The 72,089-nt window shown below is 36.2% G+C and overlaps 2 protein-coding genes across 2 annotated transcripts; both read right to left on the bottom strand.

The window, feature by feature from the left end:
• Positions 1 to 31,304: 31,304 nt before the first annotated feature.
• Positions 31,305 to 39,427, bottom strand: LOC140143607 (cytochrome P450 2U1-like). Its single transcript, XM_072165419.1, has 3 exons — positions 39,310 to 39,427; positions 34,042 to 34,203; positions 31,305 to 31,486 (listed from the first exon to the last, which is right to left on the bottom strand). Exons 1-3 carry the CDS (start codon positions 39,425 to 39,427, stop codon positions 31,305 to 31,307), a joined length of 462 nt encoding a protein of 153 aa, XP_072021520.1.
• A 23-nt stretch (positions 39,428 to 39,450) lies between these two features.
• Positions 39,451 to 41,859, bottom strand: LOC140143608 (cytochrome P450 2U1-like). Its single transcript, XM_072165420.1, has 2 exons — positions 41,304 to 41,859; positions 39,451 to 39,632 (listed from the first exon to the last, which is right to left on the bottom strand). The coding sequence occupies exons 1-2, from the start codon at positions 41,857 to 41,859 to the stop codon at positions 39,451 to 39,453; spliced, it is 738 nt and encodes a 245-aa protein (XP_072021521.1).
• Positions 41,860 to 72,089: the final 30,230 nt, after the last annotated feature.

The following is a 72,089-nucleotide window of genomic DNA, read 5'->3' on the forward strand; positions in this document are numbered from 1 at the left end:
AATATTCTGTGCTGACAGTCCCAGTCAGTATGGACAAACCATACGCAGCCACAACAGCCAGGCACTTCCTCCTCATGCTTCTCATCTGCTCATTAGCCTAGTCACACTTTGCTGTGGGGTGGCATTCCATTCTTCAACCAGGATTCGCCGCAGGTCATTCAATGTGGTTGTATTGGCTACTCTGACATGCACAGCACGACCACAAGCTGGTATCACAAGTGTTCAATCGGGTTCAGGTCTTGATGATGGCAGGGCATTCCATTCGCTCTACTCCCATATTCTGTAAGTAGTCGTTGACTACCCTGGCTCTGTGGGGGCGAGCGTTGTTATCTTGGAGGATTACAATAGGTCCCAGATTGTGAAGATATGGAATTGCAGCTTGATGCACAGAATAATTGAGACCCCACTACATTCACAAGACGTGTATTCAGGGGCGAAAAAGGTGATTATTTCAAAATGTGGTGTCATTGTAAAGGGGAATAAAGTAGCTATTCATTGACATGAAAGACGACATGAACATGTCACAAATAATCTGAGATATAGACGCTTGAAAAAACTTTCTAGGAATTCTAACAAATTATTATTGCGATATTTTTTCATATTTGAAAGGAGTATTTCATATTATTTAATTTTTTCATTCAAGTAGAAGAGCATTTCGCAGCCAAAGGCTGAACTACATGCCTGTACATAAAAAAATACAAGCCTAAAGTAACGCGATACAAACTGATACAAAATGATAGACATTTTTGTAACTCGTAGCTACCGGAGGATTCTATTTTAAAGCGTTGGTTTGGATACCAACGCACAAGACCGGATTTACCTTTTGCTGGCCCGGTACGACAACATGATTGGCCACCCTTGTAATCGAGTATTTTAGCCCCTCCACCATAAACCATTATCGGATGTCATCGATATTTTGGTTTGTTCCCTAACGATATGCGCATCGGCGTTGTTGTTTTTGACCAAAAAGGTGAATAACTGAATTGTTTTGATGGAAAAGTTGGTACAATGGCCTACAGAAACAAGAATTGCATTTATTGAAATATTTTGATACGGGAAAAATCTTCGCACTTCTTGATTTAATAGACACTAGTGCGCCTGTTGCTGTAATAGCCCTTTAGCTATTAGGGGGTATGTGGGCACTTATTGGAGTATGTGGGCGCTTATTGGGGTAGGGGCGCTTATAGAAATCATTTTCAGCAATGAATGCTGGGAAGACACTATAGCATATTTGCAGCAATGCATTCTGGGTAGACATTTGCAGTGCATTTCAAATTGGGCAGACAGCCAAAAGCTGAATGGAATCTATGAATGAATGACCTTGTGCACCGGCTTGGGCAGCTGGAAACTTGTTGTAGATTGTCTAGTGGATTCTTTGTATCCATGTGCACTTGCTGCTTTGTATCCACGTGGGGTATTTTCCCCCATGACCTTTGACCTTGACCTCCGATGACCTTCGAAACTACCCGGTAAACAGCGCCCGGCCGGTACCCATCTATGTCTGCAATATCGGAACGATGCGTCGAAGCGCGGCGGAACGCATAGCCGGACAGACAGACAGACGGACAGACACACAGACAACGGCTATTATTTTAGTAGTATAGATGTATAATACATGATCTTATCAACGTGTTGCCTTTAGGTATGAATTTTGATTGATGTCGCACTTTGCATTAGCTAAAAGAAAATACCCCAAAAATTTGATGCAATTTTGTTCCTTTTATCTTTCAAGTCGGTTCCAAAGTATGAACTTCTGAAATGATAGCACACACAATTTCTTTTGTAATCTATCATTTGTGATTCGTTACTGAGGTCAGCAGTCAGCAATGATAAATGATCGAGTCAAATAATTTGTTTGTCTAGCAAATTGATTTTCTTTTTGCCATTTATTTCGCAGTCATTTAACAGGGTGCAATATAGTGCAATAGATCCACGTTGAACTGTCCGGAGATGTACATATATTGTACGCTGCAGACAGGTAACTTATTTTGGCTATAGCAATACACCAATACACGGTAAACCCAGGACTATTGATAGTAATTTTAGTAAATTTTTTAGAGCCTTTAATCCTTTAACATCGACCCACGCGTCCATGATATGGTAATTACCATTAACCATCAGCCCAACTAGAGGTAATATTGTGTAGGTCAATCTTTGCAGGTTTAGAAGAATCTTACCTCTCTTTGGGCCGAAAATGGGAAGTGAAATTTAATACCGCCAACTGCAAAACTGTCAGGATTACAAAAAAAAAAGCGCAGTGATTTATAGTGCGCTACGCACAGGCACAACGCCTAGACGTCGATCCACAAGCCTCAGCACACTTTACAGATTGTCGCTGACCACTACGGCCCACATCATTCCATAAACCATTAAACAACAATTCAGGGATTTTGCTGCTTCAAGAGCACACACCCTAGGCATTCCACAAATAACCATCGCAACCAGGATCAGCTCCCTGAGTTTCGTACGGGTTACAACGAGACAAATTAGCAGTGAGTTCCTTGTCCAGGGGAATTTCAAGCTAACTCAATTTTTCCACGAGAGCGTACTTGGCACCGCCAGGGTTCGAACCCGCAACCTCTCGCACCATAGTCGAACGCCTTAACCATTGAGCTAACTTGACTGCTGAGACCTGCTGAGACTTGCTACAACCAAGAAGCACTCATCAAATTGTACAACATGTGTAATGTTCAGCTGGAACGAGTCTCTCATCCCCAGCTCTCATCATCCCTGTGTAGGTACCTTCCACAGCAACAATATCATTGTCAAAGCAAACAAGCCTATCTAGTTTGAGCGCAGGAATATTTGAATATCATTATGGTAGAATATTTGCAGTAGGTCATCAACGAATGTTTTTTAATGTTATGAAAACATTTTATACCCCTTATATTGCCTGTATATAACTTGACATTTAAACGTTTTTTGGCAACATTTTCTAACCTTTTGCGAATGATGTCCAAAATGTTTTGTGTTGGCTGGGGATGGTATACATACACTGTTACTTTGAGACTGTGATAGCGTGATTTTCTTTACTCCATTTTAAAGAAAAAGAGCATACTATTCAAAATAATGAAAACTTTGGCAAAGTGGACATTTGGCATTGGCATGCTTTATGTAGGTGGATAATGGAAAATAATGATTCAATTGCGATAGCCAAGTGTATTTGCTGTTACCCATTTCATACACTCCTATATCAAAGCAGCCAATCAGAAAAGCTGTTAGAAAAGTACGAAACATGCATTGATTGTGTATATTGTGCACTCCGCGTACTACGCGAAGTGTTTCGAGCGCGTTCGCGTCGCGTAGGATTGATTCATTTTTCGGGCGGGTTGATGCATTTATATTTGCTTCTGTTTTCCAACATTTTTAGTGATAATTTGTAATATAAAAAAAGTAAAAATCACGTGTTTTTTCTGCTCGGGGCTCGTGCATTAGACGCATCAACATCAGCGCGCGTGCATTATTTTGTCTAATTTCTTTCCCAATAAGTAATACGCGTTCTTAACCTATAAGTAACACATTAACGATGTGGGTGGATAACATGCACACGCTTACCTTTTAAGGTTGGTCTTAACCCTGGAATTATGGAAACTTTCGGACCTCATAACTGCTAAATTATTAGTCTAAAGAATATAAAAGTATACATTTTTAGAATGGAAATGACTTGATAAATTCATCTGTGAGGTCCAATTTGGGCCAAAATGCTCATTTTGGAAAAATTCCAAAAACAGGTTTTTGCCCAAATTTTTCGCGCAGCGTAACAAAAAAATTGTTTGGCCAAAAAAAAATTTTATATTATTTTTAAAAACTAGATAAAAATATCTAGGACCCGTATTTTTATTTTTTTGAATTTTGACCAACTTCACCAAAAATATTTGAAATTTGGGCAAAAATCGGGCTTTTTTATGATTTGTTTGAAAATTTTGCATTTTTTGACCATTTTTGGTGCAAATTTCTCAAAGTTGGTCAAAATTCAAAAAAATGAAAATACGGGTCCTAGATATTTTTATCTAGTTTTTAAAATAATTAAAAAAAATTTTGGCCAAACAATTTTTTTTGTTACGTTGCGCGAAAAATTTGGGCCAAAAAAAACCTGTTTTTGGGATTTTCTCAAAAATGATCATTTTGGCCCAAATTGGACCTCACAGATGAATTTATCAAGTCATTTCCATTCTAAAAATGTATACTTTTATATTCTTTAGACTAATAATTTAGCAGTTATGAGGTCCGAAAGGTTCCATAATTCCAGGGTCCTTAATAACAGTAGTGTCGCGAATAACATGGCTTATACCCAGGGGGCACTCAACTTTAGAACTGACGGGTATGTGCCTACCGGTGTCGCGAAGTAGGGGCCTATCGGTAACAAAGCGTTATTTTAAAAAAGGGGGTCATTGGGTACAAACAAAATAAAAAAGGGGTCATTTGGGTATAATATTTTGAAAAAAGGGGGTCATTGAGTATAAGATTTCAAAAAAAGGGTCATCCGGTACAAAATTTTGAAAAAATGGAGCAAAATTTTGAAAGTTTCGGCATAATTTTGAAAAAATGGAGCAAAATTTGAAAGTTTCGGCATTTGTTTGTTGCATTTTGATGATGCTCTTGTAGAAAATCTAGAAAAAAAGGTGGTGAAGCCGCAACCAAAAAAAGGGGGTCATTGGGTAGCCGCAACTAAAAAAAAGGGGTCATTGGGTATGACTTTTAAAAAAAGGGGGTCATCGGGTATAGTCGACTTCAAAAGAGGGGGCCTATTGACAGGCACATACCGTCACTTCCAAAGTTGAGTGCCCCTTCGGGGGCTTATACCAAGAAGAATGGCTCCGTTTTTTACAGTGCTTGTGATGGATCGCCTATTGTGTAATATTTTCAACGGAACATCAAAGAAACTTTTGAATTTAGTTAAGCGTAATTAGTTTCCTTTTTTCCATTTAGTTATGAATACAAAATGTCTATTTAAATTTAAAATATAATCGATAATAAACCAATTTTCTCATGTTAAACAAAACGTACAAAGATTATATTATCGATTGTTGTGTGTCAAATAATACTGCGACACAGTGAAAATAAATAAATAAAAATATTGGGCTATTCTTGTTTAAATCCTTTTTAAATACTTAAATGGGGCGGTCACCCACCTTTGCACAGTATTTTTGTGGGATCCGAGTGCACATCAGACACATCCAATTGCATTATGAATACGAGGAATATCCTACTAATATCAAATAATTTATTTATTTTTTTAATTCACGATATTATACAAATTTTATGGCATCGAAGTGTTTCGAGCGCGTTCGCGTCGCGTAGGATTGATTCATTTTTCGGGCGGGTTGATGCATTTATATTTGCTTCTGTTTTCCAACATTTTTAGTGATAATTTGTAATATAAAAAAAGTAAAAATCACGTGTTTTTTCTGCTCGGGGCTCGTGCATTAGACGCATCAACATCAGCGCGCGTGCATTATTTTGTCTAATTTCTTTCCCAATAAGTAATACGCGTTCTTAACCTATAAGTAACACATTAACGATGTGGGTGGATAACATGCACACGCTTACCTTTTAATAACAGTAGTGTCGCGAATAACATGGCTTATACCCAGGGGGCACTCAACTTTAGAACTGACGGGTATGTGCCTACCGGTGTCGCGAAGTAGGGGCCTATCGGTAACAAAGCGTTATTTTAAAAAAGGGGGTCATTGGGTACAAACAAAATAAAAAAGGGGGTCATTTGGGTATAATATTTTGAAAAAAGGGGGTCATTGAGTATAAGATTTCAAAAAAAGGGTCATCCGGTACAAAATTTTGAAAAAATGGAGCAAAATTTTGAAAGTTTCGGCATAATTTTGAAAAAATGGAGCAAAATTTGAAAGTTTCGGCATTTGTTTGTTGCATTTTGATGATGCTCTTCTAGAAAATCTAGAAAAAAGGGGGTCATTGGGTAGCCGCAACCAAAAAAAGGGGGTCATTGGGTAGCCGCAACTAAAAAAAAGGGGTCATTGGGTATGACTTTTAAAAAAAGGGGGTCATCGGGTATAGTCGACTTCAAAAGAGGGGGCCTATTGACAGGCACATACCGTCACTTCCAAAGTTGAGTGCCCCCCCCCCCCCGGGGGGCTTATACCAAGAAGAATGGCTCCGTTTTTTACAGTGCTTGTGATGGATCGCCTATTGTGTAATATTTTCAACGGAACATCAAAGAAACTTTTGAATTTAGTTAAGCGTAATTAGTTTCCTTTTTTCCATTTAGTTATGAATACAAAATGTCTATTTAAATTTAAAATATAATCGATAATAAACCAATTTTCTCATGTTAAACAAAACGTACAAAGATATGTGACGTATCATGTCAAAAGGAGACACTTTTGGGCAGGATCATAAATGGAGAAATAGCCAAAAATCTGCCCGGGGTGATTTTTTTCACAATTTGGGTTTGTTGCGAATTTGTGATGTTATTAATGTTTAAAATATTGTCTGATAGTGTCAGTCCGGAAAATAACTGGTATCTTGTATCTTTTGAGACATTTTCAAGGTAATTCCTACTCTCAACATTGTCAATAATATTTTTAAAGGCCGATATCTCAATTTCCAATTTTATAAAACCATAACTTACGAACTCAATATCTTCGCTTGAGAATGTCCAATTTCATTGGGGAAAACGGCGTTGTGGAGCAAAATATCTCTATATTTAAGATATGTAAAAACCTCAAATTGATAACCTGCCCAAAAGTGTCTCCTTTTGACATGACACGTCACATATATTATCGATTGTTGTGTGTCAAATAATACTGCGACACAGTGAAAATAAATAAATAAAAATATTGGGCTATTCTTGTTTAAATCCTTTTTAAATACTTAAATGGGGCGGTCACCCACCTTTGCACAGTATTTTTGTGGGATCCGAGTGCACATCAGACACATCCAATTGCATTATGAATACGAGGAATATCCTTCTAATATCAAATAATTTTTTTTTTTTTTAATTCGCGATATTATACAAATTTTATGGCAAATTATTGAAAATTTATATTTTTGACATTTAAAGGAGGATTTTGTGATCCTAGCATCCTCTTTTTATGACATTTTTCAGTAGATATCCACGAAAAAAGCTTATTTCCAAAATTTCAGTTGATTCCGATTTTGCGTTTGTGAGTTATGCATGATTATGTGTATTACACTGCTCCATAGACAATGTGTTGTAATTTCGTTCTGGTGCACCAGAACGAAATTCAAATTTGGCGATATTTTTGCTAAACGAATTAATCTGCAAGAAATATTTGGTACATAAACATTATGTAGCCAGAGGTATCCAGTGGTGTAAAAATCTCAACTTTTTTTGGGAAAAGTGGGGGGATGAGGCTGTGGATCACGAAATGCCCCTTTAACAGTCCTCGAAGTAAACTTTATAAGTCTAATGTGATGTACGTTAAGTGCATTTAGCTGGGGAGGGGGAACCGTCCATGAAAATATTAACCTTTCGTATTGAAGATCAATTTTTAATAATTGGCCATAAAATTTGTATTATATTGCGTATTTTAAAAAATGAAATTTATCGGGACATTCCTCGTATTCATAAAGCAATTTGACGTGTCTGATGTGCTCCCAGATCCCGCAAAAATACTGTGCATGCAAAAGTGGATGACAAACCCCTTAAGCAATCAAAATTTGTGAAACACTTCGGTAATCAACTGAAGAAACTTAATTTGCTAATTATTTTGGAGCATGTCTTTTTGTCGTGTAATTGTGTTAATTGTTTTACTGTGTAACTTGTTTAAAATGGGTGAGATTTCAAAAGCTCAAAAATCAGCTTTAGTCAGCTCGGGATGTGACCTAACAATTTTTGCTTGATTGTCGTAACTTAAAAATGGTATACGAGTGGATATTCATACGTAGTGGTAGATAAAATAAATTAAAGTTTTAACTTCAACACTACACTATTTTTCGCTCACCTGGAAAACGTTCCAGGTGAGCGAAAAATGGTGTAGTGTTGAAGTTAAAACTTTAATTCATTAAAAATGGTAGGTTTGTTTATTTGGTTCGTTGTTGCTTTTTTGTAAAAGACTACTAACGCTTACATGTTTTCGACTACTACAGTAGTACACTCATAGAAATTGTTCGTTGGCATTACTCAGTAAGTTGATGTATGTCGTTGCGTCAACTTTCCGAGTAATGCCAACGCGTACAATTTTGAGTAACGCTGACGCGATGTCATTATGTTGGTCGCACTCATTTGCACTTACTTTATTGAGTTGTTACAACTCAGAAAATGAAACTAGGTTAGCATAATTTTCTAGAGGTGTGCTATAGTATACAAAATTTTGCACTGATTACAAAAATAAATATTTGAATACTGCTAATTGTGCAGAAAATGATCCAATTACGTGAATTAAGTAACAAAGTACCAAATTGGAATAACTCAAAACAATAAGTACCAGTAACTTAATATGAACGAGTTACATCAACTTACATGTTGAGTTACAATAACTCAAATAATTGGTTCTTTGAACCTTGTTTATTTTCTAAGTTCCCTGAACTTGAATTCAGAAGTTGGCATTACTTAAAAAGTTGACGCAACGACTTACGTCAACTTTGTAAGTAACGCCAACAAAGTTGTCGGAACTTTTTGAGCTTTTTCAGCATTTTTTAAGTCGGATAACTAAAATTTTGTTTTGGCAACTTTTACACTATTTTTGAGTTGTCCAAACTTACTCCTTTTGAATTGCGCCAACAAGGCGAACAAGTCATTTCTATGAGTGTAGACAGTGGGTAAGACTACACATAAGGCACGATCCGTAATAAAACGCATTTCAATGTTTTCTCATTTTGTTCGCGCAGACGGAATCGCGTCATAAGTGCTAAAGGTCTGTTCATAACACGCCGCAATTCCTTGGCGTTACGCTGCGTTGCCTCACTGCATTGTACTGCAAAATACCTCATTGCGGTAAATATATACATGGTAAACAAAATATATGCGACGAGTTGCGGCAAAAAGACTTTGAAAGTGTCCAAAGGCAAACAAATCCAGCAGAAAAATAGGTAAACACCGTAAATCCTCGATTTGAGAGGTTCATTTTGACAATTCCGTGGTATTTCATTCATTTAATTGCATATCCAAGCTTTTTCCAGTCACATTGGCAACTGGAATTTCAGTCGTTTTCAGAAAGCAAACTTGGAAATCCAGACATTTCTTTTATTGAAAAGTTACTCCTTTACAGTGGGTGTGCACATATTTTCTGGAATAGCCAAATCTAACTTGGTCTTACTATCGGCAACATGGCGCGACAAATAGCTGCAGGTAATATGCTAGAAATACTGAAGAGATTTGAAATGTCATTAATTAAGTTCATTTGTGCTCTCTTTGGATGTACAGAATGAATATGGCATTCTTGCATATTGATTGTACATGGGATTAAGACATTGAAATTCATTTTAATAAACGTGTACTTGTAATGTATCCTAAAAAGCTTCCTTTTTCTCATTGTAATCCTGTAAATCATGACAGATTACCAAAGTAACAGTGAATGAAAGACGATTGCGCTTATTGTATATTTTGACAAAAATAATAAGCCCACGCAAAATATTCATAAGCAACTCACAGGAATGTCGCGTGCGAATATATAATCCAAAATTCAAAAATTTAAAAATTGACAATTTTTTTGTGTGAAAAATATATAGTAATGAAAAACAAATTGATATTGTAGATATGACTTTTAACATGTACTTTAAAATAAATTAAAACAACATCTTGAATTTGGTTGGTATCACAGGTAGCAAAATAGTTACTATTTTAAGTAATATTAAAACAAAAAAATTAAACTAAAAGGTTTAGTGCCTTGAAATCTCTGACCCATGTGACAAGTTTAATGCTCTGCGTGCTAGCCATGCGCTTCAATGGAAAAATGTCAAGTTATGAAATATTTTCTCAAAATATCAAGAGCTATCTTAAGAACTACTGAATCAATACTAGGCTTGTTTGTACTCATTTTAATGCATTTTTCATGCTGATTCCAAATATGGTCATGAAAATTTATATTTATGAAATTTTTGAATTTTTAAAAAAAATTTGAAACATGTCGTCTGCAGTCGACACCCGCGTGAAGAGAGTTAAGAGTCATTATACCAAAACGACCAATTCCTATTGTCACGGTGGCTTTGTCCCTGTAATTCATTACGTTTTTGTGTCAATGAAGGCACCGCGAAGTGGAATCAAACACGATCAGTTTACTGTTGGCTTGTCTATCAGTGACTACCCGGTAAACAGGTAGACAGCAAGGGCATGAATAATCACGTCAAAAACGATGAAAATAGCCACAATTCATCCGACTAAATAGGTATATCTGAATTTCAAAGCGGTGGTTTTTCATTGGAATGTGGCCTTCAACTTTAGATCTTCGGATTTTATTAACAACTAGACAAATTTCCGAGATAATACAGTTTTATTTACCATGTTTACACCACAACTGTAGCAAGGAATTTGACAAGTATTACGATCATGGTTATACCTGCGTAGCTTGGAACACCTGTCTGTTAAATCTCCTAGCAACAATGTCTTCTTCCTATATAAGTAACTGGAAGGACTAAAATGGCGGCAATTGCTACTTACGGAAGATATGTTTCTGTATGGTTTGTACTTATTATGATTGGACAACCAACAGGGAAGATTCTTGCGCAGACGACACCGCCAGTTATATCAGTATGGGGAACAAACGACAATCGTGTTACCGGCCAGAAATTAACACTATTTTGTAAGGTGTCGAATTTGGCAGACTATGTTTACAATGTGAAATGGATTAAAGGAATTACACTTACGGATGATACTCGAGTGATTTATTCATATGGAGGACGTGTGACGGTGACCAAATGGACGACGGGAACTGGGGAGGAGATCTATGTTCTTGTAATAGCCGATGTGAGAGTTAATCACGGGGGTGCCTATACATGTCAAGTAGTGTACACAGAAGAAACAAAACAAAGTGTTTCTGAATCCTATTTTGTAAGAGTAAGTCAACGTATAAAGGGTGAAGTTCTTCCCGTGTGCTCTGTGAATCCAAACACTGCCAATGAAGGATATATGGAGTTATCTATAGATACTAACTTGGAATTAATATGTACCGCAGGAACAACGCATCAAAACGCGACATTAATTTGGAATAAAATGTTTGTGTCTGCATCAGGACGTTCAGGTGTTCCACATATTATGGAATTCGGATCAATAAATTTACGGAGCACCTCAAATATAATGCTAGATATTTCGTACAATGGAAGTACTTTTGTCTGCACATTGTCACCTGAAGGACTAGGAGACAAACGATCTTGTACTATTGGACCTATAAGAGTAGTTGCCAACGATGGTACCGTCACATTACCACCTGGAAAACCATCATCAACAGATGGTCCAATAAGGACTGCTACTACTAGTAGTGTCACAGAAATTGTACCCAGAACCACTAGTATAAATACCCCACTTTCATCGACAATAAACTTTCCTATAAGCATATCTTCTAACATTCTATCTACTTCTGATATCAGTACTACAGTCGTCGCAGAAACTACGCGTAATAAACAAACTGATTTGAATGCTCCTACCAGTGTTTTTGAAACTGTAAACACTCTAACGTCATATGAAGCAACAACAGAAAAAGGCCACACAACGATTACGTACAGCACATTAAATTCTGATAAAGAAAGGACTACATTAAAAGATTTGTTAGTTTCTTCTCATAGTCATGCTGGATTGACTTCCGAAATTGGAACAACGCAATTGGAACAAACTTCGCCATCACAAACTCCAATAACCATGACAACAGTGCAATCGATTATTACAGAGAATGGGATCGAGTCACCTGCGTCAAAGCCAGGAACGCCTATCGCCGGTATGAATAATACTACTCAAGCCTCCGTGACGCAGTTTTTCACATGGTCACGAAGTATAGCAACCAAGTCTACAACTCAGGCTGGAAACAGAGATATCAACGTACCACATGCAGGAAGCATAGGGTTAAACCCAACTACAATCAGTGCTATACTTTTTAGTTGTATCGGTTTTACGATAATTTTGTTTATACTGGGTATGTTCGTTTCTTGTTGTGTCACTCCCAGAGATAAATTATTAAATAAAAGTGCAATATCTAACTTCAATTCGGTTGACTTAGAAAAGAAGGATACATATCAGTCACGTGGTTCCTCCTCATCCAATCGGGACTCAAGTTTATTAATCAAATCAGAAACCAAATTTACAGAACCTTACCATGTGACGAATATATTATCTAACCTTGGTAAGCATAGCCACGATTTTTATGATAATCAGGGTTCTACAACTACTAAGAAACGGAAGAAGAAACGTAGGAAACACAAATCATCTGCAGCTGATGTTATTTACGATAATAAACAACCAAATGATCCTAAATTTGCCAATCCCAACGGAGAAGTAAACAATGATACGTGTGATGATGACAAATCTATGTCAAATTTTTCCGAAAATGTTATATACGATAACAGGGCGCGAAGTGACCCTGAGTTTTGTGAACCATATATTGATGCAATTCTAGAAACCGTTTCCAATGATCAAGTACACACTAGGAGTATATCAACGCAAGACACTGTTATCTACGATAATAGGCCCCCATCCGATCCTCAATTCTCCAAACCTAGTACTCGACAAAGCCATGAAGCTGTTATCTACGATAATAGACACCCATCCGATCCTCAATTCTCCAAACCTCATATTCGACAAAGCAATGAAGCTGTTATCTACGATAATAGACACCCATCCGATCCTCAATTCTCCCAACCTAATACTCGACAAAGCAATGAAGCTGTTATCTACGATAATAGACACCCATCCGATCCTCAATTCTCCAAACCTCATATTCGACGTACCACTGCATCTGTTGTCCATGATAACAATGGAACAAACGACCCACATGTCTCCCAATACAAAAGAAACAAAACTGATCAGCACCACCATCGTCATAAGCGTACATCACCTACCAGCAATGTCATCTACGATAACAGACACCCATCTGATCCCAAGTTCTCCAAACCTAATACTCGACCTACCAAAGATGGTGCCATCAGAGAACAAAATAACCCTCATTTCTCCCAACATAATAGAGATTCAAGGAACAAACCTAATAACCACAGGCATCGTCATAAGCGTAAATCTACCTCGAGCAATGTTATTTATGATAATAAAACCCCAAGTGATCCTCAATTTAGCAAACCTAATGCGTATGTAAGCGAAGCAACTAATAATTCTGGTGTTTATCTCAATAGCGGTCATTCACCTGCTGATAATTTTATCTACGATAATAAACAAACAAATGATCCTCATTTTTGCAAACCTAATACACAACAAAGTTATGACCAAGCTGATGCGGTTACCTATGATACTCTTACACCAGATACAGACGCTACATTCAAATATCGGTATAATCAAGAAACTGATGCAGAAGATTATTACAATGACAAGGCAGCTGAATTGTTATATGATAACCGAGGCCAAAGTCAAACTAAAACTAAGTCAAGTTTAAATTCAGAAGTTATTTACAATAATCGTGCCTTTAGTAATGACGAATGTGAGGATGTTAGTACTTTAAGCTCATATGATTCTGATGACAGCACTTCAAGTACCTCAAATTCCTCTCAGGATGATGATAATGATGATGAGGAGTTCCATTCATATTACAATCGCCATTGTCCACCAGACATGGTTGAATTTGAAGATTATGGACCATCCTTATTACATGACAATCATCACCTCAAAATACAGACAATTTCCACCGAAAGTAGTGCGGATAGTACTAAACATTTATTACACCGATTTGATAGCAATGAGAGGCAGAGTATTAATTTTCAGAGTGGTAGTAGCACCGATGGGTGTGGCACTAGTGGGCGTGGCACGACAAAACATGACACTATTTGTAGTGTGGAATATGCTGAAATTAAACCATTACATGTCAGCGAACAGGTACGAGATATTACAATTGATACTAGGAACAATGCGAGTGAATTGGACAGTGTCAAAAAGTCAAAGCGGAAGACAAGGAAATACAAAACGAAGAAAAACAAGGATTTTATGGAAACAGGAAAAGTAAAAACACCGCAAAGTGTTTCTAGAAAAACGTCAAATAGGATATTTAAATTAAAAAGTACACCAAATGTGTCTCAAAGAACCGAAGCTACGGATGTCATAGAAAAAGAGAAACCAAAAACCAAAATGTCTTCCAAAATATCAACGAGGTTGTTCAAAATAGGTACTCGTCGAGAAAAAAGCGACGTTAAAGCCGTACCAAGCGGTGATGGTATTTACAATACCGGTGCAATATTTGAAGCAGACAGCGATAAGGAGTTTTATGTCAGAAAAACTGATCTCGCAAATCCACTGTATAATATTGATATGTAATGATTGTCTTATGACATTTGTGATGTGATCAAGCAAAATCAGTCTGAAGTCGGATATATTGATTTTCAGATATAGCCAACAAAGACAATAATTTCTTTTTTCGCGTATTGTTTTGGAAACACTACACTGTTCATATCTTTGGAACTAAATGTTCAATTTCAATGGGGTTTTCTGCACATTGTAGCTTTACAAATACTTTATACAATCATGTAAAGAGAACTGAAAATTGAATACGTCCGACTTCAAACTGATTTTGCTTGATCACACCACATTTGTGTCTTTCGCTTTTTTAGAATAAGTAATAATTGTCTTTTGATGAGCGTCATGACTGACACCAAGCTAAGAAATCAACTTATCCGCGTTTCGAAATAAATCGACTGTTCAGTGCCAGAAGTGAATAAGTGCAGAAGCTGCCCTGTGAACATTTGGAAATTAACACACAGTATATTGTACTCATCTACATATGGCAGCTATTGCACTTACCCACTTCTGGCGCTGAGTAGTTGATATCTAATATTGAAACTTATATTTTGCGACTTTGCTACGTTGCGTCTGGGACCACCAGCCTTCATCAGGCAACTGACCCGCTGGATTGGTCACGTGATAGACGGCTAGGTATCGTCTTGATGGCCCGGGCCCATACGTGAGATATAAAGTTAAAACTTAGCCGTCTATCACGTGACCAGTCCAGCGGGTCAGTTGCCTGATAGTGTCTGGTGGTTCCAGACGCAACGTAGCAAAGTTGTTAAAAGTAAGTTCCAGGATTAGATTTATTTCTAAGCTTTGTATTCATCTATCATGTCAGCTGGATGACTAAGTCAACAAATCAACTTATTATTTATATAGAATTTGAAACATCAGAAGTGTCGATTCTATCATACACAGTGATGTACTCCAACCTTTTTGGCCACTAGCCATACTCATAAAAGTTACCAGCCCTGATCATACACTCATAGAAATTGTTCGTTGGCATTACTCAGTAAGTTGATGTAAGTCGTTGCGTCAACTTTCCGAGTAATGCCAACGCGTACAATTTTGAGTAACGCTGACTCGATATCATTATGTTGGTCGCACTCATTTGCACTTACTTTATTGAGTTGTTACAACTCAGAAAATGAAACTAGGTTAGCATAATTTTCTAGAGGTGTGCTATAGTATACAAAATTTTGCACTGATTACAAAAATAAATATTTGAATACTGCTAATTGTGCAGAAAATGATCAAATTACGTGAATTAAGTAATAAAGTACCAAATTGGAATAACTCAAAACAATAAGTACCAGTAACTTAATATGAACGAGTTACATCAACTTACATGTTGAGTTACAATAATTCAACTAATTGGTTCTTTGAACCTTGTTTATTTTTCTAAGTTCCCTGAACTTGAATTCAGAAGTTGGCATTACTTAAAAAGTTGACACAACGACTTACATCAGCTTTTTAAGTAATGCCAACAAAGTTCATTAGTTGACGGAACTTTTGAGCTTTTTCAGCATTTTTAAGTTCGGATAACTAAAATGAATTTTGTTTTGGCAACTTTTACACTATTTTTGAGTTGTCCAAACTTACTCCTTTTGAATTGCGCCAACAAGGCGAACAAGTCATTTCTATGAGTGTACATGTACAAGAGATATGTACACGAAATTAGCCTATTGTCAAGACGTAATTCAGGGATTAGACCGCTTTATTCCATAAGCTTTATTCCATAAGCTGTATAACACCTGTCTTGATACTAGGCTATAATTCTATTCTGTTATATTTCACGAAGGTAGTACCCACAATGCACGCAAGGCTGAAACTTTTTCCAAGATATCAAAAAACGGACATTTGGACAAACATTGTCTGATCTACATATATGTGGTGTGATCAAGCAAAATAAGGCTGAGGGGATATTCAATATACAATTTTACATGATTGTAAAAAGCATTTGCCAAGCTACATTTTGCAGAAAACCCCATTGAAATTGAACATTTAGTTCCAAAAGATATGAACAGTTGGAATGTTCCTCATCAATGTGCAACAAAAGAAATCATTGTCTTTGTGTGGTTATATCTGAAAATCAATATACCCGACTTCCGACTGATTTTGTTTGATCACATGGTTTAGTTAATGTACACTCGTGGTCTCTGTTGACACCAATGTTGTCAGTAAAAATAAGTTGTATACTGTGGAACAAAAAACTTTATTTTCACGTATTATCTCATTTGTACTGTTCTTTAAATATATGAAGATTGCATTTCTATTCATATTAGAGTATTCGTCTTAATGTGTATAGACGAGTCAATTTAAATAAGATAATGGGTGCGTCTAGACAAATTTGCAACACCAATTTTTTTGCTTCCTAGCGACTCTAAACACCCACCTGAACGACATATCAAAAAAAAAGGAACTAGGGGGAAAAATTGGTAATTTGCATATATCCGAAATGGCCTCTAATGCAAGGCTCAAATTTGTAATTGTATTCCTTTCATTATTAGGGTTCAGAAAAAGTATAGTTTGACCTATCTCCGATGTAAAATTCTTGAGTTATAGGCATAAAGGTCAAATGTCAAATTTTGGTCTCCTCCCTTGTCCACAGGGGTAAAAAAAAAGCAGAAATGGTACGATTCGGATCAAAGGGGTCTCAAATTGTTCCGCTTTGGAAAAACATTTTAACCAAAGAATAGTTTGCCATATCTCAGTTGAAAATATTGGTTTCCAATTTTGTCTAGCTCAAACGTAAATTTACTCGTCTGGTATGCGAGAGTCATTAACAAAGTTATGTTTTTCAAAACACCCGCATGTCTACACTTTATATAAAATGGTGGCCTTAAGAAATTTGGAATGATAATAATCATGGATTCATCTATTTTGTGAACCCTTATTGTATTATTTTGTTGTCGGTAACATGAAAAGGGAATAAAGGTTCAATGTGATTCAATTTGTTATAACCGAAAGCGAACAAATCCCCTTTGCAAAACTTAGATACCGGTTACATTGTGCCGCTAAAATAGGAATTCACGTTAATGAAACAGGCACATAAAACAAGATAAGCCAACAGGTATTTAAATACGTACTTAAAAATTTGTTGAACCTTTGGTATACATTATACGATAATACCAGTTAAACCACGATACTGAAGGTGTAATCGTTCATGTTAGAATTTCTTTTCATTATTCCAACTTAATCATGTTAATGGCACGCGAAATATCTATTGTGATGATTCAACATGTCAACCTTTTATTCAAAAGAATTAAAAAAAACATATCTATTAAAAAAAGCAAGAGAGATTCATGAATTGAGCGTACTGTAAACCTGAAATGATTTATACTTCAGTCGCTGCTTAAGGGCGATTTAAATTATAATCACTAATGAATTGGGCTGATTCGTGTTCCTATTAAAAGAAAACAATTTCTTGATTTTTCTTTTTTCTCTCTTTTTATGCCAAATCTAATCAAGGCATTAACAGCAGGAGAGATTATATGTGACCTGCTACCACGAATTGAGTGTAAAGTCGGAAGTTGGTAGTTTTGAGACATCCTGACTGCTGAGTTGATGTTCTTTGTTTGTTGCGCACATGTACAAACCAGTAGTATGCCCTTCGCGTATGACCCATTGTGTCCCCATTCACTAAGGACATACAGACACACTATTGGCTTGAACAGGTGCGTGTGAAACAAAGAACACAACGCAGCAGCAGCCAGGACGTCTCGAAACTACCAACTTGCGACTTAACGCTCATTTCGTGGTAGCAAGTCACATATTGGTTAATGCCCGTTTAACCTAGTCAGGGTATACCGATTGGTTTTCCTGCATTGAGTAAACTAATATGTCCAAAAATCAAATCTTACCAGCTACAGGGTATGATAAATTAAAACTCAAAATTCAAGTGCGAAAAAGCGTGTTTATGCTTCCTTGCTTCAATACCTTAATCATTCTTAATTTGGTTGGAATGTCATTTAGTAATTTTTCTGTCACACCGCCTGAGTTTTGCCAATATTGTTTACGCTACGTTCACTGAAACGTCGAGTTGGTCAATTATTATCAACAATGAAAATGATAAAATATTAACCAATTCTAAGACTGTGTCTGAGTTGAGTCACAACTGTACTTCTTTCCACCTCGGATTTGGTATTGACGTCCGTGTTTTACGCGGTTACGCTCTAAGCGTGCCGACCCTATTGTACGCGTGTGTATACGCCTTAGGTTACCGTACATGATTCGATGTTGCCACCAACGAAATACGCACCTAAAATGTATGTTTGGCCTCACTTATGTATGGTCGGTAGATTACATTTTTTACATTATAAAGAAAAATGTGCAACTGGTTGAATATACAGTCATGTAGTTGCCTAAATAATGTGTAATATGCTATTGTGGTGCTTAAAGCAGGTTTTAAGTGATAAAGTTTGTTTAAAAACATGTATTTTTGGTCAATAAAAATGCAGAATTATAAACTGAAAAAAAAATGTGTTTCTGGATTTTCAGAAATTAGGGTCAGAATTTATTTTGTACAGTAAAAACTCTTACCCGATTTTTCAAAATTATGGTCAGTCAGTTGAGGCTAAGAATACACTTTTGTTTGCCTTACTACCAAACTCCAGATGAAACAAACTAAGATCAGTGGTTCTGTGCTCCCAAGGTAAACACTGAGTGTTTCGTTCGTCAGTGCACCATGGAACGGATTCGCTGAAGTCACAGTTGACCCACTCAACAAAATTAAATTCTTTATACCTGACAAAACAGGGATATTTCAGTATTTAGTCAATAGTTTGAAAAAGTGCTAACTAATTTTGACATATTTTCGCTCAAATGGTTCAATACCACTAACAATTATGTATTACACGGGTTTCAATGGGAAAATGGCTAATTTCGGGTTGAATATGATTTAGATGCCAAATGATCAAAAACTCAACATAGGTTGACCTGATACTTTTCTTGTTTTAACACACTGAACCGTAAACACCTTAAAATGGCAGTGCGCCCCCGAAGCTGAACGTTACAATATGGTAGGGCGAATATTTACTAAAAACCGAAGCCGTGCGTATGAATTTTGGTACTATTACAACAGAAATGTCATATAATGAGAGAAAATATACCACTTTGAAGCATCAAAACCTAAATAATACTTTTTTGGCTATATTAATTGGTCAATTTCAGCTGTCTTAAGCAGTCTTTTCAGATGCCATGCAAAAAAATAGTTACTCGTCGTATTTCCATGTATCGCCCAGACAACCATAAATTTAACAGACTTGACACAACCTTAAGTACCGTATTGCTTAAAGGGGGGTAACCCTATTGGTTTTGGATATGGATTGTCTTTAAAATTACATAATAATATCAAATATCGCCCCCTTTATGCTGCTTTGTGAAAAAACGAGAGCATTTTCGGCGTAAATGTGAATAAATAGCCAAATTTGCAATCCAATACCTTGGTATACGTGAATTGCATTCTGGGTAGGCAAGCAACAACAACCATTTCCGTTCGTATGACGAATTTAATGCTGACATGCTGTACAATCAATGCCCGGCCCGTATTGAACGAAAAATATTTGTTTTTTCGTACCGTTTCAGAAAAAAGGAAACAAAATATATTTCCCCTTGCAATATGTACATTTCAAATGAATATAAAAAAGTTTGGGTTAAAATGGACAGGGAAAAAGACATTCCGACACCGGATTTTGAACCGATTACCTCTCGGTAGAAACATGAAGCGCGCGCTAACCGACTGAGCTAATCGGCCCGCTGCCTCCATCGTGGAAATTTTATAATTAAATACGGCACACCGTCTAGACGCGTCTCCTCAGCAGTTAGTGTGGTTCGCTTTTTTCACAGAATGTGTATGACGCGAAACCAAAGTAGCTGTTGAGGCGACTGATATTACGAGCTATTTCGTTCATAATTCCCGGCCCAGAAATCAAAGTATTTACCATTGTTTACAAACTGGTATACCTGTAAAAGCCGCTGTGTTTCATGATTTCTCCGGAAATACATCGACTTGGAGCGTCAAATTTCAGGATAGTAATGAGAAAAATAGTATCTATTATGTGATACTAAAACCTCATCAACAATGAAAAAAATCGGGGGGATGATGCTGTCGATCGGGTTACGGACCTTTAAAGGCTTACATGGTTCTCTTAATTTCATTATCATATTTCTTCATCTAAATTATTGTGTAGAGGAAACCTGTTTGCTAAAATACTTGAATGACTCTGACCTAATTTACGTAAGTATTTGCTTGGACAAATTACGTGGTGATTCGGTGATAATTGTTTAATTGGTCTTCATTTCAGCAAACAAACAAAATTGCTCTAAGTGAACCATAAAGATTTGGGCTATTCCAGTTGAAAATTCATACGAATTTCAAATAGGATTACCTGAATGGATGATTCCATTTGAAATCAACACTCCCTATGTGGAAGATTACGGTCATGTATTCCTTAGTGGGTGTATGGATTTCGAATGGAATAGCCCAATGCAGTTGACCAGCCATAAAAACAATTTTATTTTACCATAAAAGGAAACCGCTTTTATCATGTGACCTGTATTAAGTGCTGCATTGTTATCGGTAAGAAAGGATATTCTATTTTCGCAAACTACATATAAATAATAATAATAATAATAATAATAATAATAATAATAATAATAATAATAATAATAATAATAATAATAATAACAATAATAATAATAATACTAACACTAATAATATTATTAATAATAATAATAATAATAATAATAATAATAATAATAATAATAATAATAATAATAATAATAATAACACTAATATTAATAATAATAATAATAATGATAAAAGATCTTTTCGATTCGAAATACTTGTCAAATTGGAATAGATTCTGTTCAGTTAGTTTTAAGAGTGTAGGGAAAAAAAGTATTTTATTCGTGTTTAAGGTCACGCACTTGGGCTATTCCAGAAAATAAGTGCACACCCCTGTAGACGAGTTACTTTTCAATAAAAGAAATGTCTGGCTTTCCAATTTTGCTTTCTGAAAACGACAGGAATTCCATTTGCCATTGTTTACTGGAAAAGCTTGGAAATACAATTAAATTAATGAAAAATCACAGAATTTTCAAAATGAACCTTTCAAATTGAGGATTTCCGACTTTGAACTATTCTTTGGTAGAAGTTTTCGCCTTTGTACACTGTAAAAGTCTGGATTTCCAACAATCATGACTGGACAGAAAGTCCGGATCTCCAAACTGCTCTACGGGGTTGTGCATCTATTTTCTGGAATAACCCATTAGAGAATTACATTTACTGAAACGTGGTTGCATGCAGTTGACATGCAGTATTTTGACCTTGAATGCAAACCCGATTGATTAAGTTTTTGCTATACGGTCAAAAGTTACAATTTAATTTGATTAAAATAAGACCAATTCAATTTGCAATCACTGTAAGACTCTTTTACGTCACCGATATGGAATCTATTATTATTATTTTACGACAGGAAGCAACTTTGAGTTCAATTCAACAAAACAATGCAGAAAAGGGTATAATTGATGGGGTCGTAATTTCATGGTGATTAAAACTCAATTGGCAGCCATTGTCATTTAAATACAAATTGTATAATTTGGTGTTGTTGTTTTGTTGTTACCGCTGGCTGCTGTTCGGTTGTTTTCGATTTGGTTGCATGTGTATTTATGTGTAATTCCTCGATTTGTGTGGCCGGGAAAATGCTGGGAAACGAGGACACACACACGTTTGTCACATTTAAACCGTGGAGCTTCTCTGCAACGGGGGACTCTCCTCAGTTCAAGGTCTCAAAATGGCGGATAACGTCTTCGGTATGTCGATTGAGTACGGATTCAAACGTCCGTCAAAATGTTCAATTGATGGTCGGCTTTTCATCCCAGTTACATGCACTTAACGTAGTGCATATCATTACATAGAAAATTTCAATATTTAATTTCAATTGATTTGCCATAAAATTTGCATCATATCGTTATGAACACGGCAGAGTGCCGAATACGCAAAATTGCTGTTCTGAGTAATTGGCGTTTGAAAATCTTGGTACCATTCCATTGGTCCTTCTAAAAATTTAGAACATTCATGAGCACTCATTTGAAATTTATATTATAGAAGGGAATGTACACGAATTATTGGCAATACTTGCATGTTCTGAAATGATCGATATATCCCTCAAAACGCGTTTTAACAGCTATTCGGCTTTATGCTGAATCCAAAATGTCTCTACCACTGCGCAGAGAGAGGTCGAATACGCATTCAACTACGTGTAAACCATAGCACGCATTCTCGATTTGGGGCTTTTGTGTAGAAATTACTGGTTGTCCTAAGACTATGTAGACATAACTTGCTATATAAGTTATAAATAGTCATCCCTGTAATATTTAGCAAAAACTCGAGGATTTTAAAGCAAATATAACAATATTGGCCTATATTTTGCGTATGATTTTCCGGGATTTTCCAATTTCACGGGCGCACACTCACATTATTAAGCCACAGCAATATCATGTAGGGGGTATGTTTGTACTTATTTTGGTATCACTGGATAGACGATACCTACAGCTATATGTGTGGTATCAAATATATTAGTATAGGACATGTAATATAGAAAAGTCGGGGTTTTCTGCTATACAATACTATAGATCAACATGATTTGTACAGCTAAGTATACGATTCGTCTCTCTGCCGAATTCATTTTTCGCACTTAGGCGCGATTCGTCCAAATCAAAATTTCAATAACTACGTCGGTGAGTAAGATCTGCCTTTAATTTTCAGATAACCTGAAACATAATCATAAGCATACAAAATCTCAATTTGCTCAAAATTCTCGATTCGTCACTCTGCCGAATTCATAACGATATCACACATTTAAAAAAATTAAAATTATTTGATATCAGAAGGACATTCCTTGTATTCAAACTGTTATTTGATGTGTCACAAAAAACCTGAAAACGCCGCTACCCGAGCCCTTAAATATGTAGACTTCTCCGTAGTCCACTTGCCCATTTTGCATACTCATGATGCAGTCATGTCTACAGTAGAATTCATCTCGACCTTTGCAGGACTTAAACCCCATTAAAAGCTATTAAACCAAGATAACACTCATTGAAGCAGCTCAACTGATTAAATCAGATCTTCTCTGGTTGTGCACAAGTGTCTGTTTTCAATGTGCGACATCGCAATAAAGCTGGTATTATAGCTTCAGTTGGGTAACCGATTATAAAGGAAACGAAAGGAAACAATGGTATGTGTACCTTTGTTCACGAAATGAGACAAAGACCTGCTTTTTGTTAACCAGCATTCTTCAAAATGAGCAACATAATGATTGTTGACTTAACACGGTTTGGAAATAATTTCTTCATATTTTTGGTGTTATCTGTCGTTTACATATCCTTCCTAAAACACAAAAGTGCGACCCTCTCCAAACATCTAAATTAGCTAAAAATTTAGGACATGTTACAAAACTATATTTTCTAGAACCTATTTAGAATAGTTTAAATGTAGCTTGTACCGTTTTTTGTGGCATCCTTCAGAACGGAGCGGTCCGTTACCAATATAGCTCAATATTTTCGGTCAAATCTCCATTCAATTAACACGGGGAGTTGGCTAGCTATGAGCTAGCTATGCTTTGCCCTCACTCATATTTTACAAAAGTGCGACCATTTCTGAACATCTAACCTAGCTGTAATTTTAGGTCATGTTAGAGAAACATATTTGCTAGAAGTTTGGAGAATAAATTAAATATTGGCTGGTTATTTTTCACACAGTGATGTTAACTAGGCAAGTGTCCATTCTTCCAATATACATCATTTGTAGAGGTCACGCGTCAATGGTGAGAGCGCTGTGTATTGTGTATAGGAAAACGGGCAGTAACTGCAGTATGTCTGGCTATTACATTTAAGCATAAAACTCTGATTTATATTGATTTGTGTGCAACTGATAGATTTTCACATCTGTATATGATCTTTTCAGTCACCGCACTCCCTCAGTTTGTTAGCTTCCCAAGTGGACTACTGACTTTGCCTTGCGGTTAAGATTTTTTAACACGGGACTCTATGGAGAGTTAGGCCAATTTCTGGCCTAACTAAAATTGGCCATGATGTAATGCATCTTTAAATAGATCTGCCTTGTGATTGGTCGCCCATATCTCGCTATGGTTTTAATCCTCCGGGCCCGCGCGATTACCATTAACTACACCGTACACAACTAGCTGTGGTATTTGCGGCGCTTTTGTGTTGACGCGAAAGTTAATTTCTCATCAAACATCTAGCGCGTCTTGTACTATACCATGCTTAGTACTTGTGGTTAATGGACTGATAAACAAGTATGCTTGACAGTGTGTTTTTAGAGAGCAAAGTCCCGTGGCAAAGTTCTGCTTAAAATTCAAAGTCCATAGTCGGATTTTCGTGGTTCGCTATCAATAAACTGGTAGATTCCAAAATCAGAGTTGTTCAGTATTAAAGTGAGCCATTATAATTATGCAAGATAATGTTGCATTCAATTACTTTTATTGTCACTAATCATCTGATATTCTTAATTCTTTATGACCATTTTACTATTGAATACTTTAATTTGAGTAAACATCAGTATAATTTTGAGTTCAACGTAATGGGTTCATCATGACTAATAATAACATATTTTTAATAAAATTCGACTATGGCATAGTCTATTAAATATGTCGCCAAATATCATTGCAATATCTTAAAATATTATGTATAAGCCAATACACTAAATATTTGGTATTATTGTTTTGGCTACCCGTAAAGCAACGACCATTAAAAGGTATAGGCATATAATAATTTCATTATGGTGTCCAAAATCAAGAATATCTTATTCAGTATTTTACTGGATATATTTTGTATGACACCAACATAAACTTAATGTGGCAATAAATTACTGTCATGTTGGTTGCCTTTCAGCTCTATTGATTCACGAAAAGCACCTACAAATCTGTCAAACGTTCGTACACTATGGACCACAATGGCCTCATCCCGATGGCATAGTTCAATAACCTCAATTAAACAATCATAGGTCAACATTTGACCTCAAGATCCAGAGAATGAGTTTTTGTACCCAAATTTTCAAAGGTTATCCAATGAATGTGCAAATGCATTGGGGTTAAAGTACTGTGCTTTGATAGATGAGCATGTTGTGGATCCTTGTGGTAGGGTTAGCGTAAGAAAGTCTCATCTGTAATAGCTGCCATATGTCAATATTATGAAATACGGTACAATTTAGAATACACGTATTATCAAATTTCTATAGGGCAGCTATTAGATATTAGATATCTCCTTAGACTGTTTTTGCAGTGATTTCCTCGCAGTTGACTGATTAGCTAGGTCACGTGGAACCTTATGCCATTAGTCATCAAACAATAGGGCTTCAAATTCTTCTCACTTTCAATGATAAACGTTAAACCAAATAGAACGAAATTGAAGCGGAAAATTTTAACAACTACCGTTACAAAGGACGAAGTTATGCCCACGTAACACTAAATAGTAATGAGAATTTAATAACATTGTGGCAAAGATCGTTATCATTACATTGGGTTATCATATTTCCGAAAATTTATAATTCTGAAGCATCAACTTTGCGAAGACTCATAATAATTCCTAAAAGTATCTATTTCCCTTCATGGATATTTTCAATTTTCGTTATTCCGATTATTCATTACTTTAAAAGTCATTCCGAAGCCAGCACATTCATAGTTCGTTTAATATTCTGGTTAGGGTAATTGTACAATTCATTGTTCAGTCAATCCAAATATAAAAACGGTCCTTCTTTTCAAATGCACGATATAAAATGATATAAAAATAAGGCGGAAACTTTGCCAATGTCTAGGGACACTGAAGTCGTTCTGTTATGCTTGGAAAGGAAAACGGTGATTGGGCTTACGGACAATATATGAATACAGAGGATGATTTAAGGAAGCCCCATCATGCACTGCAAACGTGTTATCACCAGAGTTTCAACTGCCACTTTACTTTTCAAATCCCATTGAATTCTGTGCAAAAGATGTTGTTTAAGAATTGTGCGTGTGTCATTATTACTTGGTCGATTTCAGATCTAAAGTGATGTATGCATGAAGGATAATTCACACCTTCTGTAGGTAACATAAAATGTGAAATCAACCAGCATGCGTTTTATTGTAAATATATCAGTCCAAATTCAAATTTAACCATGCCCGTCAATGCAATGTGCGAGCAGTGGTGTCATGTTCACTCACACAGCTGTGCTAACCGCAAGTCAACACAGTGGCGTGGTGGGAAGTGCTTAAATCATCCTCTGATATGAATATGACCAAACCATCTGTCAGCTACTTCTTCCAGAATCTTACGTTCAGCTCGCATCTGATCTCATCATCCTAACACCAAGGATAGGCCGAGGACATCTCATCTCGAATACTTCAAGCTTGCTTTAGTCTGATTTGCGCAAAGGCCAAGATTCGGCTTTACATTTGGCAATAAAGAGGATAGGGGCTCTGTACACATTATGTGCTCTGTAGATCCTCATTTGAGTGACCTTGAAATGTTTTGGTTCGACCAGATGATGTTTTTTGTCACCAGAATGTCTTCACTTATCAAATGATATGTTGTTAAAAGGGCACTTCGTGATCCACAGCCTCATCCCCCCACTTTTCTCAAAAAAAGTTGAGATTTTTATATCACTGGAATACTCTGGCTACATAATGTTTTATGTACAAAATATTTTTTGCAGATTTATTCGTTTAGCAAAGATATCGCGAAATTTGAAAATTACAACGTATTGTCTATGGAGCAGTGTAATACACATAATCATGCATAACTCGCAAACGCAAAATCGGAATCAACTGAAATTTTGGGAATATGCTTTTTCGTGGATATGTAATGAAAATGTCATAAAAAGAGGATGCTAGGATCACGAAATACTCCTTTAAGTGTGATGCCTCGTTGGTCTTATGACATTACAGTGTACTGTCAATATCAAAGGATGTTCATTTATTTATACTTTCTTTAAGCAGGGTAATCCCATCAATGAAAACACTGATCTTCCTGGGGGCCCTGCAAGAGCCGTACATTTACAAATTAAAATACAACTTAAATAATATTTATAGTACATGTAGTACATGAGGAAAAATATACATAGTTGAATATGAAATAATTATGAGTACATTATGAACTTATGCTGATGAATTAAATTATCTTGGTTGAGGTGCACAATGTAGCATTCTTAAGCATGGAGAGACTCATTGTATTATAGTTACTACGAATGTTAGATGGAAGATCATTCCATATTTTAACAGCTCTAACATTAAAAGTACGTTTACCAGAGTTTGAGATCCATTTTGGTAGATAAAGCATATTAGAAATTTGGCCTCTGGTTGCACCATTATGTACAGAATGTGTAAATGTAAGGTTAGATGATAAGTAGGAAGGTGCTTGATCTTTAATACATTTTAAAACAATAACTTAATGATTGTACCGCCTTTTGTCAAGCTTAATCCAATTTAACTTATCCATCATTTCATCTGTTGCTGTTCTAATATCAGCTGACAAAATAATTCTTGCAAGTCTGTTCTGGAGGATTTAGAGAGAGTTTGCAAGTTCTGCTTTGGATATTTGAAGGTAATAGCTACATCAAACATTTCGCAACATGTTTGTTTTTATTGTAGTTAAAGAATCCCCAGGAAGAATCAAGTTTTAAAAAATACAGTTAGCTGATTTTTTATACAGAGGCTGTCATTCTTCCTCTCTTTTAGAGTTACTTTACAGTAAATCGATGTTTTATGGTGTGTCCACCATATATGTCAATGCTTTTATATGCTTAATGCAAGGTTTGGTAATTAATTTGCTGCAGCAATAATAAGCAGAAGTCAACGGTCGTGACGAAATTGCTTTAGATAGTATATTGACCCTTCCGCTGGGCTATTCCAGTTGAAATCCATACACCCACTATGGAAGACAAAACAATCTTCCACACATAGAGTGTGAGTTTCAAATGCGTACATAAATGGGTACATCCACTTAAAATCTATACGATCGCTGTGTGAGATTAAGGTCATGTCTTCCATGGGGGTGTAAGTATTTCAACTGGAATAACCCATCAATGGTCATCAATGGTTATTTATAATAGTACATGTACAAAAAGGTTAGTTATAGTATTTTTACCTTCATGTGTATGTAAGCCGTGCAAAAGCAGTGTACCATAAATATGAGCTAAAATACACTCTAAATTACAAGGATTAACATGTTTAAGGAATGTAATTAGGGACCGATCAATTTTAGATTTAAGATTAATCTTATAGATTTGAATTTTAAATTTTAAAGATTTAATTTTAAATCTGTACTATTTAATTTTAAATCTAATACTTGATTGGTCCCTAATCACAATCCTTAAAGGATGTATTTTAAATCCTTGTAATTAAGTGTGTATAAAGATATTAATATACAACCTACGAACGTATTAAAAACACTGCTTTTAACAGTATCTTGTATTAAGGATAACATAAACATCTTCATATTTTTCACGTGTTTTAGTGTTAGTAAATCGACACTTCCTAAATTACATATTTGGTACATCGGAAACGACGAATGTTTAGTAAGCATCATATTGTAGCTTTGGATAATCTCCATAAAATGTTTCTTAGCTGCGGTTGTCCAACTTCTTACTTAGGATAAATATTTTGTTCCTATTTGAGCTCCCTGACATGCCTTGGGATTTCAATATATGAGAAGAAAACATTGATGGGTTCAAAAGACACACAAATGTTAGTGACCGTTTTGCCAAATTTCGACTGGACCACGCGGCCACGTTTAAGGGTAATTCGTAATTACGGCCTTATTTAAAGCAATGGATCGCATCTTGATGTTGAAAATAAGATGAACAGTTTGGTAATAACTTGTATAAACTGCATACGACACATCTGATTTTAACTTATGAACCAATTAATACGACTTGAACCAAGTGCTCACTCAATCGAAGTCAACAACCTATGAAATAGGGTCCAATTGAAGTGCAATTGTTGTGCAAAAGACACGATACATACATGTAGTTAAACTGTATTATCTGCAAGCATTAGATATTGGAAAAATTATTTGAACCAAAATAAGGCGATTTAATCATTGTCAGAAATTAAACTGTAATGATTTCCAACAGAGGATGATTTAAGGAAGCCCCATCATGCACTGCAAACGTGTTATCACTAGAGTTTCAACTGCCACTTTACTTTTCAAATACCATTGAATTCTGTGCAAAAGATGTTGTTTAAGAATTGTGCGTGTGTCATTATTACTTGGTCGATTTCAGAACAAAAGTGATGTATGCATAAAGGATAATTCACACCTTCTGTAGGTAACATAAAATGTGAAATCGACTAGCATTTTGAATGCGTTTTTATTGTAAATATATCAGTCCAAATTCAAATTTAACCATGCCCGTCAATGCAATGTGCGAGCAGTGGTGTCATGTTCACTCACACAGCTGTGCTAACCGCAAGTCAACACAGTGGCGTGGACATTTTCATCAAATAACTTTTATTTTACGGTAGCCAACATTTTAGAGTTTAATCATAGGTAATTTCAATTTCCTTGCACGTAAGATAGCAGATATGTGACGTACATTTGTTAACATTCCTATAAAATTTTAATTTATAGCCTAAGTTGAGTCACAGCAGTATACGCCACAATGAAAAGCTTTTTAAAGTTTTTATCTTCCCATTATTTAAGAATGCCAGTACCCATTTATAAACCTAGGTGGAGAAGAGTAATCGAGATAAAGTACCTTACTCAAGGGCACAACACGGTGGCGTCGCCGGGGCTCGAACCCGCAACCTTCCGATTATGAGTCGGAGCTCGTTCCGCTTGACAACCGCCTTCTGGCCGGTAACTACCGAAGTCAGAATCAATATATGTGATGCGATCAAGCAAAATCAGTCGGAACTCGGAAATATTGATTTTGAGATATAGCGACACAAAGGAAATAATTTGCTTTTGTTTCCTGTTGTTTTGGAAACTCTTTAATTGCTATATCTATGGAACTGGTCGTTCAATTTCAATGGTGTTTTCTGCAAAATTCAGATTTGTAAATGCTTTTACTATCCTGAATATAGGTTCCGACTGATTTTGCTTGATCGCATCACATATATATATGGCGTAGGGTGGTGTAAAGTTGAGTATGCAATATAATTCTGTAGTAAATCGATATTATATGACGGTGATTGTTGAAGTATTATATGCTTGATAGGCCGTCTGATTATGGTAGAAAGAGATAAGATCATCCATGGTCCGATCAAGTTAGTATTGTCCTCCACCGTCAGTGTGATTCCGCTCACACCACATAAGTTAGTGGAATGGAAACCGGAGTGCCACGGAGGCGGAAGAGACTGAGGCTATAGTTGACGAACACGCAACTATAGCTCTAGTCTCTATAGTCCGTCAACTCAGTAGTAGTACAAAGCAAATCTGTCGCATCAGGGGTAGATGCTTCATGCTTTACGTCACACAAATCACACAAATCGCGCAGCAGTTGGCGCGCCAAAGAAACATTTACACACGCATTGCACTGAAATAATTATTCTCATACCTCCAATTTCCGAGGTCAATTTACTTTGTACTTCTGAGTTGATAGTGGTAGCAGGTCACGTGACCTACTACCACGAAATGAGCGTAAAGTCGCAAGTTGGTAGTTTCGAGACGTCCTGGCTGCTGCGTTAGTGTGATTTGTTTCACATCCACCTATTTAAGCCAAAAGTATGTATGTATGTCCTTTGTGAATGGGGGTACAACGGGCAATACACGAAGAACATAGTTACTGACGTGTACAGATGTGCGGCAAACAATTAACATCAACCCAGCAGCCTGTATGTCTCAAAACTACCAACTTGCGATTTTACGACTCATTTCGTGGTAGCAGGTCACATTAAGAGTGTATCAACATTTTTCTTGAAGTTTTGTAAGTTTGTAGTTTAGCCTATTCCCTTTTAACAGCAACTATTTCAAAATACTTCGGGCTGTAAGCGGCTCCTACTACCCCCTTGAAGTTCAGTTTAGTCATCTCGTCCGCTTTCTTGAGGGTGAACTGGTGCAGTAGATAAGAAAAGATGAGCAGCAGTTCTATTTTGGCCAGACTCTCACCAACACATGCACGATGACCTGGATACAAACACAAAGAATATCGATAATTACTCTATTGTATTGAACTATCATATATTACTCTTATTGTATCGAACTTTTGTCCTGACTTGAGTCAACTAAGGGATACACCCCCTCCTGAACCTCCTCCCACTTTTATGCAAAGCCGAACAATTGAAAAGGCACATTGTGAAGCTTAAGGGGGCACGCAGAATCACTCAATGTGGGGATTTGCAAACATTGTTTTGTGTTGTATCTTTAAAAGTAATGATGATAAGAACGTAAAAGATTTCTCAAATTTAAAAACATTTCTTGGTTATTCCTTCATGTAATTTTACACGAAATTAGAGTTAGGGTTAAGGTTAGGGTTAGTTTAGGGTAGGATTATTAGGGTTAGGATTAGGATTAGGGTTAGGATTAGAGTTAGGATTAGCTTACACGAAATAATTACATGAAGGATCGACCCATTTCTTCCTATCAAAAATATGCATATCCAAAATTTTGGTTATTTGTTTTTTCAAATGTCAAATTTTGATCCGTCTTGACCTATATTTTTAGAACGAAGAAAAAATTCTAAAATCGGAGAAAACTGTTACTATTTTGTGTCTTAGAACACATTATGCAATTTTCGTCAATCTGGATATTTAGGGTATATGGTCGACCAAAAAAATGGCACGGAAAATCAAATTTGGCGCTTTTCTCAAAAACAGCTCATTCCTTGCATAATTCCCTTTCTGAAAATGTATGCTTTTAATTACATTTACTACAATACAAAACAATGTCTAAAATTTCCCATCCTTTGTGCCCCTTAAAGCCCATTAGGGTTTTTTTCGGATTTTCAATTATACTTTCAGATATTTTTGACAGGTTTGCGTAAAAAATTCGTCAAAAATGCTCTTGGTGTGGTTTGTTGGAGGCAAATTACTCCCTTTGATTGGTAAGCTAAGTTGAGATGCAACTGAGCAACAGAATTCAATATGTGACCGGCTACCAAGAAATGAGCGTAAAGTCGCAAGTTGGTAGTTTCGAAACGCCCTGACTTTTGTTTCAAACTTACCTGTTCAAGTCAGAAGTATTTCTGTATGTCCTTTGTGATAGGTGAATGGAGGCACAATGGGCCATTCATGAAGGACATTATTACTGGCTTGTACAGGAGCGCGGCAAACAAAGATCAACTCTGCAGCTAGGGTGTCTCGAAACTACCAACTTGCGACTTTATTCTCATTTCTTTGTAGCAGGTCACATATGATATTTTACAATATGGTAATCAAGACAAAAATTAATGAAGTTAAAACAGTTACCAAGTATCTCCCCAAATAGGTATTAACCGTTGTGGAAGAATGACGTCATACATCAATATGCAGAGCAATGCCTGTTAGCCAAGGTCATGCCATGCAATGACTGGCACGGCTGCATTTCCCGGGCTGCGTTTCTAGTCGAAAACAAACCAAATATAGACCTTTTTCCCTCTTTCCCATCATGCACTATTCCAGGGGGGTATGAGTGTCGCAAAATACATCATCTCCCCGGGGGAGTACAGAGTTATGTTCATTACAGTCTGGAATACGGACATTTCGACTGGTGCCTTCATCACAAAAAAGGAATCCCCGATAATGATGATAATGGCGCCACGATCACTGATACCTTTCGGGGGCAAAAAACAACATTTCTATGCCTTATGGACATGGTGTATTCACCCAAAAAAGTTTCCCGTTATTGAAACCTAACTTTGTATACATTTTATAGACCTAATGGTGAAAAACTGATGACGGGACACGCAGTGGTATTTTACCGGCGTCCGTTTCACTTTTTTTTCGGAGTTGAAAATAAAACGAACACAAAATCTCTTACACAGATGTTCTGCATCGCTCCGTAACTGCAGCACTCGTGTATTCAATAATTGCATAATTAGTAACATCGATGGTCTTTACGATAATCCGCATATATGGAATCAGTATGCCCATATTAAGACAAAATAATTGCAACGGCCTGGCAAAGATCATCGGATGCACACGATCTATGAGGTTGATGAACTACGTCATACCCCCCTGGAATAGTGCATTGTGGGATAGAGGGAAAAAGGTCTATATTTGAGAGAGCCCTGCGCAAACAAAATGCGATGGAACATGTCGGAAATTTATTGTTGAGTTGAAACACCGATATTGGAATTCCAATATCTGTTGTTGAAGTGACTATATTCAAACAGTTTACTGTTTGAACGATTATAAATTAAATTTGAAGTTCTAAGTTTCAAGCTCTATTAAGAAAAAAAACCGCTAATGGAATTTCAAAAGCGGTCGGTTAAAATGTTAATATGAACCACCTCAACTGGAATTTGTATTCTAGTGAGCAAATTTTTGTACTTTTTCGACATGTTCCCATTCATGTGTATAATGCCATTAGTGCTGTGTGAAGAATGTGGCACGGTCCCCCGGGCACGGTCCACGTGCATTAATGTATGACGTCATTGTCCCAAAACGGTTAATACATATTCGGGAGATGCTTAGTAACTGTAAAATCGGAAGAGATAAAAATGCCCATTGTCATGATTGTTACCATAATAAGTATTGTCTTACCTATACCAAACGGGATGATCTCTTCTTCTCTGAAGACTTCACCATCTTTATTGATGAATCGATCTGGATCGAATCTCCCCGGATCGAGCCAGACATCTGGATCATGATCGATAGCCCAAACATTTGGTACCACAATAGTGCCAGCAGGGATTTCAAAGTCTCCTATAAAAGTATTTTGCGAAGACCGATGAGGAAAACCAATTGGCCCTAAGGATTGGATGCGTTCCAGCCAGAATAGATACTTTGATTAAATCATATACATCAAACATGTTTTACTTCTCAAGTATTTATGATGTCTTGCTGTAATATTATTTCCAGTTCAAAGATGCATGCAAAAGCATTCAAAGGTCACTTTATGACTGTGCAAGTTATCTAGGTTATTTTATTCTCAGGAACAAGGAACATAACATGTCTGATATCATGATGTTCCAAGAAGTTTGCTTTTTAATAAACAAAATATGGATTGGTACCAATCGTTTTAATACAACCTGTATATCTCGCATGTAAATGTAGGCCTATGAATTACATTCCAGACAGATGTCCAAAAATACATTTCTAAAATTTGACCTGTACATGACCTTTGACCTGACCCGTGCAAAATGTTCCCCTGGTCATGAGATTTGTTGTCACTGAGTTTGAGCCCCATACCCCTTACAGGTGTCCAGAAAAAGAAATGATAAGATCTGACCCCAGATAACCTTTGACCTGACCCCTGCAAAGTGTTCCAAAATATTTTCCTAGTCATGAGATTTGTTGTCACCGAGTTTGAGCCCCATACCCCTTACGGATGTCGAGATAATGCAATTGTAAGATTTTACCCCCCTTAATGACCTTTGACCTCAATTCTTTGTTCAACTTTTAGACATTAGCTAAAGCTGATGCAGGTATGCACGTGACGTCATTGTGTTATGAAATTTGTGGAAGAAGAAACATTTTTAGTGAAAATCACATTTTGGCCATAATGACATTTGGATGACCTTTGACCCCGAGTTGGTCATGTAACATTTGTGCCCCCACCCATTGGTCCTTGTGACCAAATATGGTTACATTGGCCTAAAGCATAGGCCTTATGGCTACGATGGCTCATTACAAGTTTGACAGAAGAAAGAAAGAAGAACTGTCCAAAAACTTGGAAATTTGCGATTGTAATTGAACAAAATCCTGGTTTGATTTAGTGAATATTTCAGTATTTATAAGGCAGTTGCAGTTCAAGCAGTATAGCATGAAATTGAAGATCATAAAATACCATATCTGCCCAGCTACTAGCTAGGCCTACTAGAACTACATCCCATGGCTAAGATTCTTGGGCACTTGCAGTATAGTGTTTCTAGAATAATTATTTGTGAATGTAAACTGTGATCCAATTTGAGTAAGATTTAATCTTTCCCTAGAGAAGTTCTTTTCAGAAGGCTGAGCTTTCGGAACTTTAGCGAGTGCCATCTTCAGAGCGAGTGCCATGAGCCTGAAGATGGCACTCGCTAGAGTTCCGAAAGCTCAGCCCTCTGAAAAGGACTTCTCTAAAGAAAGATTAAATCTTACTGATGTTTACCGACCTAGAGTACCAAGTAATTTCAAATTGTGATTCAATTTATTTGAAATGATTAACTTACTCCTTTATAAGCTCTTGTGATCTCTGTTAGTTATCAGCTATTATCACAGTAGCCAACTAATATCCTAGTTTCTTACTCACAACATTGAGGGCATTTAGGCATACTTTTTATTAATATATAAAAATAATATAATGATATAATTAAAAAATGCATACACAATAGGCCTACATTACATTTAATGGACCTACATTTATATTGCTATTTTGTTCATCATGGTTTATCACAAGGTAGTCTTAATCTTGTATTCAGTATTTCTGTTTTGTATTTTACTCAGATAGCTAAATATGAATTGTTTTGTATCTAGAAACACTTCTGCAGACTTGACATGATTCTGTTTAGAAAAATCTAAAACAATGTCACCATATGAAAACATTTTAAGCATTTTAAGACTAAAAATAGAATTGTCACATTCAGTTTCCTCCAATTTTTAGACTTACAATATCATTTTCAAGAAATTTATTAGGCGAAAATACTGTCTAGAAACACCAATTTTATGCAAATCCGTTATACCGCCCGAATCTACCATTTATTGTTTGGAGTAGACTAATATAGCCTCAAAATGTTGACATTAAAAAAAATCAATATTTAAGATGTATATTTTCATAAAAGGGCCTTAAAAATTACCTATTTTTTACATTTTTAAAAATGCTAAAGAGGGGTAACATTGATGACCCCCTCCTGAAAACCCAAGACCCCAATCATTGCAATTTTAAGTTCTATATTAAAAATAAACTATGCTCGTGACAAATATTTCAAAATAAAATCCAATCGAGAAGTTGCTGATAGAAAAATAACTTCATAAACTTTGCCAATTTTCAACTGTTTTCACAGCAATTTTCCTGTGTCAAAAGCCCCAAATTAGGGGGTACCCATATCTCCCTACCCAGGGGGGTCAGGTGGGTCTAGTCTGGCATGTGAAAATATGTCATCCAGTACATCAATCTTACAAAGTATGAACCGATTTGGCCAACCTTCATGTTCCCAGATTTTGTCATATTGCCTGCATCTCTCTGGCATGGACAATTAATATACAACCTACGAACGTATTAAAAACACTGCTTTTAACACTATCTTGTGTTAAGGATAACATAAACATCTTCATATTTTTCACGTGTTTTAGTGTTAGTAAATCGACACTTCCTAAATTACAGATTTGGTATGTTGGAAACGATTAAAAACTGAAGCCAAAAGTTTAGTAAGCATCATATTGTAGCTTTGGATAATCTCTATAAAATTGTTTCTAAGCTGCGGTTGTCTAACTACTTTTATCATAATATAAAATATTTTGTTCCCATTAGAGCTCCCTGACATGGCTTGGGACTTTAAAACAAAATAAAATATATTTTATATGAGAACAAAACATGGAAAGGTTCAACAGAAACACACATGTTAGTGTAATTTGCCACGTTTAAGGATAATTTGTAATTACGTCCTTATTTAAAGCAATGGGTCCATCTTGACGTGGAAATAAGATGAACAGTTTGTTAATAACCTTGTACATGTATATACATGTACTTACAAAACTTCACATACAACACATTTGATTTTAACTTATGAACCATTTAATACAACTTGAACCAACCAGTGCTCACCCGATCGAAGTCAACAACCTATGAAAAATGGTCCAATTGAAGGCTATTCTGAACATGTATCGGTTTTGTTGTGCAAAACACACGATACCCAGTTGAACCGTACTATCTGCAAGAATTATATATTGATTATTATTTAATCAAAAATAAGCAATTTAATCATTTTAGGGAGGGCGGGTTAGTGCAGTGATCTTTTCACTCGCTTCTCACCACTGTGGCCCGGGCTCAATTCCCCGCGGTGCCACACGTGAGTTTGGTTGCCGATCCATGCTCGTCCTCGCAGGTTTTTCTCTGGGTGCTCCGGTTTTCCTCCTGCTTCTAAAACCGGACCTCTTCCCATATCCCTGTCCCGTTATATCTGGAGGCATCCCTTGAATTTAGTAGCCTCTAAGCACTATTGGGTTTAGCCTGGCTTTGTTTAAATTTAATAAAACTTCAATCGAGAGAGATTGTGCTGAGGGAACACTCTGTTAAAAGATTGAAAATTTCACGCTAAAAAGATTGAAATTTCACTCTTTGCAGAGTGAAAATTTTACTCGTATGGAGAAAAATATGTGATTTTCACTCTTGGTAGATTGAAATGTCAATCTTTTCGATTGACCCGAAGAGTCACTCCGAGGAGGATTGACTTTTTCACTCTTTGGAATTTAGAGAGTAAGTTGAGTCACAGCAGTATACGCCATAATGAAAAGTTTCTTAAATTTTTGCCATCCCAGCATTTTAGAATGCCGGTACCCATTTATACACCTGGCTGGAGAAGAGTAATCTAGATAAAGTGCCTTACTCAAGGCCACAACATGATGGCGTCGCCGAGGCTCGAACCCGCAAGCTTCCGATTATGAGTCGGAGTCCGTTCGGCTTTGCAACTGCGCTCTGGCCGGTGACTACCGAAGTCAGAATCAATATAAATGTATATATGGCGTAGGGTGGTGTTAAGTTGAATATGCAATGTAATTCTTTAGTAAATCGATATCATATGACTGTGATTGTTGTTGTTGAGGTTATTATATGCTTGATATATTAGACCGTCTGATCAAGGAAGAAAGCGATAAGATCTCCCATGGTCTGATCAAGTAGGCATTCTCTTCCACCGTCGGGGTGCTTCCACTCACTCCACATAAGTTAGTGGAATGGAAACCGGAGTGCCACGAAGGTGGAGGAGACTAGAGCTATATAGACGAATCCATCTTCACACATTCCTACACCTCAATGGCTGGGTCCCCCCTTAGGTCTATTCCACCTTAAATGTGAAATGATGTGGCCTTGGCGGGGATATTAAACTGCATTCCATCACCCGTGTTACACGTAGACAAAGGAATGATGAAAGTTTACAACACAATACAATTCAACATCGATTTTTAAGCGGATTTAATCCACCCAAATGGGCAGTAACAACACCAGTTTGGTGCAGACGGGACCCAGTAATGACTGACTGAATTCTGACCATCACTTGGCTCGCGGGATTCGTCTATAGTTGACGAACACGCAACTATTCGCTGTCAAAGTTATGTAATACTCGGACTAACTATCATAGCAATAGATGAATACAATTTTAGAATAGATCGCCCTTTTGGATAGATGCACTCATCGCCTGTGCATGTCTGCAATCATATATTGAATACAATACAGCTCTTTTCAAAGATACTAATCTTACCGGTACGAGTGGTCAGCATTTCTTTCATGTCAGTGTATAGGTACCGCGTGAACGTCGTAGTGCAGGGCGATATATTCAAAATTTGTATTCATCTATTGCTATGGTAGTTAATCCTGTTACAAAATCACTTCGATAGCGAATAGATCTAGTCTCTAGTGGTAGCGGGTCACCCATATGTTACCTGCTACCACGAAATGAGCGTAAAGTCGCAAGTTGGTAGTTTCGAGACGTCCTGACTGCTGCATTGGTGTGCTTTGTTTCATATCCACCTGTTTAAGCCAAAGGCCTGTACGTCCTTTGTGAATGGGGGCACAATGGGCCATTCACGAAGGACATACCGTACCACTGGCTTGTACAGATGTGCGGCAAACAAGGAAACTCAACTCAGCAGCCAGGATGTCTCAAAACTACCAACTTGCGACTTTACGCCTCATTTCGTGGTCGCAGGTCTCATATGTATCTTCTTTCATATGTATGAGGATTCTCATCTTCTCTGGTATCTTAAGACTTGAACCGACCCAGTCTATCAACATGTTTCTTGATTATAATTTATATTTCATTCCCTTTTAACAGCAACTATTTCAAAATACTGCGGGCTGTAAGCGGCACCTACTACTCCCTTGAAGTTCAGTGTAGTCATCTCGTCCGCTTTCTTGAATGTGAACTGGTGCAGTAGATATGAAAAGATCAGTAGGAGTTCTATTTTGGCAAGACTCTCACCAACACATGCACGATGACCTGGATACAAAGACAAAGAATATCGAGAATTACTCTATTGTACTATTGAACTATTATATATTACTCCTATTGTATCGAACTTCTGTTTTGAATTGAGTCAACTAGGGGATACACCCCCTCCTGAACCTCCTCCCACTTTTATGCAAAGCCGAACAATTGAAAAGGCACATGAGCCACGTGTCTCTTGAAGTGCTCATAATCTGCATAATTCTTACGATAAAAAAAATCATGTTTTAGTATGATTTTCAACCAAATATATTTTCTCAAGAACCACTGAACCAATACTCGGCTTGTTTGTACACATTATAATAATTTTTTCAAGCCGATTCCAAATGTGGTCAATGTGGTCAATAAAATATACAATTCTGAATTCCTTGTCGTCTGCAGTCTGCAGTCGTATGTTTTTCGTTTCAGATAACAATACCTTCAATTTCTGATTTCCAATTATACTTTCAGAATTTTCGACAGGTTTGAGTAAAAAAATAGTGAAAAAATGCTCTTGGTTTGGTTTATTGGAGGCAAATTCTTCCCTTTGATTGGTTAGCTAAGTTGAGATACAACTGAGCAACAGAATTCAATAATGTGACCGGCTACCAAGAAATGAGCGTAAAGTCGCAAGTTGGTAGTTTCGAAACGCCCGGGCTTTTGTTTCAAACTTACCTGTTCAAGTCAGAAGTATTTCTGTATGTCCTTTGTGATAGGTGAATGGAGGCACAATGGGCCATTCATGAAGGACATTATTACTGGCTTGTACAGGAGCGCGGCAAACAAAGATCAACTCTGTAGCTAGGGTGTCTCGAAACTACCAACTTGTGACTTTATTCTCATTTCTTTGTAGCAGGTCACATATGATATTTTACAATTGATATGGTAATCAAGACAAAAATTAATGAAGTTAAAACAGTTACCAAGCATCTCCCCAAATAGGTATTAACCGTTGTGGAAGAATGACGTCATACATCAATATGCAGAGCAATGCCTGTTAGCCAAGGTCATGCCATGCAGTGACTGGCACGGCTGCATTTCCCGGGCTGCGTTTCTAGTCGAAAACAAACCAAATATGTTTGAGAGAGCCCTGCGCAAACAAAATGCGATGGAACATGTCGGAAATTTATTGTTGAGTTGAAACACCGATATTGGAATTCCAATATCTGTTGTTGAAGTGACTATATTCATACAGTTTACTGTTTTAACGATTATAAATTAAATTTGAAGTTCGAAGTTTCATACGGAAGCGTATTACTGCCAAGTAAAAAAATAAAAATTTTGGTTTTAACCAAAATATTTTGGTTAAAACCAAAAATTTTATTTTTTTACTTGGCAGTAATACGCTTCCGTAGTTTCAAGCTCTATTAAGAAAAAAAACCGCTAATGGAATTTCAAAAGCGGTCGGTTAAAATGTTAATATTAACCACCTCAACTGGAATTTGTATTCTAGTGAGCAAATGTTTGTACTCAGACACAGACATTTTCCCATTCATGTGTATAATGCCATTAGTGCTGTGTGAAGAATGTGGCACGGTCCCCCGGGCACGGTCCACGTGCATTAATGTATGACGTCATTGTCCCAAAACGGTTAATATATATTCGGGAGATGCTTGGTAACTGTAAAATCGGAAGAGATAAAAATGCCCATTGTCATGATTGTTACCATAATAAGTGTTGTCTTACCTATACCAAACGGGATGATCTCTTCTTCTCTGAAGACTTCACCATCTTTATTGATGAATCGATCTGGATCGAATCTCCCCGGATCGAGCCAGACATCTGGATCATGATCGATAGCCCAAACATTTGGTACCACAATAGTGCCAGCAGGGATTTCAAAGTCTCCTATAAAAGTATTTTGCGAAGACCGATGAGGAAACCCAATTGGCCCTAAGGATTGGATGCGCTGGACTTCTAGTATAGTTGCACGGGTGTAGACTAGATTTGGTTTGTCGGACATTCGTGGCATACGATTTCTACCGACTACCGCATCAAGCTCTTCCTGTATGCGGCTCTGAACTTGAGGATACTCCATCATATATAGCATTAACCATCTCAACGTAGTAGCCGTAGTCTCGGTCCCAGCCATATATATGTCTCGAATAGTGCTTATCAGGTTGTCCTCATTAACTTCTGATTCTGTACCATTTTCTTTACTTTTCTCAATTTGGCTCAGGTAAACATCAAGGTAACAGTCTAAAATGCTGGAATCAAACTTTTCTTTATGTTCGGCAATCATCTCCTTGGTCTTTCTGCGTTGTTCCGCAGCTAAATCGACTAGCTCTTGATTGAGGGCTCCTTGAAAATATTTGATAAGCGGAACGTAGAGTGCAACCAAACCTGGCCCTATCAATTCTATTTGGCGATTAGTAATGTGCAAAAGTCGTTCAAATTCCGGGTCATCGTAATCAAACCGCTTACCAAAACCACCGAACAGAGGATATTAGAAGTAGCTTTTGGGAAAAGTATCTCCGGATCAAAAGCCTTGTTGCCATGTTTTGAAAACTCTTTTATTAGTGCACTTGCTTCGGTGGATATTTTATCTTCAAAGCATCGTCGTCCAAATCTGCTGAAAGCGCGTAAAGTAAATCTACGTTGCTCTATCCAAGGGGAGCCCGAAGACAAGACGATACCTGCAGTAAAATACATATGAAAGATTACATAAAATACATATAAAATACATATAAAATACATATAAAATACACATGAAATACACTTAAAATACACAATAATTTACACCTGAAACACACATAAAATACAAATAAAATAACATAACATACACATAGAAAACACATACAATACACATAGAATACACATAAAATACACATGAAACACTTAAAATACAAATACAATAACATAAATACATAGAAAACACATAAATTACACATAGAATTGACATAAAATGCACATAAAATACACATAGAAATTTTTTGTAGACAGAAAGTTGACGAAACACACATACTTTAACTGGATCTCTAAAGATGCACTCCCGTGAAATATATAACATAAAAAAACAAACGAAGATGGAAACAGTTGTACAGCAAATTTTCGGTACTGGGCGTACCTTCTTCAGGCTTTATTACATATGTAATAAAGCCTGAAGAAGGTACGCCCAGTACCGAAAATTTGCTGTACAACTGTATCCCGTCTTCGTTTGTTTTATTTATTTTTTTAAATACACTTAGAATACACATGAAATACATATAAAAAAAAACACATAAAATACACATAGAATTAACATAAAATGCATATAAAATACACATAGAATGCACATGAAATACACATAAAATTGAAATACAAATACAATAAAATAAAATACATAGAAAACCCATAAAATACACACAGAATTAACATAAAATGCATAAAATACACATAGAATACACATAAAATACATATAGAAAACACATAAAATACACATAGAATTAACATAAAATGCACATAAAATACACATAGTATACACATAAAATACATATGGAAAACACATAAAATACATATGGAAAACACATAAAATACACATAGAATTAACATAAAATGCACATAAAATACACATAGTATACACATAAAATACACATGAAATACACATAAAATACATATAAAATACACATGAAATACACATAAAATTCTCAAAATGACCTGTCGACATTATCATTTACATTAGGTATTATCTGCTAGTTTGAGAACAAGCTCAATTATAACGTTAATAAATTATGATAAACTAGCGCTAGTTGAGTAAACGGGAGCGGTTAGTAAACGGGAGTGTTTAGTAAACGGGAGTAAACGGTGATGATAATGGCTTTTAATTAAGCGAAGTCGAATTAAAACTAGATTGTCAATGGGGAGAACATTTTTGGCCAGGTGTAAAAATGGGAGTTTTTTTCGCCCTTGTGTATAATATGGGTTAAGCCGTTGATCCACTTGGAGTTATGCACATCAGTGATTTCAGATATGCGTTCACCCGTGTTAAAACAGGTGCATGGTTATAAAGCAAGCATAATGGTTTTGTTAAATGTTTTTGTTGTTTTGTTGCTATGATGCAACCAATCACTTGGCATAATTGTAGCTGGTCAAATGCAAATGGGTTTTGACTCATATCATGTTTTATCATCGAGAGATCAACTTCTACTGAAAAATGGTTAAAGCATCTATGGTTAAATAGCTGCATGTCAATATAAAACAGTGGCATGTTTAATGCTTGCATTCGCTCTATGGCAATGTATAGGAATCTCCCAACAGGATATTAACAAAATGGCAACAGTAAAACAATCAGGGTATCGAGTGCAAGCAGAATGTTACATAGATTGCGATTGTAAAGCAGGATGGGGCGTCATCATGATGGAATCCTTGTCTTTCGGTGGTATGGAAGAGACAGAGGACTTGAGTAGGCAAGTTATGATTAATCTGTTAATTATACTATGAAATAATAATGATAATAACAAATAACAGAAATAGCAATAACGAGGATCACCATGAAGGACAGCGATTAAGTTATACGAGTAACATACATGTAGCAAAAGATTAGGGAACTATAGGCCTACTTATCTCGTATCTTTTGAAAATTTTATTAAATGTAGGCCTACACGTATAACATCTATACGCGTATAACATCTATAAACAGTGCCAAGAAATGAGTGCGTAAAGGCATAAGATAGGATGCGAGTTAATTAAAACATTAAATAGTACCAACGTGGGCATTTCAGTTGATCGAATAATTATGAATATTATGTGGTTAAATAGGGCCTAGATTAATTTCAAACATGCTCAATATACATGAGCACATGGTATGTGTAAGACGGAGAGCAAGCAGTAGGACCTATGGTACCTTCTGTACTGGGGGATCAAATTAGGCCTAAATACAAATGCACGGTCAGATTCATCTTCGAGTTATTGCGAGTTGATAGAGTACGTAAAAAACCCGAATTAGTATCACACAAGTTGGAATTAATGACGCTTCAGACCGGGGCTTCAGATTGACATGGTTTCGTCCAAAAATAATAAAGCCTAAACACGAATATTACAGGATATAAAAGTTGTATTAATTACGGTAGGCAATAAGTACAAGGATAACTAGCGGGGAAAAATATTAAAAGCAACAAATGGTAGGGTCAAGGAGGTTACACTAAATTCATGGTTCTATTACTAATGCAAAACAGAATAACGAAAAAGTAAAACTATTGTTTATCAAGGGAGATAGACCAGCTCTATATAATGGCGGCAGAGTCGAGATCTTATAAACTGACATCTGAATAATATAAGAAACTAGCCAGATTAGCAATAGATGTGAACAATTGCTGTACAAACGGGAAGTAAAGAAGGCCAACAAGAAAAAATATCTTATTTTTCTGGAGGTAAACAAAGTGGGATGGTCACTTAGGTCACAAATAAGGAAATAAAGTATAAGTAATAAGCCTAACATAAATATAAAATAATAAGCATACCAGGTACAGTAATAGCATCTACGCGTATTTAGTGGATTAAAATAAAACACATTTGTATAGGTAATGATAGATATAATATGCAGTAAAATATATAAATATTTCTTCAAAAACATAGATTAATTACAAGGTAAAAATGACCGGTCAAAATTAGTGGATCTGCATTATATAATTTAATATAACAATATCAAAGAATACATACAGGTAATATTATAATGCAAGGGAAAAAAAAAGTAAATAAATAAATGGAAGTGAGTATATTAAGTTTTAGGCCTGATATCAAAAATTTATAGTGACATGCTTTTAAAAAGATTCTTTTGGGTGGTTGTCAATTAATACCAGTTATATTGAGTTAGTGCATTCACAAAACTCCACCGATGGTTTAGGACGTTTGGAGTGCAAGTATACATGGTATAGGATAGCGAGAGGCCTTGTTAAATAGAATGAACAAAAATTGTCTTGTACAATGGTAAAATATGAGAACCTTTAAGCTTATTACAGTGTTAGCAGATCACATGACCAGGTTAGCAATATTGGAATATATTCGTATCATAGGCAAGAAATATAGTTTGAGGATAGGCCTATACTAAATATGTGAACTTATGTAGTTAGGCATTCATTTATAGTATTATAAGATATGCTGACACATCAAATATGCAAAGATATATAAATGCAGGTACGAGCAAGGAATACATGATTGTACAAAGTAGATGAGAAACAGGTTGATTTTAAGATAGAACAAAATAGGAGGAGCAGTAGATGAGGAAGCCACAAATTGCATAGTGCGTTAGTGATGTTGACCCCTTTACATGATAGTTAACCAACTAATGCAGTAAGAGAACAAAACAAGCCTAAGTAGAGGGGCGAAGGTTACGTTTGCGAGTTCATATGCATCCAATGTTAAACACGTTTATAACAAATAGGCATTTCAAAAATAAAAACAAAGGAGTAGGCCTATATTTACAATTATAGGTGCAGACGTATATCAAAGAAACATGGCTGAACAGACACCAACAGACATCATATCTGCATAAATCATAAAACAGTAGTATAAGACATACAGTGTTTAGCATCAGTCGACTCGTGCTGTGTATTTTGTTTCATTTCAGAAATTCATAGTGCTGAAGTTGTGGAATTAGCGTACTTGGTGGGATATGGCAAAATGTGTAGTGGACATAATGCATGGTAAGCGACAATGGGCGGTACCTCACAAGGCAGAGCTCCTGAACTCAGGGAAATTAAAACAATTTCACGCATAACGCATGAACGCTTGGATCAAACTGCGGAGGATATCAGCATTCAAGTCTAAGGCCTACAAGAAGTTAATAATACCGAAGTTCTTGAATAACATACCACTGAAGATTATAATACGAACATGAATAATGATGGACGAGATATGGCAAAACGAAGTTCCTAAGCTCATCGAAATTAAAAACAATTTCATGCATGAACATTGGATCAAACCGCATTAAGGCCTAGAATGTACAGCTCATACTACTACTACAATATGGACTTAAGGATAGACGCGGTATTGGCAGAAATGGGGTCGTAGCAGCCAAAATATTGATTTCGTTATCTAAATCAATATATCATGGAAAAATAACACGTTGATGTTTTGCAAGAGTACATTTTACAAATCATATACCGTGAAAATGTGCCGGATTATTGTATCGTTGTTAAAGAGTTTGGTACGGTTTACAAAAGTGTTGTTGTTTCAGCACTCCTTACAACATAACTCAAGAAGTGCACATTACCTACTAAAGTATATCTGTGATATTTAAATTCTTCTACACACTCGCTATGAAATGATGAATGCTATTTTTGCAAAAGCTCATCTACCAGTTGCAAGATGCTGTGAACTACCAAATTGCAACGGCAGGAGGTGCGAACGTGTCTCACATATGCAGCAATAATATTATACGTGCTTAGGTGATGTTGTAAACCGTTAAAATCGATGCACATCGATAAATTTATAATAGCTTATAATATTAATAGTCGCATCAACACCGCATCATCAACATAATTGTCAGGGGTGTGTCAGCATGGAATTTGATGAAAGCTCAGATAACAAAAAACCAATGCAAGTAGTTTGTAGTCACAAAACAAAGTCAAGCAAACTTTATTCTGGAAATGGCATGATCATCACCAGAGTTAAACAATGTCCACAAAAGTACAAATGACTGCAAGTATATAGTACAGGGCCGGGTTAAGCAATCTTAAGATACATTTAATTGTTTTTCTTGGGGATACAAATTGAAACTTAATTCGTCAAATGCATAAAGCCAGTAGGTAACATTTAACACTCTTGCTATGAACTTGACAGTTGGCAAAGGCGAAACGATAAACCAAGTTCATAAAAGAAAAATTGTATATAGATCCTGTATGGAAATCCTTGGTAAATGTTGAAACGATACACGCTGCAATTGGAAGGTTTTCCTGCTTTTATCCCACGAAGGTTTTGATTAGGTTTTTCTACGTTCCAATTACATCTATTCGGTATCAGTGACAGTATTAAATCCAACGGATTGGTATGGGAATTTGTGTTTGTATGATTTCAAAGTATGGGTTTATTTAGTCAACAATTATTTGAAAAGCTGTTAAGAAAGATATAATATACAGTAAAGCATTTAGCCACTCCAATGCTCAAAATCAGTTCTCGAGGTGCTAACCGCTTAACCCACAAGTAATTTGGGTATTATGTTGGGCAAACTGGCGGCATTCTAAAGTCACAATCATCAACTTATGCTCCACAAGTTGAAAAAAGTATCATCCTATATTAAGCTGGATAGTGCCAGGTAACTTTATGCTGCATGTTTCACGCTGCATCGTGGAATATTGAATCATTGAAATTGAAAAAAAAAAGGGTGGGGGTTAAGCAACTTCCTTCTGAAATGAAGGAACTTGTTTGGCAGTTATTTTTCGGCTTTCAATGATATTATGCATTAATTATATGCATTTATGACAAATCATGGCAAATGACATGGTCATTATTTGAAATCTGCGTAAAGTATGGAATTGGGTGTTATAAAATACACTTTGAGGCTTTGGTAACTTGTGCCCTTAATTAGTGCAAATTATGGTCATGTTTGGCTTTGGGGCATTCACATAGGGAATAATTATGTGCCCTGAAATGGCTGCGGATTATGGTCTTGTCCGGGTCAAGGGTCACTTTCCCATGGAATCTAGAAGTGTGCCAATTGGCGAATATTTATGGTGAACAATGGTAACTTGTGCCCTTAATTAGTGCAAATTATGGTCATGTTTGGCTTTGGGGCATTTACCATAGGGAATAATATGTGCCCTGAAATGGCTGCGGATTATGGTCTTGTCCGGGTCAAGCGTCACTTTCCCATGGAATCTAGAAGTTGTTAAATTAATAACGTCATAAGAAATAATGTGCCTTTAAATACGCGCAGATTATGGTCATGTCTGGTGTAGAGGCATTTTTCTTTGGTATGAGATACTTAAGAAATCCCATAAAGGATATTCTTTATATATAAATAAACCAAATGATCTCTCGGTTGGTATAGAACATGACCACCACAAAATGTTGTTGTCTCCCATGTTTGTTTTTGAGTCCATTGACAATGGCTTTTAATTAAGCGAAGTCGAATTAAAACTAGATTGTCAATGGGGAGAACATTTTGGCCAGGTGTAAAAATGGGAGTTTTTTCGCCCTTGTGTATAATATGGGTTAAGCCGTTGATCCACTTGGAGTTATGCACATCAGTGATTTCAGATATGCGTTCACCCGTGTTAAAACAGGTGCATGGTTATAAAGCAAGCATAATCGTTTTGCTAAATGTTTTTGTTGTTTTGTTGCTATGATGCAACCAATCACTTGGCATAATTGTAGCTGGTCAAATGCAAATGGGTTTTGACTCATATCATGTTTTATCATCGAGAGATCAACTTCTACTGAAAAACCCACCTCCACGCCCAATAAGTGTACATGTATTAAGTGAAAGTAAAGTAACAGCGAGTCATGAATAAGTTAACATGTTTTAGCGGAAAATTAGTAAGAATAATCAATTGGTCATAAGTTTTACGTAACTGTGAAAACATGTTTAATGCTAAATTATGCGGCTTGAATTTACACGAGCATTAAATGTTTTATCAGAGCGTTAAACGTTTCAAAGTTAATCATGTGAAACAAAAATACCTTAAGAAATGTCAAATATTCACAAAATTAGTTAAATTCGAATTCATGCATAACAATATAAGAATTGAAGTGAATATAATCAAGCCGTGCAGGCTTAATTTGTTAATGGAAATTAAGTTAATGGCTTAACATGTTTAATAAAACATGTTTATCATAATAAGTGGGGACACGGATAAGATAATAACTCGCAAGTTAGCAAGTTATTATAATTTTGAATTCAAGTTTAAGTCTTAAAGCTTTCAATTGTATATACTTGAGCCTTAAACACTGCATATAGCGGTCGTGTTAAACTAAGAATGTCTCCAAGTGCAAAACACTTGAGAAAAATGTTTTTCAATGTAAATAGAGAACTAGCTGTATAGAAATAAGATCACAAAAAGTCAACAAATTCAAAATAAGTTTGATATGACGTTGAATTCATAGCAAATTCTGATGTCTGAGAATTTGTATGCGAAAATAATTCCACAAAAAGAATGTTTCTGTCGGCATCAAGGAGGCACTTTATCATAAAAACAAAAAGTAGAAGAAAAAGCACTTTACCACATAATCAAAAAAAAATAAATAAAATAAAACAACCAAAAATGGTTGTTGAAGTTAAAGATACAAGCCAAGTACATGTATGTCACCAGTTTCCTGGGCATTGTGGTAAATACATACCAATTAATTGTGCCTAAGATGGGAAATAAATACGTGAAATGAGTGAAGCAAAACTTTTCATGTCTATAAAAGAAGACGCACATGTGCAGTTATTTTCGGCTTTCAATGATATTATGCATTAATTATATGCATTTATGACAAATCATGGCAAATGACATGGTCATTATTTGAAATCTGCGTAAAGTATGGAATTGGGTGTTATAAAATACACTTTGAGGCTTTGGTAACTTGTGCCCTTAATTAGTGCAAATTATGGTCATGTTTGGCTTTGGGGCATTCACATAGGGAATAATTATGTGCCCTGAAATGGCTGCGGATTATGGTCTTGTCCGGGTCAAGGGTCACTTTCCCATGGAATCTAGAAGTGTGCCAATTGGCGAATATTTATGGTGAACAATGGTAACTTGTGCCCTTAATTAGTGCAAATTATGGTCATGTTTGGCTTTGGGGCATTTACCATAGGGAATAATATGTGCCCTGAAATGGCTGCGGATTATGGTCTTGTCCGGGTCAAGCGTCACTTTCCCATGGAATCTAGAAGTTGTTAAATTAATAACGTCATAAGAAATAATGTGCCTTTAAATACGCGCAGATTATGGTCATGTCTGGTGTAGAGGCATTTTTCTTTGGTATGAGATACTTAAGAAATCCCATAAAGGATATTCTTTATATATAAATAAACCAAATGATCTCTCGGTTGGTATAGAACATGACCACCACAAAATGTTGTTGTCTCCCATGTTTGTTTTTGAGTCCATTGACAATCATGCTGTCTTGGTGTAGATTATTCATCCAGCAATAATCAGATGTTGATAATCATGTTAGCTCCTGTCATGTAAGAAGCTAAACTTTTATTTAAGTGAATATCCAGATCTATGATAATGTTGTTATACTCACTCAATCCCTCAGATTTATTTTACAAATCTGTCACCCAATGACCCCTTTTTTCACCAGCTTACACCCAATGACCCCCTTTTTTTAATAGAAATTTACACCAAATCTGCAAATATTTTAGGCGCTTCGTGCGCATTGTGAACAAATTTAACATTTTTGTAGCAATTTCAGTTTCAAAAGGCAAATTTTCACAAAACGTTGCCCAGAAAGTTATGTTTAGCGTTCAGCCTTCGATAGACCCCTAGTGTCATACTCTGGTAGGGACAGGTACGTTACTTTCATATTCGAGTGCCCCCCCCCCCCTCCCGGCGCACCCTCCATCAGACACCCTCTCTCCGCGTATTGATAAGAAGCTTGTTTTGGACATCCGATAACAACTATTACGGTATAGTGTCAAATTTGTTTCCAAATAGGGCCTACTCAGGGGGCCACATCCCCCCTGGGTATTAAGAAGTGTCCGTTTTTGCTTCTGTTTCGGACAGCTGTACACTTACGTTTTAAACGATGATAACAATATTAGTGTCAAAATGGTGCTTCAATTGAGCCTTTATTTTGATTTTTTTTTTATTTTTACTCCCCCCTGATACCCCCTGCGTATAAAGAAGTGTCCGTTTTGGCTTCTGTTTTGGACACCTGTACACTTTAAAGCAATGACAAAACAAAAATGGTCCCCGAAATGGCTTCAATTAGGCCCAGACCTTTATTTTGATCAAGTGTTCAATTCTGAGTGGACACCACCTCCCCCCCCCCTCCTCAGACCATCAGACAACCCTCTGCGGCGCGCGACCTATAAACCCAGACACAGTACGTGTCAGGGTGCGTGACTCGCCACTAATCGCTCGCGTGCATTTGACGCGTTTTGGTCATGACCTGAGCCGTAAGGTTATTGACCTCAACGGCCTAGAAACCGACCTTTTTTTTTTTTGTTATTTCCATAGTGATTGAATAGTTTTGCAAAAATGAACCTCAGATGGTTTAATGGCAATATGTACCCGATCAATGTACGAATAAATCAGAGCTGAAAGTGAAATCATCTCTGAGTCTATTCGCGAACAAGATTTAGCGACTTCCTTTTATTTATATAGAAGGGTTCGAAATGCTTGATACTTACTAGTGGGTGACATTCCGTGGAGGAACACTAAAAGGGAGTCTCCGGCAATCATAACATTATGCCTTATATATATGTTAGAAAAATAATTATCAAGTACGAATCACATGGGGTTTTTTTTAAACAAACCCATATTGACCATAAAAACGAATAAAAACAGCCGGCACTCAATACGCGATATTCAAATTTCCCGCGCGAAAACTGTCTAAGTGCAATGACGTAATAGTTATTTGTGCTCAATTGTCGTCAGCCTTCATTGTATTACTGGGACGTCATTGCACTCGACAATTTCGGCGCCCGGGAATTTTGATTATCGCGGGTTGAGAGACGACTGTTTTATTCGTTTTTATGGTCAATATGAGTTTGTTTCAAATAAAACCACGTGGTTCGTGCTTTTTGTCTTTCTTAGGCATAATGTTGTGATTGCCGGAGACTTCCTTTAACACAAATGACCATACGGGTATGTTCCCCATAAAGGGTATGCTTTTATATTAAATGGCTTAAATCCATCAGCTTCCAGGGACCTCCGGCGCCCAGGAAGTTGATGATTTTTTTTTTGTGTTTGTTTGTTTTTTGTTTTGTTTGTTTGTTTGATTGTTTGTTTGTTTGTTTTTTAATTATTTTATTTTCAACAAAATGCAACGTTTACAGCAAGGTACGACGTTTTAACAATAGCATCACTGACATTACAGGCCTACATCATGTACATGTTATTCGTTTTCAAGCATTGGTCATGTACATGTAGAATTGGCACAATCTTACCTATAACCTGGGTCTTTCTTATAATTTGCAATAACCAAAACATTCCCAGATGCATCATCATTTTCCTGACTATGACATTGGGCTGAAAAAATTACTTTAAAATTTTTCCCGCCAAAACGATCTCCTCGCCTCAAAGCCATAAAAAAAAAACCAGATTTGTAAGTGAGAGTCTATCTAACCAAGGATCCTTAAACATGTTAAATCTTTGATTTAACCCCATGATCTCAACAGACCAGCTGTTACAGTAGTCCTATTATGTGTATATTGAGTGGCTGGCCTGGGTGAAATCAGACCCTGTAAAACTATCCCTGTGATCAAAGTGAAATTTACACCTACACATGTTCCTCTCTGACCATTTTCCTGGAAAATAACGATTCCCAATGTGTGGCTTTAAGGAATCTTTTATTGGCAGTATCTTATCATCGACTGTAACTTCTTTTTACAGTTTATGGTCTCATTGGTTTTAATACTTATCTACTATTTCCATGATCTGACTACAACAAGTATCTGCCGGCAAATAACCTATATTCAAATTTTCGGATATTTAGATTTTCCAGGGAAAACGGTTGTCGATTAGCAGGGAATAGGATTATATTATATATTTTAGCTAATATCTTATTGGTGGGCAAAATTTACCAAAGAACAAAGCTAAAATATTTAATATTATCATCAACAAAAGAGTGATATTTTACCCCGGGGGCACCCGGAAGTGACAGGGATGTACGGACAGCAATTCAAAACAAGGGGTCTTTCGGTGAGAACCTAGACACCAAAAAAGGGGTCTTTCGGTAAGACGGCTCCAAAAATGGGGGTCTTTTGGCGAGACTGGGGGAAATCTTATACCAAAAAGTGGGTCTTTCCGTGAGACTGAGAAAATTTTGGGTCAAAATATAAAAGTTGATAAAAAATTTCAAAAATTCATTAAAATTTGAATTTTTTTTGAAAAATGTAATGAAAATATGAAAGTTTTTGAAAAAATTAAAGAAAAATAATGAAAAAACCGGGTCATTTGATATGAAATTTGTCCAATATTCTTGAAAAGAGGGGGTATTTTGGTGACAGAAAACAAAAAGGGGTCATTGGGTGAGAGAGAGTTCGGTAAAACAAAAAATGGGGTCATGGGTGAGAGAGAGTTGAAAAATGGGGGTCAATGTTGGCCGCACATCCCCGTTAACCATTTTTAATGAGTGACCACCCCCCCCCCCCCCGGGATTTCACCAAAAATTTTTTCGTAATTATTAGCAAATTTAAGCGTACTTACCATTTCCGTTTCCGCCCAACTTTTCCTCTATGTCGGTGAGAGGGCGATCAGAAATTAATTTGTTCTGAAACGCCTCCCGAATCGAGCTGTAAGAATTCAGGAATACAAGCAACTTAGAACCGATGTACAACGAATAAACTTTTCCGTAGGAGTTCGTAAGATGAATAAGTAGAAGATGAAGATCAGAAAAGGAGAGCCCTGTCCAATAAGAAACTATGATCAAATAAGGTATACTCCCAACACCTGGCAGCCGCCACGGACCAGGCGGTATATTCCTGGGATTACTATTATACCATTCATAAAGGCATAAACAAACCAAAAAAGATACCAGAAACACGCGTAGATCAACAAATTGCGAAATTGCGTCTAGTAGAAGTAGATACATTGTATGTAGTTCGGATGATCTTTCGCTAAGATCGGGGCTCTCATAAGTAAAGATATCAAACAGCATATGTTTTGATGAACGACTACATCAAAATTGTCGAAACATCAAACGCCAATAATCTATTATCATGATTATAATATATATATATATATATTTATATAATCATTTCTTCAAATTTCTAGGAAAGTTACGTCGATGTCGCCTTTATTGTAATGGCAACAGATCGAAATGATTATATAAATATTTATTAAGGCCTAATCATGATAATAGATTATTGGCGTTTGACGTTTCGATAATTTTTCGATTAGGTATGTGGAAAGAAAACAATTTTTCGATTTAGGTATGAGGTAATAATAATACCTCTTTTAATACAATTAAGTTATAAAAATATCGTCTTCATTCGTTCAACATATTTTACAATCAATACGAAGTATATAGTCTTTTATTTTATGCCTATACTATATGCCATAAAGTGGGAAATTTTGGACATTATTTTATTATTTTGTATTGTATCTTAAAAAGTAATGATGATAAGTACATAAAAGTATATATTTTCAGAAAGGAAATGATGCAAGGAATCCAATTAGCATAGCAGAGCCATTCCATGTCAACTCCAGGGATGTGCACCGCAGCACCTCTTCAATTTTTTTCTTTTTCTGTGTGGTGGTACACTGCAAATAATGTTGGTCAAAAAAATGACCAACAGTTTGGTCTATATACAACACATGAAACAGTTGGTCAAAATTTGACCAACAAGAGTTGTACAAAAATTATGACCAACAGTTGGTTTACAAAAACTTGCTCAAATATTGGGCAAAGTATTTACCCAACACAGTTGGGCAATTTGTTTTACCAATTATTGTTCAAAATTTGAACAAACTGTTGGGCATTTTTACACGGTATTGGTTCACATGTTGGTTTATTTTTGCATAACTGTTAAGCAAAATATTTGACCAACATAGTTGGGTAAATATTTTTCACTAATTGTTGGGCAATATTAATCAAACTGTTGGGCAAATAGTTGATTGTACCAATTGTTGGACAAAATTTGATTAAACTGTTGGGCATTTTACACATTATTGGTTCATATGTTGGTTTATTTTTTGCTTAATTATTAAGCAAAATATTTGCCAAATTAGTTGGGCAAATATTTTTCAATTGTGAGGTGAGTTTTCTCTAAATTAATTATAAATACATACAATATTACACGATGTTACTTGCCTCATTTCATTCTGACCACTGTGTATGAAAACATACTGAGAAATTTAGTGAAGTTATTTTCAAATACTTGATTGATTAATAAAAAACTGATACGTAAGCTTACTAACTGCTCAGTACAGACTGCCATCATGCATGCATGGCTATGCGTGCATATCACGAGTGTCTGACTCGTACATGTCGTAAAACAACTTCACTAAATTTCTCAGTATTTTTTCATACACAGTGGTCAGAATGAAATGAGGCAAGTAACACCGTGTAATAATGTATGTATTTATAATTAATTTAGAGAAAACTCACCTTTAAAGGTGTCAATTAGCTGTGCCAGCCCCCACTCTGCCAGCACCCATGTCATCCGCCATTTTACGATAAGATCGAAAATGTGCTTTCCAGAACCGAACCGCGCGAATGTTGACCAACTGTTGTTCTATGAAAAGACAACAGTGCGCATGATCGAAAACTTTGCTCAACATTTTACATCTTTTTGCCCAACAACTTGTAATTCACGCAATTTACTACAAAGTCGCCCAACTGATGTGATTTATTTTGCACAACAGTAGTATATAAATTACGTGGCCAAAAACTTAACCAACTTTACTCCTCTCGTAGTAAAATAAAGATAAATAAATGGTCAAAATGAGAGGTTGCCCAATAAGAATTTAGATTTAACTATTATTGGGCAAGCCGTGACCAACAAATAAGTAAAAGAGTTTGCCCAACCAAATAGGTAGAAAGATTTGACCAACTTTTTTGCAGTGTAGATATTGATGAGAAAGTAAAATCCTGAAAATTTGAGCTTCATACTCCATTTCGTTTTCCCGTGGCATCAATTTGAAACTTAGGGGGGTCAGCGTCAAAAATGTGCCGCAACGCGAAAGACGATGTTGGAGGTCCATAAATGTATAAAGGGAACCCCCTATAACTTTGAAAAGTATGTATCTTGGGGTACTTTCTTGTGTAGAATTCAAATCTGGCATCAGAAAACTTGTAACTCCTTTACTTTATAAAAGATATAGGGCCCTCAAAATGCAACTTCGTCCATCCAGGACCAATTTCAAAAGTAAAAATAATTTTATTGCCCATTTTTTTGCCAGTCAGAGCCCTTTGGTAGGACATTACTCTTATCCCATATTGACCCTATTAGAATTCTTTGTACATTTTTTGTACATTTTGACCCCCCTGAAACCAATGTCAGACATTTTGCCCCACCATCAACTTCAGGTATGTTGAAAATGTTCTTGGACAACATTTCTGAGAGATAGTGGCTTGGGGTCTTGATGACTTTGCTTTAAAAACATCAGGTACACTCTAAATTTTGCAACGGATAATGTAGTTGTGAACAAATGGTTGAACCGTTTGTTGCACTCTAATGTTGCTACATATTTTTAATAAACCTGTGTACGTACAGTGCTTATAATAATGTTGTAATCAATATAATAATAATAATAATAATAATAATAATAATAATAATAATAATGCATTTATAATGCGCCATCTATCTAGACAACCTATTCCGAGGCGCAAACATTCATGACATTGAACAATTAAAAATTAACACACAATTATAAAAACAGTCACATATAGAAGTCAATTGTCATAAGCAATCTTAAATAGATGAGTTTTTAAAGTCTTTTCGAAAATATCAAGTGAATCACAAAACGCAGATTTAAAGGAAGCAAGTTCCAAAGTGCAGGTGCACAAGCATAGAAGGCCCGGTCGCCAAATGATGAAGAAGTCCGTGGAACTGAAAGAAGATGCTTATCCGATGATCTAATAATCACCATTAAATGGCTTGTGTCAAAATTGGTCTTTTGGTAAAGGGCTCGTAATTGTTAGAAGACAATTTTTCTCTTTATACAAATTACACCATGTATTTTCGGGACAACTATGTGTGCACTAACACATAGTTGTCCCAAAAGTATGCGTTTGTATTTTCGGGACAATTATGTGTTAGTGCAATATAAATAGCCAAGAAATTATCTTTACCAATTACGAGCCCTTTTCCAGAAGACAATTGACACCAATGGCTGTTTTATTGGATGTATATTGTCATATGCACTGTATGTACACAGGTTTATTCGAAGTACGTAACATCAAGACAGTGCAACAAACGGTTCAACCATTCTATTCAACTATTTTATCCGTTGCAAAATTTAGAGTGTAGGTTTGCCTACTCACAAATGAGTCATTCCAGCCACATCAACAAATAATAATTGTTGATCCTAATTCAAGTTTTATGAATTTAAGGAGTGGAATGTTTTGTTTTAAAGCCATAATGTACGATCTTGTAATATATAATGGGTGAATTTTTTCAACCTGATTTTTTTGGCATTTTTGTAATGTTTGCGCATGTCACAACTAACATCTAAATGGAATCAGTCAAATTTGATGTGTTGGTAGGTCAACAGAAATTTTGACACAAAGTCATAATTATGACTTTGAATTCGCCATAGAACTGCATGTTAAACAGCCAAAATAACCAATGAGATCTCTTTCACTTTACCTCGTTATTTCTGTTTGAAATGGACAGAAACCATTCCTGACATAATATTATTTCAGCATTTTGGGTAAAGAATAAAAATAAATAAATTAGACGGAAATCTGGAAAAGAAAAGAAAAGGGCAAGGAGGCCCTTTTCCACCAAAATTAACTCAAATCATGGGCCATAATAGTGTAAAATACAAATCTTTTCGCGCTGCGCGCTCGCGAAAATAGTGTAAAATATTTGCAAAAAGTTTTTGCTCGCTACACACGCACACTACCCCAATAAAGCCTTTTGACATGTACAGTCTTTATCAAAAACAAAAACCGGCATAATTATGTATTGTATGATACAACTACATTTTTTTCGTCTGTGCCCCCGAAATTTTATTTTGCCACCCCTGACCAAGAAAGCTGGCTACGCCACTGTACGTATATGCAGGCATAGGTACATACCCTTCTTGGCTCTTAAGCCATAGCAGAGCAGTTCTAGTTGGTTTCACTTACAGAATGTAAAAAATAACGATAAGCTGGCTCCAAGATTTACAACTGATTGATGCGTACAGCGCATTTTGAGTAAATATAATATATTGCCTTGCAATGGCATATGAAGCCTGTAATAGACAATTATAGTTATGCATTGTTTTACACTGTCGTTACCTTGGCAACTATATTATACCACCTTCTTCTTAAATGTCCACACAAATGTAAGGGACGCATTAGATTTCCTGGGGACTGGAAGTGTTTTTGCAACAACAACAAAATCACTCACTAAAGAAAAATGAAAACAAAAATAACCTGGGCAATACTTAATGTAAAAAAATATACAATTCAGAAATTTTTGAATTTTTACAGAAAATTTGAAACTTGTCACCCACAGTGACATTTGAAACTTGTCACCTTCATGCGGAGCGGTTAAAAAAGCAGCTACGGGGTGTGTAATTTAGTTGGAAGAAGAGAGCGTCCTGCACCCTCGGAAATCAACTTCTAATCAGGCTGCGGATGACATAATCGAGCCGGCAACTCGTGAAACCGCCCGGCCGTATGGCATTTTCCATATACTCGGTTAGTTTTGTGGGGTTCATTATCGAACCCCAACGGTTTTAGCTTGTATCAACATAGGCCTATTTGTTTGTGATATTTCAAGCGTTTTAAAATTTCAAAATAATCCCATTCAATTACACGGTTGACGATGAAAATTTACTGAATTTAGGGACTGCACGTCATACACCACCTGCTTCTAATCGACGTCTCTGTCTGCGTATAAAAAATGATAAGCTATGTTAAAGATTTCAAAAAGGGTCAACAAGGATCAAAGGGTCATACATCAAAGTATTCCTCAGGTCATAACGATTCAGAATAAAATATAGTTTGACCCACATGCGATGTATGGTTCTCGAGTTATAAACAAAAAGGTCACACTTTGGGGCTCCACATGGGTCAATTCTATAAGATCGCTCAGATTTTTATAAAAGTGGTCCTGGGATGCATCCCCGGGGATGCATCATTTGATTTCCAGGGGCTGGAAGTTGAAGTCAAGGCACAATTTTATCATATCTGCAACATTTAGTTAAGAAGTTTATACCGTCAAGGTCAACCAAAGGTCAATTGTTTAGCAACATCCGATTTACAATAAATGATACATCAAATTGTTACTCTTGAAATGGGGGGTTCAAGAACGTATACTTTTAACATATATTGCCATTCATTTTTGATAGAAATTCATTTGTTTCATTCTGATGGAAGAAAAACGAACGTGCAAAATATTGATTGATCATATAAAATCAATAAATAAATGTCAAAGTATACTTTTTCTTCTGATTCCTTATGACCAGTGAATGACAATGGTGTGAATTTTGAGCAAGGTTGAAGAATTTTGAACTTGACCTCCTAGACAAAGTTCAATTACCTTTTTCCACTAAATGAGGGGTGTTGTTGAAATTTCACCATCGTCTAGATACCAAATTTGGCAACTTTAACATAATTTGCACGATTGTAGTGCATATGAACTGAAATCTATCGAACTATGAGGAAAATCAATCTCTAATAAGTGTGCGCTCGTAAAAGAAAGCTTCATGGTGCTGATGACACACACATCGATATCGCCACTTTGAATTTATCTGCAGTAGTAAGCTATTTTAAGGTGAACTTGTCATGACAAAGCAAATCTCTATTGTATTTTCATCAGTCTCACTGAAACAATGCAACGGTCGTAGCAAATCAGGTATTCACCGTAAGGTACAGGATTAATTAAAATAGTAAATGAATACAATTTTTGAATGTATCACCCTGCAATACGAGGGTTGGTCAATAATATCCCGCAACCATTATTTATCTCCGCTCATGCATGACTTAGATGACTGTTACTTACGATCAATAAAGTTTGTACCTTTGTCTTTCAAAACGCACAACAATTGGTATCAGAGTACCTTTAATTACGTAATCTCATTTGCATAAAGTCATTGCTATATGTACACTGACAATTGTCAACATTGGTGGGAAAATTTGAATTGGCTTTGAGGAAGGTGTAATAAAAAGAAGCAGAAGTAAGGACCAAAGCAGTTTACAAGCCTTATTTTTGGTATGAGGTAATCTAAGTATATTCAATTGATAATTGTGAAAGAAGAAATGTATCCGTCAACAGATGAGGAAAGGGACCGTCTTGGAACTTCACCAAAAATAGGCCTATAACAACAAGCAAAAATGGTGTGAAAATCGCGAAAAAGAGCCCACACGGCAGAAGAAAGAATCCAAATTATCTCCAAAATAAAACAAAACCAAATATGGTTATTGGTATGGTATTAGAGATCATAGTCAGGACAATAGAATTTGTTGCAACAAAAATAGAAATATGCGCATGCGTTGATGGTATGCATGATTGAAAGTACCAAAAATGTATGAAAAATGTTAAAATTCACCAAAAACGCGCTAAAAATATGACTAATACAAGGTTTGCGGAACAGTAGCTGTGTGAGTGAATTGCTATACCAAGTCTTATGCTAAAATTAGACACACCTTTCGAAATTCAAATTTCTTATTCAATCCAGAGCCTCTCTATGGTGTGCTACTTTAATTACAAAAACAAGACCTTTTGAAATTAAGGGTTCATTAAGAAAGAAATGTTTATAGTTTCACCACTGGGACCTCCCTTTTTTATAATCAGTAGATACCCAATCAAACCAGGTACCATTGGTTAAATTTTGTCATCGATTAATCTTTCTATCTCTTATTATGTAAAGAACAATGGGTGATAAAGCCTACTCAAAATTGGAGATATTCAACACGATTTCTTTTCTTTAATAAAAATGGTATATGTCTAAAAAGAGTCCAGCATCATGCCTTTTTTTTTTATCTTTCCACAGAGCACACAAGGTGCCCTGTGTATTTATTTATCAAACATGATCTCAGTTATACATAGTTATAAAAGCCACAATTATACAGAAAAATTACAATAATATTACATTGATGAAAGTAACTGTTATTACATATTTATAGAGTTCCGTCTTTTATTCCATTCATACATTTTACCTTTATTGTTTGCAATGTGTTTTTCAGTCTCGGCGACATTATTAAGCATACCTTTAAAACCTTGTATGTCCAGCTTATTTTTATTACATCTTGCATTATAAATAAACTTTTTCCCCTGAAGAACAACAAAATTATAATGACAATAATCAACATCTAATATGCCCATCAGAACATCCTTCATGGTAAGAGTAACTCTTTTTAAAGATATTATCTTGAACCTTCTTCCAAAATTGAGCAGAAGTACCACATTGCCAAAATAAATGTGGGATATTTTCTAACTCCTGATTACAAAAAAGTACAAAGATTTGAATCAACATAACCATATTTAAATAGATTTTCATTTATACCTATAATTCTATGCAGAATTTTGAATTGAAAATACCTAAGTTTGGTTGATAGGGAGGAAGACAAGGGAATCCTGTAAATATCGTTCCAATTTAAATTCATATCATCAAAAAGACAGCCCATTTGGCCTCGGCTTTGGGCGTCTTAAACAACTTGTCAACGCAAATTTTGTGAACCAATTTGCAGACCTTCTTAGAGGAACAGATAAGAGCAAGCATATCATCATGATCATTCTGAACAGTTCCCAAGTCTTCCCCCCTCTCCACACTTCTGATCCATACATTTGGAATGGCATAGATTAGAGCAAAATATTCCAAAAAGTTACATTGTAAATTATACTTGGTCTTCAAGATATCAAGGGAAGAAAACTATCATCTTCATTTAAAATATCAGAAATAAATTTAATACCTTTCTCATACCAGACTTTTTTGTAAACAGTGTTTTGGGCGATAACAATAGATGAATTATTCCATAATATTTGATGTCTAAAATGACTTGAAGGAGAATCATAAGTAATTGTACACCAAGCGTTGAGAATTTCACCAATAAACACATTCTTAATAAGCTTAATACATTTCTCCTCTGGTTTAGTGTTACATTCCCAAAAAAGATTACCACCAATCTGTTTCATATAAAACATATAAAAACATTTCCATTTACCATTGTTGTTCACATCCAAGAGACGTTTAACCCAAGCCACTTTAAGTCCATTAATAACTGAGGGAATATGAACCATTTTGAGGCCCCCTTTCTCATAGTCGCCAATGATGGACTTTCTGCTGAGCTTATCTGGTTTTCCTGACCAAATAAATTTAAATATTATCGAGTCAACCTCCTTCAAAAAATTATCAGGTGGTTTAGGTAAAACAGAAAACAGAAAAATTAATTGAGAAAGACCCAAGGATTTAACAATTGTAATTTTACCAATTGGACTTAAATCTCTCATCGACCAAATTCGCAAGATTTCCTTGAGTTTTTTAAGTTTTGGAACGAAATTTAATTCAAAAATATTGCTCAGATCAGAACTAAAAACTACACCCAAAAGACGAACAGGATTGGCAGTAAAATGTAAATCATCATTGTTTAAATCAGGAGGATTATCCTTAAACAAACCTAAAGGGAGTAACTCAGATTTATCCAAGTTAATTTTCAAGCCAGAGTAAATTTGGAAAGTCTCAAGAATGTGAACAACTCTGTGAAGGGAGCCAACATCCTTTAAGTAAATAGTGGTATCATCCGCATAAGCACTAATAATAATTTCAGTATTCTCAACCATGATACCTTTAACACTATTATCATTTCTGATGGCCAAATTCAAAATCTCACTACTAATTATATAAAGCAGCGGACTAAGTGGACAACCTTGACGAAGTCCACAAAACAATTTTAAAAAATCAGAAGCATGTCCATTGTTCATAACACACGAGGTAATATCTGTATAGAAAACTTTCACCCAATTAATCAAATCATCACCAAAATTAAACAATTTTAATGCCTTAAACACAAAGGACCATTCAAGTTTGTCGAATGCCTTTTCAAAATCAATTAAAAACATAATACCAACAAGATTATTTTCATTTACATAATTAATAACATCAAGGGCAAGCCTGATGTTTTCACCAATGTAACGTCCTTTCAGGAAACCTGTCTGGTCATTATGAATAATATTAGGCAAAACCTTTTTAAACGGAGGGCAATACATTTTGTAATAATTTTATAATCAGTATTGAGTAATGAAATAGGCCTCCAATTTTTCAGGTAGATCGGATCTTTATCTTTTTTCGGGATCAGGTTAATTATTCCCCTACGTTGATCAATTGAAAGGCTTCCATTGTCAAAAAGAATAATTATAACTGTTGATAAGAAAGTGAACAATATCGTTGAAAAAAAACTTATAAAATTCAGTAGGGAAACCGTCTGTGCCAGGAGTCTTATTATTAGGCATTAACACTAAAGCTTCCTTACATTCATTTACCTTCATAGCATCATGCCTATGTTATCGGTCTATAAAGCTGCAAAAACCGTGCCAGATTCTATACTTTTATTCTCGAGATATTTGGAATTATGTAACAATACCTCAATTTGGCGCGAGATTTTCTTGACTACTTTTCACCATAAATCAGGCAGTGCCCATACGCTATTGTGTTTATGCTAATGTCGTTACGTAATCAAGCATTCAGCATCGCTAATACATATTCGTTTTGAAAGACAATCCAAGTCATGCATGAGCGGAGATACACCATAGTTGCGGGAACTTATTGACCAGCCCTCGTACAAATAGGCGGCATTCATCAGCTGTCTTGTCTATGTATATCTGCAATAGGCGGCATTCATCAGCTGTCTTGTCTATGTATATCTGCAATAGGCGGCATTCATCAGCTGTCTTGTCTGTGTATATCTGCATATAGGCGGCATTCATCAGCTGTCTTGTCTGTGTATATCTGCAATAGGCGGCATTCATCACCTGTCTTGTCTATGTATATCTGCAATAGGCGGCATTCATCACCTGTCTTGTCTATGTATATCTGCAATAGGCGGCATTCATCAGCTGTCTTGTCTATGTATATCTGCAATAGGCGGCATTCATCAGCTGTCTTGTCTATGTATATCTGCAATAGGCGGCATTCATCACCTGTCTTGTCTATGTATATCTGCAATAGGCGGCATTCATCACCTGTCTTGTCTATGTATATCTGCAATAGGCGGCATTCATCACCTGTCTTGTCTATGTATATCTGCAATAGGCGGCATTCATCAGCTGTCTTGTCTATGTATATCTGCAATAGGCGGCATTCATCAGCTGTCTTGTCTATGTATATCTGCAATAGGCGGCATTCATCACCTGTCTTGTCTATGTATATCTGCAATAGGCGGCATTCATCACCTGTCTTGTCTATGTATATCTGCAATAGGCGGCATTCATCACCTGTCTTGTCTATGTATATCTGCAATAGGCGGCATTCATCACCTGTCTTGTCTATGTATATCTGCAATAGGCGGCATTCATCACCTGTCTTGTCTATGTATATCTGCATTGAGTGATCTGCAATCATAGATTAAATACAATATCGCTCTTTTCAAAGACACTAATATAATCGTACTGGTGTGAGTGATGTCAGCATAATGTAAAATTAATTTCTATAGAATTACGATCCATGGTGCGATGTAGAGTTACAGCGTAGTGCGGGGTGATACATTAAAAAATTGTATTCATCGATCACTATGGTAATTAATCCTGTTATATCGCTACTTCTACGGCGAATGTTTGTTTTTACATGACGAATAATTTGAGACCATTTTCGTTGAAATAGGAGCATTTTTAATTTTTGGCCCCTGTGTGGCCACAAAAACTGACCACCTATTAAAATTTGATCTTTTTGCTTATAACTCAAGAACGGTATGTCGCAGGTAGGTCAAACTATACTTTTTCTGAATCCTTGAAATTTGACCACTGTGTTGACCTTTAACCTTGAATATGGCCGAAGTGCCTGTAATTAATTTTTGTTAACATCTTGAATGTGTTATAGGACTATAAAAGGAAGCTAAAAAGTTGGTTTGGTAGAGTTCGGGGGGGTCATCATTAACTTCTTTAATACTTTCAAGATTAACATTTGCTCTTTGTAGATTTAAACTTTAAATCTGAAAGTTTTATTTTTTAAATCCCCGTGGGACTGAAATTTATAAAACTTTGTAAAGACTTATTTTAATACTTTGATTGGTCCCTAATTACAGTCTCTGAAAGTTTTGAAAGTATGTCTTTTGGATTTTAATTTAAATCCCTGTAATTTAGAGTGTACAAAGTACTTACCCTCTTGATACTGCTGTATGGAGCGGAAACATGCACTCTAAAGAAAGAAGATGAAAACAGACATTTGAAATGATGTGCCTTCGCAAGATAATGGGAGTGTCACGTCTCGACAGGATCAGAAACACCACCATTCACAAAACTTTCGACATGGATTTTACCATCCTGGGGAGAATCTCAACAAAAAGACTCCGGTAAGAGTGCACACCAGTAAATAGGAATCTCCTATATCCTTTTTGAAAAGTCCAAGTGTTTCAAACGAGGAACGTACAATACGACTTAATATAATACATTAGGAAAGGCTTAAAAACAAACAATTGGGCCCTGATTCATATTTAATCCTCATTTAGGCCTGGGAAATAGATTGTCTGTGAAAAATGAGCAGGATCCGACTTTTTATGAAGATTTGGCTAAGCTTTCAAAATGTGTTACATTTCAGAAACACCAAGCTATTTGTGAGTCGCCGTAAGCTGTATATTATATATGGTGATATATATTCAGCAATTTTCTGGGGAAAAAACGCTGGACTTCGTATGATTTCTCTGGACTAGATGTCTTCAGCTGACCTTCAACTTGCAGAAAGTGTAAGTTTTGACGAGCTGAGTCGGTCTGAAGTCAAGAAAAAGACGTTTTCCCGGACCCTGTTTGTACAGAATGTCAATGGAAGCTATTTACTGGTACCAGTAAGACTCCGGTACTTCGGCCATATTCAGAGAATGCCACCATCACGTTTTCCAAATTTAGCATTTGACTGAGGCACATATCCATGGCAAACATCCAAGAGGGAGACAACCACAAAGATGGAATGACTGCCTGAAAGCCGACTGCAGCAAAGTAATTTTTTTTAACTTTAATAATGTGTATTATAATATTGTATTAAAATTTGTATAATATTCGCCGATTTCAAAAAATTATTTGATATGAAGGACATTCTTAGTAATCAGAATACAATTCAATACAGTAAGCCAAAAAAATAAGGTACCAGTTGCGTTCACCCCCTGTATATCCTAAACAAATGCAAACATGTCATAATTGGAACCAACAGCCAATAGCTGCATCTTTCAGCTCGAATTTAAGACCTCATTCGTTGACATTGTCCAAGAAATAAAGACACGACGATCCAAAACCCAAGGAAGATGCAAATATAAAAGTTGCAGTTTGCCACATTACATGCCCTTTTGATTTGTACACAAAGCGTACGCGAACAAGATAACTAGCGCTTTGCTTTCATTGATTAGCACGAAAAACTAGCATCGTGCTTTCATTGATTAGAACACAAAAGTGCAACTTTTTATTTCGTATCTTCATCGGGTTTTGGACTACCGTTTCTTTAATTCTCAACCAATTTCAACAAATAAGGTCTTAAATCAGAGCTAAAAAGTACAGGCATCGGCTGCTTGTTTTAATTTAGACATATTTGTCTTTATTTAGAATATACAGGGGTGAACACAACTGCTACCTTAATTCTTTTGCTTACTGTATGTCTGGTACATGCTCTCATGCCCCACAAAAACTACGAATATTCGACGCACACCGTCATCATCCCTATATCTTCGTGTTAAAAATTGCCGTGATAGTACGATGAATCCTCACGTTTTTCAACAACTACGCATGGTGATTTTGTTCGAGATAGGCCGTGCGACTCAGGCTATGCATACAATTTGAGATTTTGAGAGCCTGCCACACTGTTTCTATTCTATGTTTTACGATTTTCGCATGATCAATATATGGCTGGCCGTAACCGCCACAACGCGTAGCTTACTTTTCGCTTCGCGGAGCTAAATTGACCAATCATGTTAGATCTTTTCATTACGCGGAGCCAGTGGATGCATCCTCGTTCCAGAGAGAGAAAACTCTTGCCAAAATTAATGTTTACTATGCGGATTTTAAATGAATCGATTGTAAATAAACCACGACCAGTTGTACAGGATCAATACCATTGTTTGATTAGTGTATAGTCAATGTTACCTTGCATGCATGTGTCATGTGTGTGGCGTGTTTGTTTGTTTGTTTGTCTACTGTGTCAGGCCAGGATCACTGACACCCACGGTACTGATACTCTCATACTATCACGGTGATCATGTTGTTGAATGTTGTTGACTTTAAAATAATCATGATGCAGTCATGTCTACAGTAGAACTCACCACGACCTTTGAAGGACTTAAACCCTATTAAAAGCTATTAAACCAAGATAACACTCAATGAATACAGCTCAACTATGTTACATCAGATCTTCTCTGGTTAAATACACACTGCACTTGTGTCTGTTTTACCTGTGCAATGAGCAATGAGCTGGTATTATAGTTTCAGTTGGATGAACGATTATAAAGCGAACGCAAGGTAACAATACTGTGGGCTTTTGTTTACGAAATGAGACAATAGTCTGCTTATTGTTAACCAGCGTTCTTGAAAATGAGAAGCTTAATGACTTAACACGGTTTAGAAATAATTTCTTCATATTTTTTGGTACAAAAGTACCAATATTTCCAAACACCTAAATTAGCTAAAAATTTAGAACATGTTACAAAACTATATTTTCTAGAATTTCACAGAATACTTTAAATATTGGCCGGTTATTTTTTACACAGTGACGTCAACTAGGCAATGGCCTATACTTCTAACATACACTATTTGTAGAGGTCACCGTCAATGGTGAGCGCACTGAGTATTGTGTATAGGGAAACGGACAGTAACTACAGTATGTATGGCCTACTACTAGTATATAAAGTAAATCCGAACTGGTTTGCAGTTTGCTGAAGGTCGAATTCCGCAGGCCACACCGCGCAAGTAGCTCCCGGCGATACACTGCAGATCGCAGAACTGTGTGCATGGTTTACCACCACTCTGCCTAGCTATATAGTTATGTACAATACTGTATGAGTCCCGGTATGAGTTTCTTATGAGTGCATGTCCATCTTAATAATAAGTCGGTTCGACTACTTTTTGAATCATAACTTTCGTGACCGAGGATATCTTGCAACTACGTGACGCTCGTCTGGCAAATTCTTAATGAATAAATTCGCTTCACGTAATGTCGCTTCAGTCGTACTTGATTGGTCAGTTTTACCTCCGAGTAATGAAAAACTCTAACATGATCATTGATTGGTCAATTTGAGCTAATTTGGCTCCATGGAGCAAAAAGTCAGCTACGCGTAGCAGCTCCACGTTGTGGCGGTTGCGGCCTACCATATCAGTATCCCATATGATATTTCTATTGCAAGAAAATTTTATTTGTTGTCAGATAAATCACAGGTTTTATCTTAAATACACTAACTGGAAATTAAATGCACTAATTAGTGAGGACCGGTATTTTGCTGTGGATATGTTTAACTGCAATTTGGCGGTAAACTTTTGAAATCCTGGGTAAAAATTTTTATCATTTCAACTCTTTGAGAAAATATTTATATAAAGGAATGCATGTAGAATCAAGTTGCAATACAATGTACATTATTGACACACTATCACTCTCTTTATCTACGTCAATAATAGAATATCGATTTCAATCGAATTGAATACCTTGCTCAGTTTTGAGTTTGTAGTTGACTACTAAGCGACCTAAGCGATCGATTGCTAGCCAATCAGATAGAACTCCTTTTCTTGCGTTCGGTGAAATACCACTCGCCCGTCGCTCACCAACGGAGTATTAAATTTATATTTATCGTATAGGAAGTCGACACTGTGCGACGTCGCATATTCGTAGTATGAAGCGGTTCTGAGCTATTATTATGAAAAGTGCTTTGAACTCGGCATCTCCCGTCTATCTCGCCACAATGCTGTACCTGGTGAAAAGAATAAGGAATTATTTGATAACGAAGATTGAATCTGCTGACAAAATCAAGTGCGACGAATAAGATGAAGAATATTGATTTTGATGTTGGTAAATTGAATATACACTGAAACAAATCGATGCTTCTTGCGTTCCATTTTGATGCCATTTTCCAGCAAAATAAAGCAATTTTATGTGTAAATTAACATTGTTGAAATCAAACATGAAATACTGGTAGACATTCGACCTAATTTGCTTGATTAAATCATTTATGTTGCTGACAATGTCACTAATGGCTAGGTCATGTACTGTCTCTATATGCACGCCCAGTTCTACGAACCTGTCATAGTTTTTATATGAGAATTCAAACATTTTAATTGATGTTAATTTTTCGCTATTAAATGGCATTTTCTACGTGAACAATCTTAATTTAATTATGACAGTTTTAAAGTGTTCCGCTGGGAAATTATAAGAAACGTTGGATTCGATCAAAGCCAACAAGGCCAAGGCATACAATGGATGATACGAGTTTGATGACTACCATCTTGACATGAGTCATATTGGGTTATTTTTAGTAAATAAATCTTATATTGTGGCGTTTCATAGGGAGCGAGCATATTTTGTTCACGAATTTCGTTCTATTGAAACCTATTATGTAATCATTTTCAATATTTATTTGATAGCAAAAATCATTGGAACCAAAGTTGGCAAATGATGCAGTGCATATCCAGTATTCCGGCAACATTGATCATTATATGATGCGTATTGACTTGTACAACATAATTTGCTTTAATTCATTAATACTCATATTACTGTCACATGTAACAACATTATGCAACAAGCCGTTTTACCACTCCCAGGCATGCCTTTTATTAATACTCATATTACTGTCACATGTAACAACATTATGCAACAAGTCGTTTTACCACTTCCAGACGTGCCTTTTATTAATGCTCATATTACTGTCACATGTAACAACATTATGCAACAAGCCGTTTTACCACTTCCAGACGTGCCTTTTATTAATGCTCATATTACTGTCACATGTAACAACACTATGCAACAAGCCGTTTTACCACTTCCAGACGTGCCTTTTATTAATACTCATATTACTGTCACATGTAACAACATTATGCAACAAGCCGTTTTACCACTTCCAGGCATGCCTTTTATTAATACTCATATTACTGTCACATGTAACAACATTATGCAACAAGCCGTTTTACCACTTCCAGACGTGCCTTTTATTAATGCTCATATTACTGTCACATATAACAACATTATGCAACAAGCCGTTTTACCACTTCCAGGCGTGCCTTTTATTAATACTCATATTACTGTCACATGTAACAACATTATGCAACAAGCCGTTTTACCACTTCCAGACGTGCCTTTTATTAATGCTCATATTACTGTCACATGTAACAACATTATGCAACAAGCCGTTTTACCACTTCCAGACGTGCCTTTTATTAATGCTCATATTACTGTCACATGTAACAACATTATGCAACAAGCCGTTTTACCACTTCCAGACGTGCCTTTTATTAATACTCATATTACTGTCACATGTAACAACATTATGCAACAAGTCGTTTTACCACTTCCAGACGTGCCTTTTATTAATGCTCATATTACTGTCACATGTAACAACATTATGCAACAAGCCGTTTTACCACTTCCAGGCGTGCCTTTTATTAATACTCATATTACTGTCACATGTAACAACATTATGCAACAAGCCGTTTTACCACTTCCATACGTGCCTTTTATTATTATTCATATTACTGTCACGTACAACAACATTATGCAACAAGCCGTTTTAGCACTTCCAGACGTGACTTTTATTAATACTCATATTACTGTCACATGTAACAACATTATGCAACAAGCCGTTTTACCACTTCCAGGCATGCCTTTTATTAATACTCATATTACTGTCACATGTAACAATTAACATTATGCAACAAGCCGTTTTACCACTTCCAGACGTGCCTTTTATTAATGCTCATATTACTGTCACATGTAACAACATTATGCAACAAGCCGTTTTACCACTTCCAGACGTGCCTTTTATTAATGCTCATATTACTGTCACATGTAACAACATTATGCAACAAGTCGTTTTACCACTTCCAGACGTGCCTTTTATTAATGCTCATATTACTGTCACATGTAACAACATTATGCAACAAGCCGTTTTACCACTTCCAGACGTGCCTTTTATTAATACTCATATTACTGTCACATGTAACAACATTATGCAACAAGCCGTTTTACCACTTCCAGACGTGCCTTTTATTAATGCTCATATTACTGTCACATGTAACAACATTATGCAACAAGCCGTTTTACCACTTCCAGACGTGCCTTTTATTAATGCTCATATTACTGTCACATGTAACAACATTATGCAACAAGCCGTTTTACCACTTCCATTCATGCCTTTTATTAATGCTCATATTACTGTCACATGTAACAACATTATGCAACAAGCCGTTTTACCACTTCCAGGCGTGCCTTTTATTAATACTCATATTACTGTCACATGTAACAACATTATGCAACAAGCCGTTTTACCACTTCCATACGTGCCTTTTATTATTATTCATATTACTGTCACGTACAACAACATTATGCAACAAGCCGTTTTAGCACTTCCAGA

Source organism: Amphiura filiformis, unplaced genomic scaffold, assembly GCF_039555335.1.
Source record: "Amphiura filiformis unplaced genomic scaffold, Afil_fr2py scaffold_24, whole genome shotgun sequence".
NCBI lineage: Eukaryota > Metazoa > Echinodermata > Ophiuroidea > Amphilepidida > Amphiuridae > Amphiura > Amphiura filiformis.

Excerpts from the sequence above, each read along its gene's own strand:
- LOC140143608 (XM_072165420.1), bottom strand. The coding sequence starts at position 41,859 with ATGATTGCCGAACATAAAGAAAAGTTTGATTCCAGCATTTTAGACTGT. Across the intron at positions 39,633-41,303 it reads GATCATCCCGTTTGGTATAG|GTCATCGTGCATGTGTTGGT; the intron begins GTAAGACAACAC and ends CTTTGTATCCAG.
- LOC140143607 (XM_072165419.1), bottom strand. The coding sequence starts at position 39,427 with ATGTTGATAGACTGGGTCGGTTCAAGTCTTAAGATACCAGAGAAGATG. Across the intron at positions 34,204-39,309 it reads AATGAGGCGTAAAGTCGCAA|GAGACTTTGAAATCCCTGCT; the intron begins GTTGGTAGTTTT and ends ATACTTTTATAG. Across the intron at positions 31,487-34,041 it reads GATCATCCCGTTTGGTATAG|GTCATCGTGCATGTGTTGGT; the intron begins GTAAGACAATAC and ends GTTTGTATCCAG.